This window comes from Lactuca virosa, chromosome 7 (assembly GCF_052849685.1).
Source record: "Lactuca virosa cultivar CGN04683 chromosome 7, Lactuca_virosa_CGN04683_v6, whole genome shotgun sequence".
In the NCBI taxonomy this organism is placed as follows: domain Eukaryota; kingdom Viridiplantae; phylum Streptophyta; class Magnoliopsida; order Asterales; family Asteraceae; genus Lactuca; species Lactuca virosa.
This window is the reverse complement of record NC_136432.1, coordinates 251,586,865-251,658,953: the sequence shown is the minus strand read 5'-3', so window position 1 is coordinate 251,658,953 and position 72,089 is coordinate 251,586,865. Positions and strand designations below refer to the sequence as shown.

General features: G+C 36.4%; 4 protein-coding genes and 1 non-coding gene across 11 annotated transcripts in view; 4 read left to right on the top strand and 1 right to left on the bottom strand.

Moving 5' to 3' along the window:
* Positions 1-12,220: 12,220 nt before the first annotated feature.
* On the bottom strand, positions 12,221-12,706 carry LOC145127720 (uncharacterized). Its single transcript, XM_079062864.1, has one exon. The coding sequence runs from the start codon at positions 12,704-12,706 to the stop codon at positions 12,221-12,223; it is 486 nt and encodes a 161-aa protein (XP_078918990.1).
* A 1,095-nt stretch (positions 12,707-13,801) lies between these two features.
* On the top strand, positions 13,802-13,904 carry LOC145128093 (small nucleolar RNA R71). The gene has a single exon (XR_013716694.1). It is a non-coding gene; the product is annotated as a small nucleolar RNA R71 (small nucleolar RNA).
* A 32,878-nt stretch (positions 13,905-46,782) lies between these two features.
* On the top strand, positions 46,783-54,568 carry LOC145127849 (topless-related protein 3-like). 2 transcript variants are annotated; one of them, XM_079062978.1, is made up of 25 exons: positions 46,783-47,079; positions 47,491-47,670; positions 47,766-47,879; positions 47,959-48,117; positions 48,192-48,366; positions 48,461-48,590; positions 48,800-48,915; positions 49,007-49,142; positions 49,241-49,350; positions 49,430-49,499; positions 49,569-49,642; positions 49,740-49,835; positions 49,943-50,035; positions 50,109-50,236; positions 50,315-50,552; positions 50,627-50,797; positions 50,876-50,962; positions 51,897-52,046; positions 52,131-52,241; positions 52,912-53,091; positions 53,195-53,323; positions 53,412-53,507; positions 53,623-53,805; positions 53,899-54,086; positions 54,271-54,568. In XM_079062978.1, exons 1-25 carry the CDS (start codon positions 47,000-47,002, stop codon positions 54,413-54,415), a joined length of 3,339 nt encoding a protein of 1,112 aa, XP_078919104.1. In that variant the 5' UTR covers positions 46,783-46,999; the 3' UTR covers positions 54,416-54,568. The 2 variants fall into 2 exon arrangements, with proteins under 2 accessions (XP_078919104.1, XP_078919103.1); XM_079062977.1 differs by having other exon boundaries at positions 50,867-50,962.
* Positions 54,569-60,409: 5,841 nt separating this feature from the next.
* LOC145125381 (uncharacterized) lies at positions 60,410-63,579 on the top strand. 6 transcript variants are annotated; one of them, XM_079060842.1, is made up of 6 exons: positions 60,410-60,666; positions 61,004-61,243; positions 62,113-62,171; positions 62,515-62,745; positions 62,809-63,153; positions 63,426-63,579. In XM_079060842.1, exons 1-2 carry the CDS (start codon positions 60,481-60,483, stop codon positions 61,199-61,201), a joined length of 384 nt encoding a protein of 127 aa, XP_078916968.1. In that variant the 5' UTR covers positions 60,410-60,480; the 3' UTR covers positions 61,202-61,243; positions 62,113-62,171; positions 62,515-62,745; positions 62,809-63,153; positions 63,426-63,579. The 6 variants fall into 6 exon arrangements, with proteins under 6 accessions (XP_078916968.1, XP_078916969.1, XP_078916971.1 ...); XM_079060843.1 differs by having other exon boundaries at positions 62,515-62,749; XM_079060845.1 differs by lacking the exon at positions 62,515-62,745.
* Positions 63,580-71,589: 8,010 nt separating this feature from the next.
* The window catches only part of LOC145123470 (PRP38 family protein), a 2,257-nt gene continuing 1,757 nt past the window's right edge, over positions 71,590-72,089 (top strand). Inside the window, exons 1-2 of the mRNA XM_079058682.1 lie at positions 71,590-71,965; positions 72,086-72,089. The exon at positions 72,086-72,089 is cut by the window's right edge and continues 118 nt beyond it. Coding sequence (XP_078914808.1) covers positions 71,676-71,965; positions 72,086-72,089 — 294 coding nt within the window. The 5' untranslated portion in view covers positions 71,590-71,675. The remainder of the gene's footprint in view (positions 71,966-72,085) is intronic.

Here is a 72,089-nt window from a genome sequence, read left to right as displayed (position 1 = left end):
TTTTGTTAGCTAGAGGGGTTCTTATATACTGTGGCTAGATTAGGGTTACACCATGCAAACCCTAATGTGCATGACTTTCCACATTCCTCATGCTCCATGAGTTTAAACCTCCATGGAGTATCCATGGGTCACCCCATGGGTTTAGCCCAACATAAGGAATCATGGATCATTAGCCCACTTCATAACAATGAATGATTTACACAATCAATCTCCATATATTTAATTAGTCTCCTTTTGATCACAAAATTATTTCCAAATTAATTCTTGATCCACACTAATTAAATAATATGATTTCATATTAATATATTAGAACTTATAATATATTAATAAATCATAATTATCCTCCTCTCAAAAGTCTATCCTTCAAATTGTCCCGGTGAAGTGCAACCCAAATGGACCATGCTACTCTCAGGTCAAGTACATACCAAATATAGTTATGGACTTAGACACCTTATCCAACAGTGATGTCTTGGATAAGACAAAGACCAACTAAGACCAATTGTGTGAAGTGTTTTGTCTTGATAAGAAACCGCACTAACTCTTGAATATTTATTTGTCGAGGAATAAACCTATTATTAATCACTAGCACATGACTTGAGGTTTTCAACATATCGTGTCGACATATTCTTGTTTCTGTTCCCATTACAGTTAAAGTTGACTATGCATGTGAGTTCTATGAGTTCTAAATTTTTTGCATAAGGCAAAACACCTTTATCAGTGAAAGTGCATTGACAAGTATAGGTGAACTGCTCAACAACCTGGAAGCAATGGTAGGCCCTTGTGCTGCCAGATGGCAAGAAATTAAGAGTTAACAAGTTCAGTCCATATGAGTTTGGATTTGTCACTAACCTTCTCTTGTGATTATGGTTATGACAAATTCACATGGATAGGAACACATACACCATTAATCTAAGTGACAAAGGTTTCTCTCCAATTCATGAAAATGATTGTTAGGAAACACTTTCACTAAGTAGATTTTAAGGAGATAGCAGTTGTGATATTTGCATTCTCAAATTCGATTATGATTACGGCATCCCTCTTCATAGTTCGAATTATGAGAAATGGAAAAAGGTCTAAACATTTGAGACTTATTGTTGTAAGTTCTAAAATTGTTTATACACACATGTGAGCTATCTAAGGAAATGTGTATGAGTTTGAGAAGCCTAGATAAAGTCTTATCGAAGCATCTTGTATCAGAAATTTGAACTTTGGTAAGAAAGTCAACAAGTATTGATTTCTAGAAGTCCAACTTATTCCTGGGTACATGTCAAAGCTAGAGGGAGCATAAGTGTTATGCTAATAAGAATGTAATTATTATGCTAGTGGGAGCACAATTATTACGTTAAGTGTTGTGAGTTAGCAATGTTAATTATAGAAAACACAAGTTTCAATTCGCAAAGTTGCATAGTTTGAAAAGTTGTTTTGCTATAATTAAGGGAGAGTAACTCATACTTCATTTCAACATAAGGAAATTCTATATATGGAAATATTATATCAAAAGACTCACGTCTTTATGTAAGACATTATGAATCGTATCCCATATGCTTCGGGTATAGGATCGATTGCATATGTTGTAATATTCGCCTGTTCTGATTTTCCAAATGTATAGGGCATTAAAAGGGAAAAGAACCAGAACCAGATATGACTAAAGTAGTTAAACAACTGTTAAGGACAATCTAAGGTTCGTTAAGGACTGGTCGCTTGTGGGCAGTTGGAAGTATAGTAATAACTGGACCATGTTGACATGATTCTGAATAGATAGGATTCTGTTAAGAATAAATTTTCATATGGAAAATATGGAAATGTTTCCATGTTGGGAGTTGGATATTGAGAATCTAAGTGTAGGTTAGAAACTTTCATGCAAGAAGGATGTTCAAAGGAATGTACTTTGAATGTGAGACTTCGTATCTGTGGAATTGTCTTGTAACAATCTCCAGTGGAATACTTTGTAATATCATTGTCCAAGTCTCTGTGACTTTGGTGCATTGACATTACAAAAGGATCATTGCATAAAGGTTAGAACCTAACACATTCTAATAATGGCAAGAATTTGGTATTCTTACACTTGCGACAAGGATTTGGAATTATGAAATAAGCATCATTGGAAATATTTTCAATTGATATATTTCACAAAGAAAGGACCATAGGTAAACATAATGTGCATGCTTGGAGCATGGGATAACTATTGTTTTAATTCAAGTATTAAGTTGATTAGTCGAAACATTATACAATGAATAATGTGTAATCAATATGGTGATTAAATAATAAGTGTTTTATTTATATTCAAAAGTTTTGAGACCATATTGGATTCAATTATTCTTGTGTTTCACTTCGCATGTTTTACTTCCCGAATAACTAGGTTATTCAAAATATCCACAGTCAATCATACTTTGGAAGTAAGTAATGAGGTAAGACTGTCATGAATCCGACTGTAGATTGTCTAAAGCGTTTAGACATAGTGCAAGTTTGCTGCAGTGTTCATGAGTACTCCTGTAATAAGATTTGAGTATTGGATCAAACCCACGCTCATCTGAATCACTTCATGGATTTTATCACGAGTGATTGTGAGACGATAATATCTTATATTCTTGAAACGGACACATATAGTTGTAGCTTACAAGTCGGTTACACATTGATGATATGTAAACGCACCAGTAACTTGGTGTTATAAAACATATTGTTGTGTGTGATTTGATGAGTAAATAGAGCAAGCATATAAGTCGAAGTTTATCCGTTCCTTTTACCCAATGTGGGATAAAAGCGATATATGTGGGGCCCTCGATGATTTAGTGATGACACCCTAAGCGCTTGGCCAAGCCTGGACTGATTTGATTTGTTCAATTAGTCTTTCATCATAAATCGGAAATCGGGAAACAACACATGAACAGAGAGAATGATTATAATCCATGTCTCGGTTCATATGATATCTTGTAGAATAGAGGAATATATGATCCCTTATCTAATGGGCACATCAGAGTTCAACAACAGCTTTTTGAGAGCTACAATTGCTGGTCGATTTTCAAGTCGTACTTGTAGTTATAGTTATTAGACTTATCCAAGTGGGAGACTGTTGGATTAAGTGTCTAAGCCCATAACTATAATTGGTATGTACTTGAACCGAGAGTAGCATGGTCCATTTCGGGTTTCCTTCACCAGAACAATTTGATACGATGGATATTTGAGAAAGAGGTTATTTATGATTTATTAATATATTATAAGAATAATATATTAATTGAGGAATCATATTATTTAATTAGTATTGATCAAGAATTAATTTAGAATTAATTTAGTGATCAAAAGAGACTGATTAAATTAACGGGGATTGATTAAGTCAATCAATAATACTTATAGTTTGGGCCAATGATCCATGTTGATTATGGATGGACTAAATCTATGTGAGAGTCCATGGAGAGTTATTCCAAAAGGCCCATCATATGGATTATTGGATTGCTTAAAGGCTTAAGTAAATGGACTAGGGTTTACAAGTTAAACCTTAGGAATTCCACACTATAAAAGTAACCCCTAAACCCTAAAATCGACACACTTGTATTATAAGAAGAGCATGGACGACTTTGGTGCCTCCTAAATTCTCTATCATTATTCTTCATTTGTTCGTGGTGTTTGTGCCTTGTTTGAGGCATCACACTTGAGGTGCTAAGCTCTTGAAAGGCCAAGAACTACAAGCTACATTAAGAGGTATTCTTCTAACTATTTTATATTGTATATTTCTCATTGTATGTGATGTGTGTGAAACAAACTAGTTTTAATCCTAAAAAACTCAAATAAAAACAAACACACGCAGGCAGTGTACCTATCGATAGCAGTTTAGTTCAAGCAAGTAGGGTATCGAACACAGGGAACGGTAACAGCTAAAATTAATACTAATATTATCTAAATAAAACAATTAATAAAATAGGGGGGTTCTCTAGTTTTGCAAGACTAGAAACTTAAACAATCAATTTAACACTCAAACAAAGACAATTAACGACTAAGAAGAACAAGAAAGGACAACTAGCTTCAATGATAAAAGATACTTCTGTTAAGATTCGATTCACTTATTCCTATGGTTGATTTCGTGGCAAGTGCAATGGATCAATATGTTAATGGTTACCGATTCCTAATGTGATTGGGTTCATGTTCACTATTACCAATCATTTAGTATACATATTAATTCAAACAGTGATCAAGTGATTAAACTAACAAGTTTCCTAGTGTTCAGTTGGTATCAAGTAAGACTTGTAATAATAGCTAATCAAATTTGTTCAATTCAATCAACTCATATGTGGTTGTTCATCACACATGCTCACACATTGATTTACATATTTTCTAGTTAACCCTAGTTTCATATTCACTATTCCTAGGCATACAATCTTGTATTCACAAAACTATATAAATCAAATAATCAAGAAGATGTTCATGCAACTCAATAACTTACTTATTAACAGAAAATATTTATCATCAATACATAAGGATCTTTAACAAGCTTAACAAGATGAATAACCAAATCAATATTAATCCAACCACTCAATCAAACCATGTTCATAAGATTATCTCATCCAAACAGAAGTATAAAGCTTTTAGTTCATATCTACAGCAAGTAATAACCTAAACTCAAAATCTAATGATTCAAACATGGTTCAAAAAAAAGATTAAGAAAAGAAGAATAATTAATTGCCTTTGATCTCTTCTAAATTGCCTCTTAGGTTGAAATCTCGAAAACTGAAGCTTCAAGAACCCTTTTGATCTTCACTAATCGCAGCTAGCCTCCAGAAAAAGTTAGGGTTTCGGGCATAGATGTTATCTATTTATAGTTTCCAAAAATCAACCCAACTCGTCGAGTTTTTAAGAACAACTCGACGAGTTTTTGCTATAATCCGCGTATGCAACGTGTACGGCAAGGCATCCTTGAATCGAGAATATTCTGACCAACTCGTCGAGTTGAGGGTAAACTCGTCGAGTTTCTTCATATTTCAGCCTTCTTTCAATCTCCAAGCTTCCAATTACTTAGTCCTCTTTCTTTTTCACCCGAGCATGTCTTTTATTGCTGAAATTGAAATATTAAGCTAATTAAGTACCTTTTGTCCATAAAATGATATAAAAACAACATAAAGTATTAAGATAATGCATGAATTTTATAACTAAATATGCCCATATCAAAATACCCCACACTTGACTTTTGCTTGCCCCCAAGCAAAACTGAATTTTATCACACCAATATCATATAAGACAATCCCAATTGAACCCAGCCATTATGCCAAGACCGCAACGCATGCATTTGTGTCTAAAATTTTCCTAAGGACCCCCCTCAATTCTAAATACTTACAATCCTCATAAACACTCGCCCACTTCTTTTGAACATTGCTCATTTTATGCATCCCTCCGAATCCATCCCGAGAAAACTTTCTTAACCTCAAGTCATCTTTGGTTAAATCCCCAAGCATACATATGATAAAATAACCTAGAAAATAAAATTACAATAAAAATAAATAACTTTATAACTTTTTGCCTTGAATCTTCAAGAATTAGTAGCTTTTCTTCTGTGTATTTCTTCTTTGTCTTCATAGCTTTGTCAATTCTTTCAAACATTTCATCACTTTTTTTTTCAACTCACTTTTCCACTCAAAACTAAAAACCTAGAAAAACATATGCTTAAGCAAGGGAATTTAACTTCATCCTTTATTGGTTAAAGGCATTAGTCTTATGTGCAATGACTACTTGAGCTTTCCTGGATACATTTCTGGTACACGATGCTAAACATGTTGCAATCCTCAAACTAAGCGAGGTTGTGTTTTTGTCCCATGATTTCACTAGAATAAAGGGGGCCACAAATGCACTATAACGTATATTGGCTCAACTAAACATTTGGGTCTTCATAGAATCATCAAACACAATAATAGCATGGAACCCTAATTGCTTAACCAAAATTGTATGAATTAACCTTAGCAATTTTTTTATGCAAATTTTTTTTTCAAACCAAGAATTCAAAGGATTCTAATTTTTTTTTCACTAAATGTAATCAACCCCCTACCCCACACTTAAATTATTCAATGTCCTCATTGCATGTTATGCATGATCGAGAATATAAAGTAAAGAGAGAATTAGAACAAACTCCCCTGGGATAGTAGTTGCGAGGTTGAAATTCTTCTTTTGAGCTCCTACTTCAGCTGACTTTGGACATGGGAACAGCTCATCCACGCCTTGGGTGTCAAATCTCGTGTGGTTATGCTCCAAAATATAGAGGAAAAGATCTTGGGAATTCTCGGAAATTGATCTTTAATAGTATAGCCAATTGCCTTTGCCAAATGCAGTCAAATCACAAACTTGAAGGTAGGAGAAAGAGTAACTCGTCGAGTTTATAGATAACTCACCGAGTTGAGTTGTTAAAGCTGGCATAGTCGGGTTTTTCGCAGGAACTCGTCGAGTTTATACAAGGAACTCGACGAGTTTTCTTCACTGAGTGAACACAAATAACTCCAACTTCAGGTTCGTTTCTGGATTTTTAGGGAATGATTGTAGCAATATTCCCCCTCATTTTTCTATAGTAAAAGCACATCCTTTCAGCTATTTATTCACCAAACTTGTAAATAGACTCAATTCTCTCATTCTTCTCGTTTTAGACTCGATTTCACATTATACCGCTCACGCTTTATTCTTTCATTCTATCCCTCACCCTATATTCTGAAAAGAACAAAAAAAACAAACACCAAGTAATAAAAGGAAAACATACCAATAAAAATCCTAAATTACTTAAAGTTTAAACATCAACCACACAAATAAAAAGATAAACACACCAAACAAATAAAAAGAGTTTAAAACAAGCCAAAAAAAATAAAAGATAAAGGAAAGGATAGTTAGTCTTCATCTTCACTCTCTTCTCCTCCTAGCCCACTTCCTCCGGCTCCACCTTGTCGCGCATTCCATCTCTCGTTCCAACTTCTCACATATGGATAGTCGGGCTCATCATCCATCCTTGGAATGTTCAAATGATTCATCATATGGGCAAAAATTTCTATGACCATAATTCATGCTTCGCGCCAATTCATCTTGGAATTCCCTTAGTTCAACATTATAAGGGTCCATGGGAAGTTCATCATGTATCGGGATGACGGGAGGATCTTCTTGCATGGGTTCTTGTCTTGGACAAACTCGTCTTCCCGGTTGTTCGGGTGTTACTACTTCGTCAACCCCGGGAATTCCAAAATTGCCCCCGCCATAATCTTCAACAATTCTAGCCCTCTTATAAAGAAGAAGACTAAAAGCGGGTTGTGGCACCATTGTTAATTGATTCCCAACTCTCTCACCAAGGACTCCATATGACCTTGCTAATGTAGTCACGAACATTCCACCACATATTCTTGAAGTTGTTCTATCCTTTACCCCACTTTCTGCCAAGTACTTCGCTAAGCAATATGGAATGTTGCAAAACATGTTGGGTGTAAGAATGCACCATAGGAAAAAGACATCTCGGCTTGGTACTTTATCGGCATCCTTTCGCATGTTTATGGAACTCGAAATAAAGCGGTGAATAAGGCGATGGATAGGCGACCGGATACTTGCCTCTTGAGCCGCGGATGGAATATAAACCCCATTGGCAATCGTGTTCCACCATCTCGCTGCATCTTCACCATTTGGAAAATCCTTGTGACAATTTTCCAAAAATATCCCAAAAGCTTCTGTCATAGCCACATTTTGCTCATATAAGCCCATTCGTCATGCTAATTCTGCCATACTGCACTCTCTAAACTTGCCCCCAAGCATAAAAGTGAGCACATTAGTGTCAAAGTAGTTATCGCCTCACGGAATGTAACAGTAGAATAAAACTCCCAGCACAATTCTTGATACACAGGCTCTTGGAGTTGGAAAATTCACCTCCAAGCATCACATGTAACCCTCACTTCATCTTGAATGAAAACCTTAGTAAGATAAGGATTCATCTCTCCCACTAATCCCCATTGTTCCAAACTTAGCCAATCCAACTCATTTGGCAAATAGAAGTCTTTCTTTTTCAGCTTCTCCAACTTTTTCCTCCATGCCACCAATGTTGCCTTTGAGCCAATTTGAGGGAAATCAAGCCAAGGAAAGCCCATTTGGCCTCTTTGAGAACCTTGGTTCTTGCTTCTTGACATGATTCTGCAAAACCCAAGTCATAGCAAACCAAACAAACACAGAAAATGTTAAAAAAAAAAAAAATTGTCACACAGCGACATAAACTCGTCGAGTTCATGCACAACTCAGCGAGTTCCGTAACAGGTGCGAAAAATTATTCTCGGTTTCAATATATCGACCCATTTAACACAAAATTTCACTCAGGGGTTTGTCTAGGAGAGCAAAATAGGCAAGAATCCATAGATAAAACTAGCAAAAACATCCTAATTAAGTCAAAATCTAAACCCTAATGCTCATATGAAAACTCAAAATCGGGTTATTTAAATGAATTGGGGCCATGCAACTACTCAAAATCGAAACTTTAACAAGAATGGTCATAAAAAAATCTTACATTTTGAAGAGATTTGAAGGAGAAATCACCAAATTGGAAGAACTTGCTTGGGAGGATTTTTTTTCTTGGCCGGTTGAAGTGGGGGTGACGGCTGTGAGTGGGTTTACCTTTTTAGGGTAAAAACCCTAATTTACAGCAATTAAAAAAATTCGGTAATAAAACACAACTCGTCGAGTATTAACCTGGAACTCGACGAGTTTTTGCCTCTGTTTGAAAAAAAAAATTGTTTTCCTTGTGAAAATTAAGCACCACCCCACACTTAACTTTGACAGGCCTCTCAGCAATATTTTAAGTGAATTTGGAAGATAAAGACTTAAAATCCTAATAGAACACACAAAAATAAAATGAAATACTAAAAAGAAACAGAAAAAGAAAGCAAACTCAAATGTCGGGTTGCCTCCCGCAAGCGCTTCTTTTTTAGGAGTCTTTAGCTGGACTCCTTCCCGCCCTACGTTGTTGCGGTCTTCTCCAAGTCTAATCCTTCTTCAATTTCTGCTTCCTTGCGCAAGCCTTCTTCATATTTCTTAACCCTATGACCATTGACCTTGAAACTTATCTCATCTTTATTCCACAATTCAATTACCCCATATGGAAAAACATGCTTAATTGTGAAAGGTCCGGTCCAACGAGTGCGTAGTTTGCCCGGAAAAAGTTTAAGTCTTGAATTATATAAAAGAACTTTTTGCCCTTCTTCAAACTCCTTATTACCCTTCAATCTTGCATCATGCCATTTTTTGGTCTTGTCCTTATAAATCAACGAGTTAGTGTAAGACTCGTTTCTTAATTCCTCCAAGGCATTCATTTGCAAGAGTCGATTGGCACGCAACTCATCTGGATCAAAATTACATGTTTTCAAAGCCCAATAGGCCTTGTGCTCAAGTTCTACTGGCAAATGACAATTTTTCCATAAACTAATCTATAAGGTGTGGTTCCAATGGGTGCCTTGAATGCAGTCCTGAATGCCCAAAGTGCATCATCTAACTTATCTGCCCAATCTTTCCGATGACTGCCCACCGACCTTTCTAGAATTCTCTTGAGTGCTCTATTCGTGATCTCAGTTTGCCCATTCGTTTGTGGATGATAATGTGTTGAAAATCTATGGCGTACACCATATCTTTGCAATACCTTTGCTAGTTGTTCATTAGCAAAGTGGGTTCCCCTATCACTTATCAAAGCTTTTGGTACTCCAAACCTAGAAAATAATTTCTTCAAAAACTTTACCACAACCCTTGCATCATTTGTTGGTAATGCCTGTGCTTCTGTCCACTTTGATACATAGTCCACCGCCACAAGTATGTATTTGTGCCCCTTAGATGATGGAAATGGCCCCATGAAATCTATACCCCACACATCAAAGACTTCACACACTTGGATGTTTCTTTGAGGCATTTCATTCCTTGCAGAAATATTTCCTGATCTTTGGCAAGCATCACACTCTCTCACATAGGTGGCAGCATCCTTGAAAATTGTTGGCCAATAGAATCCTGCATCAAGCACCTTTTTAGCAGTGTATTGAACCCCATGATGTCCTCCTGCAGGTCCATTGTGGCAATGCTCTAGAATGTCGCGGATTTCTTTGCCAAACACACACCTTCTAATGATCCCATCTGCACAACTCCTAAAAAGGTAGGGCTCATCCCAAAAATAATATTTCATCTCTGAAAAGAGTTTCTTTTTCTGCTGATGAGTGAGCCCTTTTGGAAGAAAGTCTCCAACCAAAAAGTTGGCAATGTCTGCATACCATGGTTCTTCTCCCATGATCACCATTAAGTACTCTTCTGGAAAACTATCCCCAATACCCTTGTTGTCAGATTCATCCCTTTTTAGATTCTCTAATCTTGAAAGATGGTCGGACGCTACATTCTCCATTCCTTTCTTGTCCTTGATCTCGATGTGAAATTCTTGAAGTAACAACACCCACCGGATCAACCTAGGTTTCGCATCCTGCTTAGCAAACAAATATTTAATTGTAGAATGGTCAGTAAAAACAGTGGTCTTAGATAATATAAGATAAGGACGAAATTTATCAAAAGCATAGACCACGGCCAATAATTCTTTTTCAGTTGTGGTATAATTTTCTTGGGCCGGATTTAAGGTCTTGCTTGCATAATAGATTGGTTAAAAATGTTTGTCAACCCTTTGACCAAGCACAGCACCTAAGGCAAAATCACTTGCATCACACATTATTTCAAATGGTAAATTCCAATTCGGGGCGATAATTATCGGGGCGTTAGTTAATTTTTCTTTCAATATTTCAAAAGCATTTAGGCATTCTTTCGAAAAATTAAAAGGAGCATCTTTCAAAAGTAGTTGAGTTAAAGGTCGAGTTATTTTAGAAAAGTCTTTTATAAAACGACGGTAAAAACTCGCATGACCTAAAAAACTCCTAACGCCATTCACATTGGTTGGTGGAGGTAATTTAGCAATGGTATCAATTTTTTCCCGATCCACCTCAATCCCCGCTTTGGACACTTTATGGCCTAACACAATGCCTTCTTTTACCATGAAGTGACACTTTTCCCAATTCAAAACTAAATTGGTCTTTTCACACCTAGCAAGCATCAAATCAAGGTTAGCAAGACAATCATTAAAGGAAGAACCAAAAACAGAAAAATCATCCATGAATACTTCCATAAACCTCTCCACCATATCGTGGAATATCGCCGTCATGCATCATTGAAAGGTGGCAGGCGCATTGCATAACCCAAAAGACATTCGTCGATATGCAAATGTTCCACTTGGACAAGTGAAAGTGGTATTCTCTTGATCATTTGGGTCAATTGGGATTTGGAAGTAACCTGAAAATCCATCTAGAAAACAATAATAGCAATGGCCAGATAATCTATCAAGCATTTGATCAATAAAAGGGACAGGGAAGTGGTCTTTGCAAGTGGCATCGTTTAGCTTTCGATACTCGATGCACACTCGCCAACCAGTTACCGTTCGTGTAGGTATGAGCTCGTTCTTCTCGTTCGTCACGACTGTCATCCCTCCTTTCTTTGGTACTACTTGAACAGGACTAACCCATGGACTATCAGAAATTGAATAAATGATCCCAGCATCCAAGAGCTTGACTACCTCCTTTTTGACCACTTCTTGCATGTTTGGGTTCAATCGTCTTTAATGTTGCACTACCGGCTTTGCTCCTTCTTCAAGATTGATTTTGTGAGAACAATAAAAAGTACTTATTCCTTTTATATCGGTGATTTTCCATGCGATGGCAATCTTCCTTTTCTTCAAAACTTTAACTAATTCTTCTTTTTCGGTTTGGGTAAGATCGGACGCAATAATAACAGGCTTTTGTTCGCCTTCTTCGAGAAATGTGTATTCTAAGTGTTCCGGCAATGTTTTCAGCTCTAATTTTGTTCTTTGTACACTAAACACGTCGAGTTCAGGTAGGGAAATCGGCGAGTTTAGGCCAAAAGTAGCGTCTGATCGCGATTTTTCGTCACAACTCGTCGAGTTATAGCTAGAAACTCGTCGAGTTTTCTGTTTAGCGCTTCTAATTAGTTCTTCGTATTCGGATTCTTCAAGTAGTCTTTCTAGCTCCTTTAAGTCTCTCTCAGCATCAAAGTCATCTTCTGAAACGAAGATTTGTTCACTTGATTTGTCTTCTTGCCACTCTTCCAATAACTCTTCCAAGATATCCACCAAAAAAGCCGTATCATCACTAAACTTTGAATGTTTCATGGCTTGATCCATTCCAAAGGTAACCGAGTCTTCTCACACCCGAAGGGTAAGCTTGGATTCTCGTATGTCAACTATGGCACTAGCGGTGTTCAAGAATGGTCTTCCAAGAATTATTGGTACTTGGTGATCCTCCTCCATATCTAGTACAATGAAATCCGCCGGGAAGACAAACTTATCGACTTTTACCAATAAATCTTCACATATGCCTCTTGGGAATGTTAGCGTCTTGTTTGCTAAGTGGATCACCATTCGGATTGGTCTTGGCTCTAGAAGGTTTCGTTTCTTAAAGAAAGAATACGGCATGAGGTTCACACTTGCCCTTGAATCGGCTAATGCATAGCTAGTGGCTAAGTTTCCGAATTGGTAAGGTATTTTCAAGCTACCCGGGTCACCCATTTTCTTTGGCAATTTGTTCAACATTGCGGCTGAATAATTATCATTTAGGAACACTTTGGATGCCTCCTCCATCTTCTTTCTATTTGTGAGAAGGTCCTTTAGGAACTTGGCATATTTGGGCATTTGTGCGACCGCCTCGATGAAAGGAATATTGATTTGCAAGGCCTTTATATGCTCCAGGAACTTTTTGTAGTCTTCATTCGGCTTTTCTTGTCGAGCTCGGCCCGGAAATGGTAATGGTGACTTATATGGCTTGACTGGCGTCTTATTTTTCTCATCAGGTAAGGAACTCGTCGAGTTTTTGTCAGGAACTCGACGAGTTTTTCCACTGTATGTGATTCCGGGTTTTCTTGGTCTTCTTCTTGTATTTCCTTAGGATCTTCACTTGGGATTGGTATCAGGGGCGTGACTATCTTCTTACTCCTTGTTGTCACAATGTTAATGTGTGCGCCGTTCGGATTTTTCTCGGTATCGCTTGGAAGTCCGCCCGGTGCTCTTTCGTTGAATTGCTTGGCAAGTTGCCCAAGTTGTTTTTCAATATTTAGTATTAAAGCTTGTTGATTCCGGAGTAGAGATTGTTGATCCATCATCATTGCTTGGTGCTCCTTCATCATCTTTTGTTGATCTCTAATGGCCGCATCGGCATCATCATGCCTTTTTTCGGAAGCACTAGCAAATCGGGCTAACATAGCTTCAAGATCCGTCTTCTTCTCTTGTACTGGTTCCTCTTTTTGATACAGTCTGCGCGCCTTTTGCCTATATCTTTCCTCCTTTGCTTTCTTGTACTCATCGTAGGGAAGCCACTCCTTCTTGGGTTTTCGCCAATCATCATCAAATTTATCGCCACTTGAATAACAAACTTGCACCTTTCGGTTACCGTTCTCATCAAGGTCACAATCCTTAGTAAGATGGGGTCCGTTACAATTGTCACAACCCACCCGAATGGCATGGATGGATTGATCCATCTTTGTCATCCTACGATCCATACTTTCTAGCTTGGCCATCATTGCAGCCATATCAATGGAAACTGAGTTGACCGGGCCTCTAGTCGTGTCGTTCCTTGGGTTATGATATTCTCTTGAATGTTTGGAGAACTCTTCCACTAATGTTTTAATAACGGCTGGTGGTTTCTTCGTGAGAGGTCCTTGGGAATCGAGTAATTGCCTAGTTGTGACGTTCACACCATCATAAAAGATGGAAACCTCTTGTTGCACGTTCAGGTCTGAGGGCAATTTCTTATCAAACCCTTGTATCTCTCCCACGCCTCATAGAGTGATTCTCCTGGCATCTGCTCAAAGTTGGCAATAGCTTTCTTCAATTTTGCTATCTTGGAAGGTGGACAAAACTGATCAATGAACTCTTCGCATATCTTTTGCCATGTTGTAATGGATCCTGGGGGTAGGGATTTCAACCATTCCTTCGCGGCTCCTTTGAATGTAACTGGTAGCATCCGAAGTAAAACGGTATCTCGAGGCACGTTTGGCATGTGGAAATAGTCAGCAATGTCCAGGACTTCTTCAATATGCTTATAGGCATCTTCGTGATCCTTCCCATAGAATGGAATGTCTTTTAGTTGGGCGAGTATGTGACCCTTCAGCTCAAAGTTGGCATTAGCTGGGATTGCGGGTTGCACGAGTCCCGGCCCTGTACCATATCTTATACGCTTCTTATAGTCCCCCATTGGTATATTGGCGATGTCGGCCATGTCGTCTTCTTGGTCGGAATTGCGTTCTTTACCAAACGTGGGTATGTCGGATTTGTAACCTTCTACCTTCTCGTCGTGGATTTTGTTGAGATTATTAGGCTCTTCGATTGCTTTGCCCCTCTTTTGGCGAATAATCGATTCTGGATCTTCCACGGGTGGCACTAGTGTGGAACTAGAGCCACGAGTCATAAAAACCTGAAACAAAACAGAAAAACACGCGTAAAACGAACAAAAACGAAGAAGTAACGAAACTGAAAATGCAATGAACTCATCGAGTTCAGTAATAAACTCGACGAGTTTAACGAAAAAAAGCTGAAAACTAATGACGAAAATAAAAACTGAAAACAGGTAACTTTATGCAAGAAAAATCTCACACAAAGGATCGATAACACTAGCAAATAAAATAACTATTAGAACCGTTCCCCGGCAACGGCGCCAAAAACTTGATGTGTGTGAAACAAACTAGTTTTAATCCTAACAAACTCAAATAAAAACAAACACACGCAGGCAGTGTACCTATCGATAGCAGTTTAGTTCAAGCAAGTAGGGTATCGAACACAGGGAACGGTAACAGCTAAAATTAATACTAATATTATCTAAATAAAACAATTAATAAAAGAGGGGGGTTCTCTAGTTTTGCAAGACTAGAAACTTAAACAATCAATTTAACACTCAAACAAAGACAATTAACGACTAAGAAGAACAAGAAAGGACAACTAGATTCAATGATAAAAGATACTTCTGTTAAGATTCGATTCACTTATTCCTATGGTTGATTTCGTGGCAAGTGCAATGGATCAATATGTTAATGGTTACCGATTCCTAATATGATTGGGTTCATGTTCACTATTACCAATCATTTAGTATACATATTAATTCAAACAGTGATCAAGTGATTAAACTAACAAGTTTCCTAGTGTTCAGTTGGTATCAAGACTTGTAATAATAGCTAATCAAATTTGTTCAATTCAATCAACTCATATGTGGTTGTTCATCACACATTGATTTACATATTTTCTAGTTAACCCTAGTTTCATATTCACTATTCCTAGGCATACAATCTTGTATTCACAAAACTATATAAATCAAATAATCAAGAAGATGTTCATGCAACTCAATAACTTACTTATTAACAGAAAATATTTATCATCAATACATAAGGATCTTTAACAAGCTTAACAAGATGAATAACCAAATCAATATTAATCCAACCACTCAATCAAACCATGTTCATAAGATTATCTCATCTAAACAGAAGTATAAAGCTTTTAGTTCATATCTACAGCAAGTAATAACCTAAACTCAAAATCTAATGATTCAAACATGGTTCAAAAAAAAGATTAAGAAAAGAAGAATAATTAATTGCCTTTGATCTCTTCTAAATTGCCTCTTAGGCTGAAATCTCGAAAACTGAAGCTTCAAGAACCCTTCTGATCTTCACTAATCGCAGCTAGCCTCCAGAAAAAGTTAGGGTTTCGGGCATAGATGTTATCTATTTATAGTTTCCAAAAATCAACCCAACTCGTCGAGTTTTTAAGAACAACTCGACGAGTTTTTTCTATAATCCGCGTATGCAACGTGTACGACAAGGCATCCTTGAATCGAGAATATTATGACCAACTCGTCGAGTTGAGGGTCAACTCGTCGAGTTTCTTCATATTTCAACCTTCTTTCAATCTCCAAGGTTCCAAATACTTAGTCCACTTTTTTTTCACCCGAGCATGTCTTTTATTGCTGAAATTGAAATATTAAGCTAATTAAGTACCTTTTGTCCATAAAATGATATAAAAACAACATAAAGTATTAAGATAATGCATGAATTTTATAACTAAATATGCCCATATCAGTATGCTAGTTTAGGCTCATGCTTTGGATAATATGAAATTGCATGTATAACTAGAGAAACTTAGATCCAAGACATTAGGGTTTTATGTGCACCATAGGAGTGTTATAGTACCTAAAACCCAACATACGCCTCGCGTACGGTCCGAAGGTGCGATCAAGCATCGGGCTAGTACGCTAAGTGTACCACCCTGTACGCCCCGTGTACTAGCCTTATGGACCATTCTTGCAAACTTTTTTGATTATGGATTAAATGAGAAACTTACAAATTTTCCAAGTGTTACACTAAGAGCCAAAATTTTCCTCTCTCATCGCCTCTCTCTCCTCAAGTCTTCTTGTTACTAGAGTTTGGATACAAATCATTAGAGGCACTAAGCTTTTAGTGTTTGCTTTAACGTTTCAAGAAAGGAATTTTTGGTATGATTAGTTGCTACAATAATCAAGATGTATGTAAACCGTATTCTTTCTTGTAATTTCGAAATACCTAGGGTTTCCTAAGGTTCTTGATGTTTATAGTTTATTGCTATAAATTAGAGAAAACATAGATCCTTTATAGGTTGCATGTGAACTTAAGGGTTAAATTTCGCTTCATATATAATTTTATTGCCTATAAAACATATCAGTTTCTTGGTCATTCTCATATCTCATGGAAACTAAAAAACAGGTGACCATCTCCAGATCTTCTACTGAAGCAGAATATCGCTCCATGGCAGCGCTGACATGCGAGCTTAAATGGTTAGAAGGTCTTATGTATAGTCTTGAAGTGAGACACCCTCGTGCGATGAACTTACATTGTGATAATCAGTTTACTTTCTATCTGGCACAAAACCTCATGTTTCATGAGAGGTCAAAACACATCGAGGTGGATTTCCACTTCTTGAGAGATGTTATACTAGATTGTACAATTAATCCATCTTATGTTCCTACTATGAGTCAATTGGCAGATATCTTTACAAATGCCTTGAGTCAAAAAACAGTTTATTTTTCTTCTACGCAAGTTGTGCCATAGGTCCCAGGATCGGAACCTGGCTTTGATACCACTGTTGGAGTTTGAGCATTCTAATACTCCTAAGGTGTACATGCAACCCTAAATACCTTGAAATCCTTTCTTTGTAAAAGTATGTTTGTTCCAGAAAATCCAATATTTTCCCTTTTTAAAAATGTATTGTGGCCTTAAATGTCAAGGCCCATAATGTACTAGTATTTTCCAAATAAGTTGTAAATTATGCAAGTTTAAATCGACATAAACTCGTTTAATTAAAGGAAAACCCCGTAAATCTTATGTTTCGTTAATACCCCATGTGAATTATTATAACCATGCTATGACTCAATCGGCCTTGTATACGACGTTCTTCAGGTGTCGGAATGTTAATGACATTTGTCACCCCAGACCTGCCGGTCTAGCTGTTGCATGCAGCTAAGGTGTGGGTTTGTCAGACCCAATATAGATCTATATACAACTATCACGCTCTCCCTACAAGAGACTCTGGTTACAATTACAGGACTTTTGATTTCGTTACTTTAGAAGTAACGTGAAGCGATTGTCTCACAAATTTATTCATTAACAGATTTACGTAAGTGAACTGAAAACCCCTTTTTGTTGACATGAACTCTCTCGTGGTGTGATGTAAATGAAACATAAACTATGACTTGTTATAGTTTATCCTAATTGTTTGTAATGTATATGAAACATAAACTACACCTATTATAGTTTATCAAAATGTTTGTAATGTATAGTAACCTTTTCTGTGTAAGTAGGTTTATAGCAAAAACATAACTATGTATATTATGCCTCCTCTTGCAATACTTGTAATAATAAGGATTCTTACAATTTAATGTCTATTTTTCTGTGTGAGCTGCGAATTTGACTTTGTTTGCCTCAGGGCATGCACAAAATTCGAAGACAGATTCGGTCCTCTCGAACCACTGCATCAAATCGATGACTCCCCCGCTTCCATTGAACGAATCGGGTTTGCCATTAGTAAAGTCCTTGAAGGAACACTCTCTCAAACGCCCTTGGCTATCTCCTTGAGTGGAGTTATTAGTACCGCTCCCGGTCCTTCTAGCACTGTCGGTGCTGATTTGGGACATAGCAGCTGCCACCGCAGCTGTGACCGCAGCTTGGAACATTACCGGGTCATACTGGGGAGGCGGCGGTTGTGGATTTGTTTGCGTCCCGCCGGTGCGCCTAGCAGATCTACGAGGCGGCATTTTTCTGTTATAGAATTTCAAAGACGAAATAAGTATAAGTCTTTTAGAAATGGTTATCAGTCGGGAGACGCAAAACTAGGTTATTAGTTTTTAAGTATAGTATTTTCCCAATTTTTTGAATGTTGCAAACAATTCATAGCAGAAGTCTATATAAATAAACTTATGAATTTAGTAGTAATGGCTTCAAATGAAATCTTGTAATCTTTGTTCCATGCTTGATCTACTCATAAGATTACTTGATGTACGCTAGTTGCATGTAATTAAGTTTTGATAAACCGTTGAACCTAATGAGTCTGTCCTAAATCCACAACCAAACAAGGAACAGGTCCTAAGGCGGACTCACCATTTCTAAGTCGATCGCCCCTTAATTACACATAAATTCGAGGTACACCTCAATAATTTTTGAGTTATCATTTGCAAATTGTTTGTATTATCAAGTTATGAGATCCAATGCCAAACATATAACAACATAAAATGCAAGTCAATTTCATGGATGTAAATTTGGTACATAGTACTTAGGAAAATTTGACCTCATAGGAGGTCTACATTACATCAATGTAGAAGAGAAATTTGACAGCATAACGACCCCTCGAATAGTGTAATCACTTAGACGTAGGGTCGAACCTACTTCCAAGAAAGAGTAGCACCAACGCATACTCAAAATCCTAGTTTATAACAAAATGTGAGTAGCGTAAGCACTACTCGCGGCGGGTGGCATCTGGTCCATTGTGGCCTTGAGATGAGGTCGAGGCTCCCTAAAGCTCCGTAATCTGGCGTTCGGTCACGATTACTCTCTCCTCGAGAGTTGTGTGCCTTATATGGTACTCCCTTACCTCCGCCCGAGCGGTGGTAAGGTCCTCGATGAGTTGGTCCATGGGGTAGAAGTCTCTTTCCAAGTCCCTGGTACAAGCATCCGAGGCTTCTACAGCAATGTTGAGATCCCGAACTTGATTTGCCACTTCCCTATTCTGGTCCCCAAGGTTCGTGATTTGCTGGATCACGACTGGGAGGGCTCTATCAGCCGGTCCCCCATGACTGAGGTCGTAGTAACCCCGTTGATCGCCAAATGGTGATCGTTGTCGTTGTTGACGGCTCCATCGCTCGATCACTGTTGCCCAATGGGGCTCGGGCCGGTTGCAGCCAAAACGGTTCGCAGGCACCCTGGCGATGTAAGGAGGGTTGATGACTTCCTCCTCTGGTTCCTCTTCTTCTTCTTCGTCTCCCATTTCTTCTTCCTCCTTGGGCTCTTCTTCTTCCTCAACCTCTTCGGGGTCTTCCTCAGGATCCTCCTCGATCATTTCCTCGGGTTCTGCCTCGAGCCATCCAGCGTTTCCCTCATTAGGGAAGTAAGGGTCTCCAGGTAGATGGAATCCCGCCATGTCGTCTGTACGAGAATAGGGGTGTAAGAGATATGAAATGAATCTAGAATGTCGAGTTACAAAGCTACAAAATACTCCTATAGCATTTTTAAATGTTATGTTTGGTTTTTAGTGCATTCATTATAGGGTGATGTTAGGTGGTTAGATTTGTTGCCCACTACGACTATCCCCTAATATATGCAAGTCACTTCTCGGAAAGATATAGTTGATCAGGCTATATCCATCCCAAACTTGACCACATATCCCAAGGCATACTCGTAACGTGCAACTCCTCCTCTTTTACTTTATGTTCTTCCTAGTTATGACACTATGCGAGCATATATGCATGTACTTATATTTTTAACAAGAAACAGTTTATTTTCTAAAAGTATAGCCATTTGAAAATGTTTAATCAGAGACTTTTAGTCCCAAATGTGTTTATAGTTTGTATATCTTATGTGGTTCGATATACTTAGTTCGCTATAAACATTGCTCTGATACCAATCTGTCACACTCCCAAACCAAGGATGGCGGAAACGTCCGGGGGTGGAGGACTTCATGTATAGTATCATAACAACGAGTATAATAGTGCTCAAAGTACAAACAACCAACATAAATATAATTGAAAAAGTTACACCATAGTATAAGTTTTACGTGTTTCTAAATCAATTACACTATGTTGACAAAAATGAAATGTTTGACGCCTTAGCGTTCCATCCTCAAAAGCCGCTGGTTACCTGTTTTACTGATTCCCTGAGAATACAAGTAGTTTTGAAAAGTGTCAACAATTAAGTTGGTGAGTTCATAAGCTTTTGAATGAAATGTTAAAATCATTTCTTTGTAAAAGTATGTTTGTTCCAGAAAATCCAATATTTTCCCTTTTTAAAAATGTATTGTGGCCTTAAATGTCAAGGCCCATAATATACTAGTATTTTCCAAATAAGTTGTAAATTATGCAAGTTTAAATCGACATAAACTCGTTTATTTAAAGGGAAAACCCCGTAAATCTTATGTTTCGTTAATACCCCATGTGAGTTATTATAACAATGCTATGACTCAGTCGGCCTTGTATACGACGTTCTTCAGGTGTCGGAATGTTAATGACATTTGTCACCCCAGACCTGCCGGTCTAGCTATTGCATGCAGCTAAGGTGTGGGTTTGTCAGACCCAATATTGATAAGACAATGAATCAAGTATTGAATGAATTAGAGAGTAAATTCAAAGTAAAATCAAAAGATTTGAACACCGATGTAAATATGATCTGTTTGGCTCTATTACGCTTTTGCAAATTTTACAGAGTACAATGAATATTCTGTAAAGACTTCGTTACTAAGACACTAGTAACCACTCCTATTTATAGAAGAGAAAAGCGTACAAAAAATATACTAAGGACTAAACATGAAGCTTCAAATATTATGCCCTAGTAAAATACATTACAAAAATGTTCGAAGACCCTAAATACAAACTTCGACTATTACAACATTTCGACCCTTACAATCTCCCCCTTTGTAATCAAAGTCGAAGTCTTCAGTTTGTAAGTAGAGTAATGGAGTACAGCAAAACTCTTCGAACCTCAGTATACCAAGAAATAATTTTCTTCAATTCCTTCTTGTCTCCTTCATTATTCTTTTTGCAGTGGTTCATACGAACAATCAAGTTCGTATATTGAGATGTAGAATATCTCTCCACTTTGCTAGCTTGGAACAAAAACCGCTTCGCTTTTCCAGCTTTATCCTTTCCAGCAAAAACTATTCCAAATGGCTTTAAACATATTTCTCCATCAGCATATTTCTTTAACTCAGACTGAGTCAACGAAGGAGCCATTGGAACTTTTACTTCCATTCCCTTTGCAGTAGCCAACTCCACATCAGTCAGTGCTAGGCACTCATAATAATTTTCAATGAAGATTTTGATGTGAGCAACTCCAAGTTTGAATTCCTCTGGATCTGTGTTTTGCAAAAAAGAAAAGGATTTGTCTTTCAGAAGCAATGCCACTTGTATAAGGTCATACAAGTTCATCAGAGGAAAATCTGCAATAGTGAATTCACATGTTTTTCCATTTGCCCTGACCACAACATATTTAACATTTTGAACAATGTTTTCAAAGACCGCATCCTTTTTCATGCTTATCACCTTCTTGATCTTGATCAGTGACCATACATCCTCAGGAGCTTTGCCAAGAACTGCATGAAAACGAATTTTCATATGAGTCCCTTCATCTTTTTCTTTGAAATTCCCTTCAGCTTTGAACTGAGGCATGATGAACATCATCTCATTTATAGGGAAATCCAACTGGCATGCATCAGTGTTTGTAACCACATAACTCTGTTTTGGCTTCTTATCAAATGAGTACATGTGATTAAAGGCAACCAAGGCTTCGATTGTTTCATAGTTGTAATGTTTTGCTGGATCACCTTTATTCATGCCCTTCGGATCATCAGCCCTCTGAGTCATGATGCTTTGAATAAGCCTCATTTTCTCGAGTTCAGCTTCAGCTTCAGCCTTCTTTTCTTCTTTAGATTTTTCAACCAGAATTGACTTTCCTTTGTCTTTCGAAGCAGATTTTTCAGTTACATCTTTTAGCTTCGAACCACTTCCACCAAATTCCAAAGGTTTACCAATTACAATTCCTTTCAAAATTGTTCTTGTAATTGGTAATGTTGTTACGATTGTTGAGGTCACTGGTTGAGCAGTCACAATTACTGGTTTTGTTGAAGGGATGTTAGATGGAAATACCTTGCCCACCACTTTCGCTTCTTCTTCTGTTGACTTCCTTTCTCCCCCTTGCACCCCTGTGAAAACAGGAGGGGCAGTAGTTGTGGGAAGAAGACTAGATATGCGAAATAGTGGAGCAAGTTGCTTGTTAAGTATGGCTTCGAACTGCATAAACTTATGGGACAAAAATTCTGGAGTAATCAACGGTGACGAAACCGGTTTTGTTGAGATCTCCTTCAACTCCTTTAACAACTTGATCACATCTTCAAAATTTTCACTTTCAGACTTGGAGATTTGAGTTAGTTGAGGACTCAAACCTTCGTATAGCTTGACAAATCGAGTGACAGCATCACAAATGATATCTACCTTCTGATTCAAGGACGCATAATCATGTTGAACAGATAAAATTTCCTTTTTCATGTCTTCACGAAGTTCGTGAATTTGGGAGTTAACATCCTCCCTCACTTTCTTGACTTCCTGAACAAAAAGAACATGTCGTTCTTTTGTTATGCTTCGTAGATCCTTAACTTCTCCCATAAAATCAGATCTGAGAGTTTTAACACGAAGCTCAGAATTTTGATCTGTATAATCAATCTTTTCTAAAATAACAGACTCTGAGGCTTTTATCATTCCAGAAACTTTGTTGATTACTCTTGATTCAAACATCTTGAGCATAGAATCAACCTCCAAACTTGAAATAGATGAACCTCCGCCAAGATCAGCTTGAGATTGAATGATGGAGTTCAACTTTTGATTAAGAATTTTGTATTGCTTCATTGTCATTAACGTATGATCAGGAAATTCTTCATCTTCATCATGAAACTCTAGGTCTTCGAATGTTCCACCAAACCCTTCATTATCAGTTTCAGTGGGTGAAGATGGTTTGGGTGTATCAGTGGATTGAGAGGAAAAAATGGAAGTAATTGGTTGATTGATGATATGTTCAAAGGTTGGTGAAACAGAAACCAATGATTCGAAAGGAGTAAAGATAATTGGACCTTGATCTGCATCTTTCGAACCACCTTCACCCATTTTGACATTTGCATCCGTATCAGATACGTGTGCAGGGATGCCTGAAGTTCGAACCTCCTCAAAAATTGACTTGGCAATCGAAACTTCGGGTGGTATGGTAACAGTCTTCTCAGGAATGGAATTTGTAATGATAGAATTGAACTCTGGAGTTTCTGGTATTCGTTCATCCTCTTCTGTAGACTCAGTAGATAAAACAATCTTTCGAGTCTTCTTCATCTTCTGCTTTTTTCGTTGTGACAAGTGTTTTGCCATATCTTCTGCTGCTCTTTTCTTGGATCCGGGAGAAACAGGAACAGGTACCTCACGAATTAAAACTCCTTGGTGAGTAATTTGAGGCTTGCGAATCAACTTCTGTGATGGTGACTTTCGTTTGTGAGTGGATTTTATCTTGATTCTTCGAAACATCCCTGTTTTCGAAGGAATAATGACGTTCTCTTGAGTCTCTTCCACTATTGGCTCAATCACTTGTGTTGCTTCAACTGTCACTGTAACATTATCTGTCTTCTTCTTTGAAGATTTAGAGGATGTTGAACCCTTCGTTTTCTTTTCAGGTGAAGCAGGATCAGCTTTCTTCGACTTTTTGGTCTTCTTTTCTTCGCGTGGTAACAAAATTCCCGTAGGAATAGAAGAATCAAATGTTTTCAGATATGCAATCAAAACAGGATTCGTAGGATCCACCCTTTTAAGCATTGCGTCTGGAATCCGAGCAACATTTGGAAATTCATCATCATTGTCAACAACTTCCTTCGGAAAGTGATAAGATTGAAAAGTAACCTTCTCTTCTTCATTTGAAACCAGGATGCCTTCCTTGTTGTAAAAATGTTGCAGAATTAAACTCCAGTACCTAGCACACGAAATTCCATGAACAACATTCGTATGTTCTACTCCTTTTTGGAATTCCTTCCATAGCTGTGTAGAGTAGTCTGCTGGAAGATCATAGTATAAACCAGCCACCATGGCATAAACCTCCATCCTTCCTTTATCTAATCCAACTGTTCTTCCAGTTAAACAACGCAAAAATATCCCAAACAAAAAATTCCATAATTTTGGAAGACCAGACTTCTTAAAGTCACTTATCTTTGACAATGGGGGCTGATATCCCATTTCATTAAACATATGAATTATTTGGGAGAATTGAAATTCAACAAAAGGAGGTGTATTTGGAATGTCAAGAATCTGACAAAACAGTTTCTTGGAAAGCCTAACCTTTTTGTCATTGATTAGGTGAAAAGTAATCGAATCAGAGACTTTGTTATATGTGGCAGTAGATCCTGCTTGAGAAAGCCAAGATACCGGAATAGAAAAGGAATTGAACATTGCTTTGGATAAAACAGAGTGTTTTAAAGAAACAATAAGCATCTTGAATTCTTCTGGACATTGAGAAAGTTCACCATCCACATAATAATTGGTAGATTGAATCTTCATAACTGGTGCAGAAGAAGTATCTTCAGTAGAAGGATCGACATGAGCAGTAGTCGCCATTGTTAGGGTTTGAAAAAGATGAGGAACAGAGAATTTGGGAAGTTTTGAGTTTTGATCACATAAACGTATAAAGTACTCTTGAACCCCCTTTTATATGTAACCCTAAATGATTTGAATTTGAAGCGGGATGCATTTAATGAGATCCGACGTGGCACCTTGAAAACCGGACCTGTACAGCGGAAAGGTAGCCATGCGTCAAAAAGTGTCTGTCACATCACCTGGAAAACCGGGCAAAATACCATACGTCACGTATACACAGCCTGCCATTATCCCCTTAATAGAATTGTAACCGTTAGAACCCTTCGAATGGAGGCAAGGCTCTTTCACTTTTGGGATAAAAAGCGAATTCATATGCCAGATGTTCGAAATCATCAGCCTGAGTTGGTATTACTCAGAACCTCAAGGATTTCGTGTGTGTAGTGTGCCAAAGAAAGTTTAGACAAGAAACAAAAAGTTTAGAAAATTTTGTGATGTCAAAAATTTAATTTGACACAAAGGCAGTTAAACCCCGGGCAAAGGTTGTTTCGTTAATCATCAAGAGAGATGATCAACAGCTTGTGTATGTTCCCGTGAATTACAATCGAATACTTGTTGATAAGTATCAAAGGGCTTCTTTTAAGAATGCTTCGTGGGTAGGTTCAAAATTTCGTTACATGTCAACCTAAACATAAGGTGATAAAGTGTAACAGAAATTACTTGTATGACCAGTGTAGTCAGTGACAAGTCGGCTTTGAAAATTTTTAACATGACTAGGACATTCGAATGAAACTCACACGGAAATCATATTCATAAAAAAATTTGTATATTGGATCTTGTTGGGTAACAAACATCGTGGGTTTCGAATGCTTGATCAAGACCACTCATTCGAAATGAATATGATTTGGAGTTTCGAACATTCGTACAGAAACAAAAGTTTCGTATATATCTGGAATAATGTTCCCCGTCAATTCCTTAATTTGTAAGATTTTTGGGTTTCACTTCCATCACGGACTCATGATGTCAGATCATAAACACAGAGTTTTTATATATCTAAGTCTCGATGGGTTTGATCAGAGACCTCTCGGATATACGTCTTTGTGTGTGATCGTGTAAGAATGTTTTGGATGAAAAAGATTGGTGTAAGACACGAAAAGTACCTCTGTTATGTTTTGGACCAAACAGGAAACTCTTAACTCATTGTGAGAATAGTAAGATAGCTCAGAGACTAATGTGAATATAAGCCTGATTGGGAAGAAATTTTCGTACAAAACATTTCATTAAGGCTTTCGTACACACACATTGAGTCATGGAGGCTTTAGACGACATGCAGCAGCATGCTTCTAGGGACAACCTAACTAATTCGAATAATGAAAAACATATTAATTCATACGAAAAATTTTACCTGACCCTAAAACTGCCTGCATGGACCCCTCTGAATCATCATCATAATCTGCAACAAAAGTCTAAAAACAAAAATCTTTTTGAATTTTTTTATTTTTCGAAAATTTAAGGACAAAACAAAAGAAAATCTTTTTGAATTTTTGATTTTTCGAAAATTTAAGGACAAAACAAAAGAAAATCTTTTTGAATTTTTGATTTTTCGAAAATTTAAGGACAAAACAAAAGAAAATCTTTTTGAATTTTTGATTTTTCGAAAATTTAAGGACAAAACAAAAGAAAATCTTTTTGAATTTTTGATTTTTCGAAAACTTAAGGACAAAACAAAAGAAAATCTTTTTGAATTTTTGATTTAAACAGACGAATATTTGGCATTCCTTGAAGAGTGACAAATGTACGAATTCGAAGCGTTCGAAGCGTTGACTATGAACAGTAACCATTAACTCAACGCTGAAAATAAGTGTCAATTATGCGAATTCGAAGCGTTCGAAGGGTTGACCATGAACAGTAACCTCTGAATGCTGAATGACTTTGTTTTATCTTTTATTCAGCGCCACTGATTCATTCTTTTTCGCCTATCATTCTTCTTTTTCGCATGGAACAGAATTGTCATCGATCATTCCAAGACCTTCTATTATTCGCATTAGAGATTTTTCATCCAAAGCTTTCATGAATATATCAGCTAACTGATCAGTTGTTTTCACGAAATGTACTTCAATGTTTCCATCCTCCACGTGATCTTTAATGAAATGATAACGAAGAGCTATGTGTTTTGTCTTTGAATGCTGCACAGGATTATGACAAATTCTTATTGCACTTTGAGAATCACAATATAATGGAATCTTTTTCATATTAATTGCATAATCATGCAATTGACTTTGGATCCATATTATTTGCGAAGTGCAAGCAGCAGCAGCCACATATTCTGCTTCAGCTGTGGAAATTGACACACACGTTTGCTTTTTCGACTGCCAGCTGACTAATTTTCCATCAAGAAATTGACATCCTCCACTTGTGCTTTTGCGATCAAGATTACAACCACCCAAGTCTGCATCTGAGTATGCTTGAACAAAGAATCCAGTTTTCGAAGGATACCACAATCCTAACGAAATTGTGCCTTTAAGGTAACGAAAAATATTCTTTACTGCAGTAAGATGTGGTTCGCGTGGATTAGACTGATACCTAGCACAATTACACACAGAAAACATGATATCAGGTCTACTTGCTGTTAGATAAAGTAATGAACCAATCATGCTCCTATACAACGTTATATCAATAGCAGGTTTGTCCAACGATGGTGTTAGCTTTATGCCTGTTGCCATTGGTACACGAAGCTTTGTGCTATTCGTCAATCCAAACTTTTCTAACAGATTTTTCGTATATTTTTCCTGATTAATGAAAATCCCTTCTCTGTTTTGACGAATATTCAATCCAAGGAAATTATTGATTTTTCCCATCATGCTCATTTCAAATTTGCTTTTCATCAATTCTTCGAATTCTCTAGACAAAGCAGGGTCAGTCGAGCCAAAAATAATATCATCAACATAAATTTGAACAAGCATGAGATGATTCCCCACTTTCTTTCGAAATAATGTGGGATCAACTGATCCTTGTTTAAATTTAGATTGTTTCAAAAATGATGTAAGTGTTGCATACCATGCTCTTGGTGCTTGTTTCAGACCATAAACTGCCTTATCTAAAATATAAACATGATTAGGATATTCTTCGTTAATAAAACCTGGGGGTTGTTCCACATAAACTGTTTCTTCAAGCTCTACATTGAGAAATGAACATTTCACGTCCATTTGATAAACATCAAAATCTTTGTGAGCTGCATAAGCCAAAAATATTCGAACCGCCTCGAGTCTTGCAACAGGTGCAAAAGTTTCTTCATAGTCGATTCCTTCTTGTTGTGAATATCCTTTTACAACAAGTCTGGCTTTATTTCGAATAATGTTTCCATCTTTGTCGGTTTTATTTTTAAAAATCCATTTTAACCCGACAATCGAAACATTTTCAGGTTTAGGAATTAATCTCCAAACCTTGTTTCGTTCAAATTCAGACAACTCCGATTGCATTGCAACAACCCAATCTGAGTGTTCCATTGCATTCTTAATTGTTTTTGGTTCAATTTTAGAGATGAAAACATTAAACATGCAAAATTCTTGATGAGCATTCAATACCTCATTCTTTGCACGAATTTGAGCTCTTGTCAGAACTCCCTCTTGTGGATTCCCAATAACTTGATCCTTCGGATGGTCTCTTGTCCATTTTTCCATGGGTGGATATGCTGGATCAAATTCCAAAGGGGCATCTTTATTTATTTCATTATTGTCTGAGCTTGCATTCGAACAAGCATCATCAACATTATGCTCCCCCTCAACAATATGCTCCCTCTCAATTTCAGCATTCAATTGTTCTTTCTCCCCCTCGAACGAATGCTCTTCATCATCTAAAGTATTCGAATCCAATTGCTCCCCCCTCCAGTGGACTATCACTCATAGTTTCACCTTCTTGAGGAGTCGATGGTGAATCATCAGTAAGTTTTGAAAATTCTGATATGTGATTATCAGGAGCATGAACTTCAGCATCAACTGCATGATCTGAAATTCCAAAAATCAAATCATAATCAATATCATCCATTTGTATAGATTCAGTTTCAACTTGTGTTTCTTGTAAAATTGGATGATTCATAAATCTATGCTCATTAGATTTAACATAATAATCATCGAATGTGAGATTGAACGTTTCTTCCACTTTTCGTGTTCGCTTATTTAACACTCGGTATGCCACTGAATTGTGCGAATATCCAAGAAAAATTCCTTCATCAGCTTTTGCTTGAAACTTCGAAAGATGATCCTTGAGATTCATAATAAAACACCTACATCCGAAAACATGAAAAAACTTCACATTAGGTTTACGATTATTCAGAATTTCGTATGGTGTAATATTAAATCGACGATGAATGAACGATCTGTTTTGAGTAAAACATGCAGTTGAAACAGCTTCAGCCCATAGATATTGAGGTAAATTCGCATATGCCAACATGGTTCTTGCTGCTTCGCATAATGAGCGATTCCTTCGTTCTACAACACCATTTTGTTGTGGTGTATATGGTGATGAAAAATTATGCGAAATTCCTTTGTCCACCAAAAATGAATCAAGAACTTTGTTCTTAAATTCAGTTCCATGATCACTCTTGATTTTTCTAACAGTCTTCTTCAACATAGTTTCTATCTTTTTGATAAAGTCAATCATAATTTGTGCAACTTCATATTTGAGCCTGAGAAAATAAACCCACGTAAATCTGGAAAAATCGTCAACAATAACTAAAATGTACCGTTTATTGTTGATAGTTGAAACAGTCGAAGGACCACACAAATCAATATGTATCAACTCAAGAGGTGCAACAATTTTCGAATCAATTGTGATTGGATGACCTTGTTTATGTTGCTTTCCAACTTCACAAGTTGCACATAAAGAATCATTGTCAAATTTAAGTATAGGTAAACCTCTTACCAGATCTTGTACCACAAGTTTATTTATGTTTCGAAAGTTGAGATGTGAAAGTCTTCGATGCCATAACCAGCTTAAATCAGATGTAGCTTTCGAAAGAAGACATACTGCTGGTTTGCCTACAATTGGATTGATGTCCAAAGTGAACATGTCACCTTTCCTTTTAGATTTCAGTAATATTTCGTTTGTGTTAACATTCGAAATAACACTTCCTTCTTCGTTGAAAAGAACTTGATTGCCAGTGCCCACAACAAGTTGAGAAACACTAATCAAGTTATGTTGAAGACCTTCAACATATGCAACACGATTCACTGTGAATTGTCTATTTGTGATTTTTCCATATCCCATGACTTGACACTTTTGATTGTTCCCAAACTTTACTACTCCAGCATTTTTGAGACTTCGAAAATCTCTTAAATTCTCCTTCTTTCCAGTCATGTGACGAGAGCAACCACTATCAATGTACCATTTGTTATCATATTGCTCGTCACACAATACCTGCAATCAATTAAAAATTTTAGGTACCCAAGGCTTTTTGGGTCCTTGGAAATTAGATTTCAATTTCGAATGAAATGAAGAACTTTTAACCCAATCACAAACTTTGGTTTTGAGACTATTAATTAAGTTCTCTTCATCATCTAAAGGAACTGAAACATAAGTGTTTGATAGTTTCGAATGTTCACTGACTTTTCCCTTCGCATCTTGAGTTTGTGATTGAACAGCCTTCGCTTTTGTGACAGGTCTCCATGTTTTGACTGAGATATTCGAATCCTTAGATGACGAGCTGCCATTCGAAGAAGTATTGACATACTTTTCGTATGCTTCATGAATTTGCTCTTTTGAATATTTATTTGACCGATACATTTTTCCTCTTCCGTCAAGCCAATGATCAATGTTCTTCCTTGAAGTCATTCCTTTTTCCCGTGACATCCTCATAGTTTCTTTCTTTGTGTAATTAGGAAAATTTGGCTTTTGAGGGACAAAATCAACTTTGGATTTGGTAACATAAGAGTAAGCATAGGATGTATCAATTTTTGATTTAAAATGTTGACGTTGAAAAACTTTTTGATTTGAATTGGATCTTTCTGAAAAATCTCTTGTTTTGTTAGTTTCAGAAACTTTCGAAAACTTTGTTTGCTTATGTACTTCAGACCTTGTTTGATTTGATTGAGATGATTGTTGAGTTTTTGAAAAATAATCATTTTTAACTTTGAAAACCTTTTTGATGGATTGTGATTCAGACATCTTTTGAGACTCAATATTTTGCCAAAATATTTTCTTTCGTGCTTGTCTTTTTGAAATGTTGTTTTCCTTCGAAAATTTGTCAATTTGATCTTTAAATTCCTTAGAGTTTAATTTGATAACTTTTTCATTTTCCTTTTCAACACGAATTACTTTCTCTTTTTCAATTTTTGATTTTTCAACCCATTGTTTTTGTGGTTTTTGTCGTTGAAAAATATATGAATTCTTTGTTAAGTTGTTTTCAACTGTGTTTTGATTTGCGAAAAAACCTTCCTCAGTTGTTTTTGAATTATCCTCCTCAACCATCTTCTTGAACTCTGGTTTGATATTCTCAACATTTCCAGTAGTTACGAAAATTTGATTTGGAAAAATGACATCATCTGTGCATTTGAAATTTGGAAAAACCACCGTGTTTGTTTCAAGATAATGTTCACCTTTTTCATTCATCACTTTTTCGAACTTTCGTGTATCACCATACACTTGGTCAACAACTATTCGTGGAATTACTTCTTTCTTTGAAGATTTCTTTTCTTTCGAAACTTTCTCTACATCTTCATCATCACTATCATCAGTTTGGTAATCTTTGAGATCCACGAAGTTCATTTCACTAACTTTCGAAGTTGTGGAAATATCAGTTTCTTTCTCAACTATCAAATCCTTAACTTTTTCTTTCCCTTTAGAATTCGAAGCAACATTAACAATAGACAACTGAGAGCAATCAACATCTTCAAGTTCACTAATTTCACTAATATTGTCAGAATTATCTTCAATATCAGCAAAATTAGATTGAGAATCAGATGATGAATTCTCAGTCTTTTTCAAAATGTGAATTTGTTTAGATTTAGTCAAAATATCATTTACAATGTTAACTAAATCATTCGAATCAAGACATTCATCAACTTTGACAATTCCATATCTATACTTGTCATTCGGAACTTTGTCAAAATCAGCTATTTCTTTTTCACAGTCATACGAAATGTTATCTACCTTAGCTCTTTCATAAGCTAAAAATGGCAGCAATTTTCTATGTTGTTCTTTACTGATTTCGCATGAATGATGAAGTTCAGTTATTTTCCCATATAATCTTTTAGCAGCATTACAGTAAATGTTTCTTTGTGCTAACAACAGTTTATTATCACTAGATAAATTGTCCCTATCAACCATGATATTCGTTATTTGAAGTTCTAGACAATCTATCTTAGTGATTTTCGAATCTAATTTCTTCTGTGTCTCTAGCAATTGCATTGACAGCTTCTTAGCCTCATTGCTAGCAGATACCACAATCGAATCAAAATAAGTAATAGTTTCATCAAAAGATATTAATTCAGAGTTATAAGCATGTACTGGAATATTAAAAGATTCAAGAATGTTTCGTACCTTTGTGGTCATTGGTGATTTGTCAGCAGCTTTTGATACGAAGCATCTTCCATGCACTTCGTATGTTTCCTCCTCTGATTCTTCCTCCATTTTTGCAAACATAGCTCCATGGGTTGGATTTCGCATTTCCTCATCATCTGATCCAGATGACCAGATTTGATAAGTACCATCTTCATCCTCATTCGCACCCTTTGCAACCAGAGACAAATTCTTAGCTTTCGCACGAACCTTCTCCAACTTTTCAGCATAGTACGCCTCATCCTTGACCTTATTCTTTCTCTCATCCTTCTTTCGAAGCATACAGTCATTAGCAAGGTGATTAGCACCATTACAATAATGACAATCAATCCCATCATCTCCCTTCAGTTTCTTCTCAGACTTTCCCTCAACAGGCTTCGAATCTTTCATTTCATCTTTCTTTTTCTCTTCCCCAGCACTTTTACTCAGAAAGTTCCCTTTTGTCTCAGACGACTTTGCCTTCGGATTGAAAGGCTTTTTGAAGAACTTTTTCACACGATTGTTTGAATAAAAGGCAACTGCCTCATCATCTGAGTTCATGATAAAACCTTCATCTTCATCCGAAACATCTTTCTCAGCATCTTTTTCAGAGATCTTCGAAACCAAAGTTAGTGGACCTCCCAACATAGCCTTCGATTCTTCAGCTATTTCGTTCACTTCGCTTTCATGAGTCTTAAGTTGGTTGTACAAGTCATTCAATGTTGACGTATCAAAGCTCTGTTGATTCTTCACCATCATGCTCACACTACGCCATTCCTTTCGAAGTCCCATAACAAATATCAGATTGAATTCCATGGCTGATCTAGTGATACCATATCGATTGCATAGATATATCAATTCATTAAGACGATCGTAATAAACTTCAATTGTTTCACCATCTTTCTGTCTGAAGTCCTTCAGCTCCACTAAACATTGCTTCACAAAATTAACTTTCGTCTTCTCACTTCCCTGAAATTTTTCCTTGAGATTGTTCCAGATTTCCTTTGCAGTTGTACAACTCCTCACATAGTTGTAAACAACTGGAGGTAAAGCTCCTCTTAGCTCTCTTATACACCTTTTCTCCAGCTTTTTCAGACGATCAGATTGATTTTCAACTTCAGAGTTTCCAGAAGAAGAACCAATTGGTTGAACATTCGATGGTGGAATGAGATTGCCAGAAATGCAATTCCACAGTTCTTCATCCAATCCATTGAGATAATCCTGCATACGATCAGCCCACTGATCGTAATACTCAGGAATGAGCATAGGAATTTTGGTGGATGATCCTAGAAGATGAGAAAATGAAGTCATGGAATTCAGATTGAATGACGCCATTGTTGTACGGAATAGATCCTTGAGAATTTTTGAAGAAACTTTGAGAATTTGACAACAAACTGTATGATTCAAATCACAATCACTCTTAGAACACTCGATTCAATGAATTAAGTGCAGAATCGAATCACATACTTAGATCTAAACAATTTTTCACTTTCAAAAAGTGCGGAAACTTTTGAATCAAAAAGTTGACTCAAAAACCTTTTGAACAAAGTGAAAATCAGATCAGAGATATGATTCCTGCTCTGATACCAATTGATAAGACAATGAATCAAGTATTGAATGAATTAGAGAGTAAATTCAAAGTAAAATCAAAAGATTTGAACACCGATGTAAATATGATATGTTTGGCTCTATTACGCTTTTGCAAATTTTACAGAGTACAATGAATATTCTGTAAAGACTTCGTTACTAAGACACTAGCAACCACTCCTATTTATAGAAGAGAAAAGCGTACAAAAAATATACTAAGGACTAAACATGAAGCTTCGAATATTATGCCCTAGTAAAATACATTATAAAAATGTTCGAAGACCCTAAATACAAACTTCGACTATTACAACATTTCGACCCTTACAAATATAGATCTATATACAACTATCACACTCTCCCTACAAGAGACTCTGCTTACAATTACAGGACTTTTGATTTCATTACTTTAGAAGTAACGTGAAGCGATTGTCTCACAAATTTATTCATTAACAGATTTACGTAAGTGAACTGAAAACCCCTTTTTGTTGAGATGTACTCTCTCGTGGTGTGATGTAAATGAAACATAAACTATGATTTGTTATAGTTTATCCTAATTGTTTGTAATGTATATATGAAACATAAACTACACCTATTATAGTTTATCAAAATGTTTGTAATGTATAGTAACCTTTTCTGTGTAAGTAGATTTATAGAAAAAACATAACTATGTATATTATGCCTCCTCTTGCAATACTTGTAATAATAAGGATTCTTACAATTTAATGTCTATTTTTATGTTATATAATTTTATCACAACAGAAAACACATGCAAAATATGAAGTCGTCAAGGTTTAACACTTTGCTCAGCATGTTACAAAGTGTTACGAAAGTTGTAAACTGTAAATTCGTTTTTTTACCATTTTTGCACTGATTTATAAAAATCATAGAAAATTCATACGAAACCGAAAACTAGATCCGTAAACTCTGGGAGTTTAGAAAACGTGTCTAGTTTGTTCATAATTTTTATTATGATTTTTAGAAGTCTCTAACTGGTGTGCAAACGTTCATATTCACATACTGGTCCGAACTCGTAGCTACAGTGATAGGCAGTTTTGTAAAAATCACCATAAATTGTAGAAACATCGTATGGAAACGTGCAAGTAGTCATTTTAAAGGTATAAACCTGAACTATTTGAATCTAATACAGTTTTGAAAAATAAAATGTTTAAGATGTTCAAAACAGTCCGTGAATGGAACGAAACTTTCCTGTTGAAAGCTGATGTTTGAGTATAGTTAAGTTTTTGGTGTTTTAACTTGTATTCTCCCCCTAAAACTTGAAGAAATTGTGAAAATGTGGGGGTATGAACTCACCTTGAGTGTTTTCAGTGGATGGATGATGAAGAAAAGGAGTTTCCAAGTCAAGAACACTTGGGAGATGCTTGAAGATTTGAAGGTTCTATGAACAAATATGATGATATTTGTATGAGGAATCCATGTTTTGTGTGAAAGGATGTAAGATAATCAAGTGTAGGATGGAAATACTTACCCAAAAGTGAGTGAGAAGCTCAATCACAGCCTTGGAGTCTCGAGTTTGAGAGAGAGAGAGAGAGAAAGTGAGAGAAGTGTGTTTGTTCTTCTTGAAAAAGAGTGAATAATGTGGGAGGAGAGATAAGAACTTCCAGCCTTTGATCTGATTATAGGCTGGTGAAAGAGGGTGAAAGGACAACTATTTGACTAGGTATGGAGGAATAGTGACTGAGTATGGCCCTGGAGTGGGTGTAGAGGGTTGCTTGTGTCACACATTAAGGTAAATTCAACACTCCACCTCAAAATCTTACCCACTAGATTTTATTCTTAGGCAATGATTTTTCCTCCAAAAATGATTAAAATATGATTATATAGGGTCTCATATGCCAAAATACGAGTTTGGGTGAAAATCCCACGTTAAAATAATGAAAACGGGCTTAAAACGGAGTCGTGGTCGAAAACCGGGTGAAACGGGCCTTCCTGCGAAGTTGCTCGGATAGGACCGAGGTTCGGTCCCTACTGTCAAGGACCGAAGGCGAGATGATCCGAAATAGCCCGAAGGCGAAATAGGCCGGAAGTGGGTTCGGTCCGAAGTGACTTGACCCGAAGGCGAAATGGAGCGAAAGGGAGGCTTCGTTTTCGGTCCCTGCAGTTTCGGTTCTATAGCTTCGGTTCCTTAAGGGACCTTCGGATTCGGTCCTTGGAGCTTCGGCTCTAAGAGGGTTCGGTTCCAATAGAGAGGCTTCGGTCCTTTAAGGCTGTGTTTCATATAAACTTCCCGTTTTGAGCGGTTTCTCACCAAGTTAAGTGTCGGGATGCCCCAAATGATTATAAAAAGTTAGAAGAGATTTTGAGAGAGATTTGGGAGAGATTAAGATTGATAAAGAGAGATTGAAAGAGACTTTGTTTGTGACCTTTTTGAGTGTTTAGCTTCGCAACTCAAGGTTCGTAAACCCCGTTAAGCCATGTTTAAGGGTCTTACACACCCCCGAAGGGTATGCAATAGTGTTTTATCGTTTTGTTACCTCACTTATCCCGTTTAGGGTTTAAGAATTTCAATCATACGAACTTTCCAAGTGATAACTTCTTATTAAAATAGCGAGTTGTACAGTAGCTAACATATTGTAAAACATAATATACTAGGGTTAGATGAGTTGACCGGTTTGACTTATTGACTATTTTTTACTTTGACTAGCCTGAAAATTGACGGTTGTCACAATTACATACCTCTTTGTTGTAGCTTGTTTCCATGGAGCTTAAGAGCCTAGTGCCTCAAATATGACACCTCAAATGGTTCACACAACATCACCAACATCTTGGAATAACTTGAAAGAAAAGGTTCCTATGCTCAAATCGGCTTGCCCTCATGTGTACACACACTAGTGCCAATTTCTTGAGCCATGGGGTCCTTATATATGGTGGCTATTAGGGTTACACCATGTAACTCATGTCTTTCCATATTCTTCATGGTCCATGGGTTAAAAACTCCATGGAGTATCCATGGGTTACTCCATGGGTTTAGCCCAACATGATGAACTATGGATCATAAGCCCACATATATAAGAATGAATGATTTACACAATCAATCCCCATATATTTAATTAGTCTCCTTTTGATCACAATATTAATTCCAAATTAATTCTTGATCAATACTAATTAAATAATATGATTTCATATTAATATATTAGAACTTATAATATATTAACAAATCATAATTATCCTTTTTCTCACAAAAGTCTATCCAAATTGTTCTGATGCCATGCAACCCAAATGGACCATGTCGGGTCGGGTCAAGTATGTACCAATTATAGTTATGGACTTAGACACTAATCCAATAGTAGGCTTGACAATATGTGATAATGTGGACTCGCCGAGTCCACTGATGGAAAAGCTGAAAAAAAATCAATTTTCTGGCTGTCTGGGCACTGGACTCGCCGAGTCCATGAAGAAATTCATCATACTCGTCGAGTAGGTTCATACACTCGACGAGTAGAAGCCCCTGATAGCATATTTTCGACTTTTAAGGCTGGAATTGGACTAAGAACATTACCCTAAGTTGTTTTTGAACTTATAAACCTGTTTTTGATGTGGTAATGTTCATGCTAATCCAATTTCAAAGATAATTGTCATAATTTCAAGATTTGTATTAATTTTATGTTCATGCTAATTTCTTAAAGATTGATGATTTGAATTATCTTGTTCTTATGAGTTACCTTATATTAATAGAAAAGTTATGAGATAATGTGTTTTCAATCCATATTGATCTAAAAGTTATTCATAAAATGTGTTTTTGTAACTTGTCCTCAAGTTATATGAAAAGTCACATTTATGATTTTTTAAACACTCATAAGATTTCCATAAGTTATGAAAGTCAAGAGTCTCTTCATTAAAGTTTTTAAAACTTTAATTAAACTAATAAGTTATGAAAATCCAAGAGTTTTGAAAAGTTTCAATACTTGCCCTCAAGTTTTGGAATTTGTAAAGTTTTGCTTATGAATGCTTTAATTCCAAATCAAACCCTAGAATTTTAAAAGTTTAAAATTCAACTCTTATACTATTATTCTATTAAAAGTTTAATTATATAGATATGTATAAGAATAAGTCAGTCGTACCGTTAGTAGGCCTCATTCACAAAGTCGGTCTATAAGGGGGGTATAAGGTTACTGCCTATAAAATGACAGTTTAATGGGTGTCCACTCTCACCCTCCGCTTCCTTGACTGGTGGAGGGTCGTTAGCCGAACGGGTAGGATAAGGACTATAATTCTCCCTTCATTAAAAGTATAATGATAAATACTAAGTAACTAAACACTTATAAATTCTCAATCTTAGTTACTTAGGAAAATGTGAAAAGGTGCTAACCTATGAAATTGCACTTTGCACCTTTGTTAAGTCGTTAGTGGAGCATGTGTGGTTAACCGGCACACTAACATGAGACTGACAATGTGTGGCAAAGGGTAACTTAATTTTTATCATAGATTGGTGGAGCACGTGTGGTTAACCCGCACATCAATTAGGTGATAAAGTTAAGGGTACCAAATTAATTTGCATGGTTATTCACACCTTGTTTGTGATCCTCGGCATCCCAGTCACAAACTTGAGAGGGCACAATCGAGATTTAAACATGCCATTGAAAGTTCAATGAATCTCAAAAGATCTAGGAGTTTCAATCCAATTAAAACTTAATAATTTATTTTGTTTTTCATGGTGGAAATTGGTAAATCGTCATTTACCTACCTTCAAATATTTTATAACTTGGATTACAGCATCCCTCTTCCGGTTATAAATAGGTTGTTGGATCCTAGCCTTAATATTTCATATTGGGTGTTATATTAAGGACATTAAATCAACTAAACTTGAATTTATCCCATTATAGATGTCTAGTTAAGACAACTATGGTCTTCCCAAATCCTTAGGAACAAGCTTTCCTATTAAAGATGATATCCCACATGGCAATCAAGGTGAAAGATTAATCCCTTTGTTGTGCATTAATGGGACTGGAAATCATGCTTCGCCTCCTCCACCTCCTCCAATAATTCTCCCTATCCCACAAGTTCAAGACATGAAAGTTCTAAGTCACTCAATCCCTATTGGCAAGCCGAGAGATTCGGGTGTCGAAGTCTCGAGGTAGTTGGCTGTTGACTTGGTTCTTCAGTCACTCCCTGATGACAGATCACGACATGACCCTTAGTGATCTTATCTATTTGCTTGAGGCTGCTAAATCAGCAATGATTTGGAGCATTGGTAAAGCAAATTAGACTGGAAGATCTACTTCCCAAACCTATTTGGACATTGACAATGGTGACATTGGAAGTCCAGAAAAGCTTTCTCTTCCCAATGGAAAGGGATTGGCCATGGTCAAGTCATTTGACTGATGGTAAAGAGAAAGGCTAAGTCTGAGACAATCAAGTGTACCATTTCCAAAGAGTCCATATGTTTCTTTTGCCAAAAGAAGGGGCATTGGTTGCGAAGCTACCGAATTTACCTGAAAGTTCATAAGGATGATAAAAGTCAAAAAGGTTTGACTTTGCTTCAGGTTAAAGTCCATTATCTAACACTATGAAGTCTATTTTGGAGATTCTTAATACATGATGTAATGTAATTACATTTTGATGTTTTGGAAGAATCAAAGGAAGTTTAAAGAAAGAGTGTGCTGATTCTGATCGCGAAGATGGATTTCGATCGCATGGTTCGATGATCAGAATTTTGAGCTGCTGCTTAAGAGTTATTATATGTTGCTTAGGAATAGATAAAAGCATGTTTTTCATATGTATTTGCATTGTAAGGATAAGATTTTTCCGCAAAGTTTAAAAATAAAAGAAAAAATTTGATTTATTTATTTTAAGTATCCTTACAATGGCATTTGTGAAAAAATTGTTGTTTATATGTTTCCATTGATAACCAATATTGGAAAATGGATTTGATTCTTTCATTTGTGGTGGTGTCATAATTCACCAAATAAGGAAAGATTCTCATCACCCAAGTTTCAGTTGGATAGAAACTTGGAATCATGCAAGTTGTATTGTATGATGAATGAGAATTTTCATTTTTGGGAAATTAAGACTAATTCCTTGTTCACATGTATGTGTGAGTCAAGTGAAGGACTGAAGGATTGGGTACACTAGGTTGTGCGCTGGTCAGGTCCACCACAAAGGTCGATAAGATTATTCGTCATGATTTACTAAAGTTTAGTAAATATGGTTATACTTACAAGTTTAAGTGTAATTCTGAAACATTGGAAAAGTTTCAATGTATGGCAGGACAGATAAGAAGAATCAAATTAGGCAGAAAGATAAAAGTTTCTCCAATCTGAAGAGATGGGAGAGTACTTGAGTATCTTGTTTTAGGATTATCTTAGTGATTATAAAACCATATCACAATTGATCCTCTAAAGACACCTTAGTGCATTTGTTTGGCTAGGGAGAGTAATCATGAATTTTTGAAATGGTTAAATCAAAAGATAAATCATACTTCGTTCGAAAAATCAAGTCTTAGAGTCATACTTTAAGATTGTAACTTGAGTGACATAAACTTTAGAAAGTTTATAACACTTGTCAAATGTAGAGTAAGATGTTTCCTATTCTTGTACATTTGAAGTTGGTTAGTTGTGGTGTTTTGGATAAAACAGAGACCAACTAAGACCAATTGTATGAAGTGTTTAACTTGATAAGAACCCGCACTAACTCTTAAATATTTGTTTTGTCAAGGAATGGTTATTGACAAGAGAATATTATATGTCAAGAGGTCAGTGGGAGTCTTAAAAGATCTTGAGAAAGTTTCAAGAACTAATCAAGAGTATTGTTAATCACTAGCCCATGACTTGAGGTTGGTAACCTATCGTGTTGACATATTCTTATTTCTGTGCCTATTCCAGTTAAAGTTGACTATGCTTGTGAGTTCTATGAGTTCTCAATTGTTTGCATAACAATGCGGAAGCAATGGTAGGCCCTTGAGCTGCCAAGTGACAAGAAATTAAGATTGAACAAGTTCAGTCCATATGAGTTTGGGTTTGTCACTAACCATGTCTTGTGATTATGTGTTTAACAAAATCACATGGATAGGAACACATACACCATAAAAATCTAAGTGTCATAAGGTTTCTCTCCGATTCATGAAAATGATGGTGAGGAAATGCTTTCACTAAGTAGATTTTAAGTAGATAGCAATTGTGATATTTGCATTCTCAAAGTCATTAGTGGAGCGCGTGTGGTTAACCGGCACACTAACATGGACTTGTGAGAATGGAAAAAGGTCTAAACATTATGATTACGACATTCCTCTTCATAATTGTTTAGACACACATGTGAGCTATCTAAGGAAAGGTGTATGATTTTGATAAAATCTTATCAAAGCATCTCGTATCAAGAATCTGAACTTTGGTAAAGAAAGTCAATAAAGTATTGATTTCTAGAAGTCCAGTTGATTCCTAAGTACATGTCAAAGCTAGTGGGAGCATAAGTGTTGTGCTAGTAAGATAATAATCATTGTGCTAGTGGGAGCATGATTATTATGGTTAGTGTTGCAAGTTAGCAATGTTAATTATAGAAAACAAAAGGTTCGATTCGCTTTGAAAAGTTGTTTTGCTATAATTAAGGGAGAGGATTTATACTTCATTCCAATTCTAAAAGCTTAGATTGAGATTTTAATCAAATTTAGTCAAGGTTATATATGAATGTTATGTTGGAATGGTTCAACATAAGGAAATTCTATATATGTTGCATTCTCAAAATTCGATTATGATTACGACATCCCTCTTCATAGTTCGAATTTTGAGAACATGGAAAATAAAAATTTTATAGCATGAATCGGGTCTCATATGCTTCGGGTATAGGATCGATTACATGTGTTATAATATTTATCTATTCTAAATTTTCCAAATGCCTAGGGCGTTAAGAGGGAAAAAGGAATAGAACTGGATTTAACTAAAATGATTAAGCAATTGTCGAGGACAATCTGAGGTATGCCAAAGATTGGTTGCTCATGGACAATTTGAAGTATAGAGATAGGACCATATTGACATATTCTGAAAGGAGGCAACTCTTGTTCAGAAGTGATAGTCAAAATGGGAATATGGAATTGTCTCCATAGGTGGAAGTTATTCTTTGAATTTGTGTAAGATTAGAGAACTTAATGCAAGAAGGGTATTCAAAGGAATGTACTTTGAATGTGAGACTTCGTTTCCATGGAATTGATCTCCATTGGAATATTTTGTAATGTGTGTTGCCAAGTCTTTGTGACTTGGGCATAGTCATTACAAGGGGATCATTGCATAAAAGTTTAGAATCTAACAGATTATAGTAAATGGAAAGAATTTGGTATTCTTACATTTACAATAAGGATTGGGATTGTGAAATGAGCATCATTGAAATATTGTCAATTGATCTGTTTCACAAAGTAAGGATCATAAGACAAACATAGTGTGCATACTTGGAGTATGGCATAGCTGTTTTTTAATCAAACATAGTGTGTATGCTTGGAGCATGGCATGACTATTGTTTTTATTCAAGTATTAAATTGATAAATCGAAACATTATACAATGAATAATGATTAATCAATATGGTGCTTAGATAAAAGGTGTTTTTTTATTTACACTCAAAGTGTTGGGGCCATATAGGATTAGTATTATTCTTGTGTTTCACTTTGCATGTTTTGACTTCCAGAATAACTAGGTCATTCTTACCGAATGACTAAGTTATTCAAACCATCCACAATCGATAATACGTTGGAAGTAGGTATTAAGGCAAGACTGTCATGAATTGGGTTTGTAGATGTCTAAAGTGTTTAGACATAGCAAAAGGTTGCTGCAACATTCATGAGTGCTCCTGGAATGAGATTCGAGTATTGGATTAAACCCACGCTCATTTGAATCACTTCATAGATTTTATCACGAGTGAATCATGAGACGATAATATCTTATATTCTTCAAACCTAGAGATATGAGTTGTTGACTATGAGTTGGTTATACATTGATTGTACGAAAACGCATTGGTAACTCGATGTTATAAAACGTGCCTTTGTGTATGATTCAACAAGTAGTAGAACAAGCATATGAGTCGAAGTTTATCCATTCTTTTTACCCTTAAAGGGATAAAAGCGATATATGTGGGCCCCTCGATGATTTAGTGATGACACCCCGAAGTGCTTGGCCAAGCCAGGACTGATTTGATTTGTTCAATTAGTCGGTCGTCATAAATCAGAAATCGGGAAACAACAAATGGACAGAGAGAATGATTATAATCCATGTCTCAGTCCATATGATATCTAGAATGGAGGAATATATGATCCCTTATCTAATGGACGCGTCATTGATTTGTTCAGAGTTCGACAGCGGCTTTTAAGAGCTACGATTGCTAGTCGGGTTATGAAGTCATACTTGCAATAATAGTTATTAGACTTATCCAAGTGGGAGACTGTTGGATTAGTATCTAAGTCCATAACTATAATTGGTACATACTTGACCCGACCCGGCATGGTCCATTTGGGTTGCATGACATCAGAACAATTTGGATAGACTTTTGTGAGAAAAAGGATAATTATGATTTGTTAATATATTATAAGTTCTAATATATTAATATGAAATCATATTATTTAATTAGTATTGATCAATAATTAATTTGGAATTAATATTGTGATCAAAAGGAGACTAATTAAATATATGGGGATTGATTGTGTAAATCATTCATTCTTATATATGTGAGCTTATGATCCATAGTTCTTCATGTTGGGCTAAACCCATGGATACTCCATGGAGGTTTTAACCCATGGAGCATGAAGAATATGGAAAGACATGAGTTACATGGTGTAACCCTAATAGCCACCATATATAAGGACCCCATGGCTCAAGAAATTGGCACTAGTGTGTGTACACATGAGGGTTAGCCGATTTGAGTATAGGAACCTTTTCTCTCAAGTTATTCCAAGATGTTGGTGATGTTGTGTGAACCATTTGAGGTGTCACATTTGAGGCACTAGGCTCTTAAGCTCCATGGAAACAAGCTACAACAAAGAGGTATGTAATTCTACTAGAATTTATATTATATGTACTTCATATTATGCTAGTTAGAACAATACCTTGGAAAATTGATATTTGCATGTATAATAGAGAAAACATAGATCCAATGTATTTAGGGTTGCATGTACACCTTAGGAGTGTTAGAATGCTCAAACTCCAACAAGTTGGGCATCCATGACCCACATGCTCCAACTTAAAGAAGGGGGGGGGGGGGGATTGGGTTTACTATTAATACTTGTATATATTTTATCTTTGGGCTTATCTTTAAGGCTTAGTCTTGCTCTTGTGTAGTGGCCCATTAGGTTATTGTATTTATTGTTTCTTTGTGTTTCAATGTAAAAAAAAGGAAAAAGTGACGTTTCACTCTTAACGAAGCAACAGTGAAGCTCTTCCCTTCAGTTTTTGTTTTTGAGTTTCGGTCAAGAATAGACTTGAGAGAGATGGAAGGGTGGGGTGGAGTAGCAGATGTATAAGATTTATGTATGTTTTAATGGAATATAAATATAAAAATATAATTAAAAATTAAATTTGTAAAATATTATATGAGTAGGTAACAGGTTTGGTCCTTTTATATGTTGTTTTTTCTAGTTTAGTTTAAGTACAAAATGACTGTTTTTATAGAAAAAAAATTGCTGACCAATTAGATTTAACAATAAAAACAAGGGAAAATTACTAATCTAACCATAATTGTTAAAGACTTATCAAGAAATAGCCAAAAAATGAGTCTTAGCCAAAAATAGTCCATCAAATAGTAGTCAACATACAGTTGACTGCGGTCAACGTGCGTTGACTACTCTTTTTCTTGAAATCTACTATTTCATGGTAATGGACTACTGTTTTCACGGCCCGTTTACTTTTTTCGTGGCCCATTAGCCCAAAGTATATAATGGTTAATTGTTCATATTAGGTCATTTTTTACTATTGTTTTTTTGGTTTGCCTACTGTTTTCTCTCAATGGAGCACCCGAAGAACAACCAGGTTTGTCTACTTTTCATCAAAATTTTACCGGGTTCGTGATTAGGAGTAGGTTTTGCATATGAGGTTAAGTTTTTATTTGAAAAAATCGAAAAAAATAAAAATAAAACCGTAGGTTTCATACGAAACCTACGGTGTACAAGTGCCCAATGCACAGTTTGTGCAGAGTCGACTTGTACACCTACGGTTTCGTCGAACCGGAAGTATTTGTTTTTTTTCGTTTTTTTTTTAAATTTGATCCAACATGATCGGAATTTGATATATAGTATAATTTCATGATTTTTTTTTTAAACTCAAAAAAAAAATAGCGAAACCGTATGTTTTTTTTAAACCTACGGTATACAAGCATTTAATGCATAGTTTGTGTAGTAAAAAGTTGTACACCTTAGGTTTCCAAAAAACCTACAGTTTTATTTTTTTCCGTTTTTTTTTAAAAAAAAATTATAACCAATAAATAAACATTTGTATATTTTGATGATGCTGTGATTTTTTTTTTTGAAAAAAAAAACCGTAGGTATGTATATAAAACCAAAAAAGTAGTCAAGTGTACCAAAAAAGTAGTCAAATTTACCAAAAAAATCAGTCAACAAGTTCAAAAAAATAATCTACAATTTAGCAAAAAATTATTGTATTAATTCTTAAAAAACTAGTTTATATTTTACAAAAAAATATTTTTTAACAAAATAATTGTCAAAAAACAACTCTACATTTTATAAACAATATAATTGTTAAAATAATTCTACATCTTATAAGCACTCTTTTTAATACTCTATATCACAAAAAGAATACGATTTTTTTTTTATTTTTTATATTTTTTTAAAGTCTAATGTTTTGAATTCTAAAAAAAATTTAACAAAATAATTGTTAAAATAATTCTACATCTTATAAACACTATTTTTAATACTCTATATCACAAAAAAAAAAAAAAAAAAAAAAAACCGTAGCTTTTTTGACAAAACAGTAGATTAAACCCCAAGACAGTAGACTTTAAAAAAAACCGTATTTTTTTCCCAAAACCGTAAGCTACGGTTTGGGAAACCGTAGCTAAACCGAGAGGAAACCGTAAGTTTTAAAAAACCTACGGTTTTGTATCTTAGAAATGAAAAAAAAAATTTATACAAAACACGAAACAGTAGACGAATTGGTGAAACAGTAGACGAATATAGAAACATACGGTTTCGTGGGCTATATTTGGACATTTACTAATTTTTGGCTAAAAATTGCTAATGCTTCCTTAATTTGGCTAAATTAGTAATTAGCCCTAAAAACAAAATTATCAATTATAATTATCGAATACCCATGTAACGTTTAGCAAATCCATCTATTCAATTTTACGTAGATTTTTTATTTAATTAAAATTAAAATATCAAAAGAAAAAAAATCAGTGAATCCGAACTTAACGGATGACTCGAGCGTGGCCCCACTTATCCATCTCATCTCAACCACACCACCACTTTCTCTTCTCGATTTCTCGTCTATTGTTCAATAACTCTCGATAAATTACAATCCCGTGATAAAATTAAAAACTAGTACACAAAACGAAAGCGACACTTAAAATTAAAAAAATGATAAATAAATATGGCAGGTGCCTCCGTGGCGTAACTGAACTCGAATATTCAACCAAATTTCAATCACTCATTTCAAATCCGCCAAACAGTACACTCACGTCATCTACCACTTCGCAAATGATAAGCAGTATAGCTTATAGGATTCCACTTTAAACGCAATGATAGGCAGATGTACTTATAATTTTGATAAGACCAGTAGAAAATGGTAGACTCTTCTGCCAAAATACTCATCGAAGATCGCGAGACTAAGTCCCCCCCACCCCAACTTTCTCTTTTCCTTTTCTCTCTCTCTCTCTCTCTCTCTCTCTCTCTCTCTCTCTTTCTATCTTCTTCGCTTCCTTGGAAATTTATACATTGGACTTTTGCTGAAAACCCTAGAAATACAGCTGATTTTGTTGGGTTTAGGTGCTTTGATCTCGGTTTTTGGGACTTTGTTGATGATAATTTGTTTCAATGTCGTCACTGAGTAGAGAATTGGTGTTTCTTATACTTCAATTTCTCGAAGAGGAGAAGTTTAAGGAGGCTGTACACAGGTATCTCTCTCTTTCTAATATATATCTCGTCAGGTGATGTGTAAATTTCAAGGAAGAAATTGTTTAAATCGTTTTTGTGTTTTTATTATAGTTTGTTTGTGAGGTTCAATTTGTCTGGATGTACTTGTTTCGCTGTTGCGACCTCTGTTTCCATTTCGAGATATAATGAGTAACAAAAACGTAAATTCTCACCCGAACTTTTTGGATTCTATATTTGACGAATATCGAAGCTTGAACTATGATGCACGGATTAGTAATCGGAGTTTTTGACTGGTTTATTGTGTGCTTTTGTGGGGAAATGTTGGATGGGTTTATCAATTAGATTTTCGTGTTACCTATTTTGCGATGAAGCTAGATTCTAGCGTTAAATCAGTGTGATTAGATGTTTATTACAGTTACGTGTTTGTGTAGGCTTGAACAAGAATCTGGATTTTACTTTAATGTTAAGTATTTTGAGGAGAAAGTCCATGCTGGCGAATGGGATGAAGTTGAGAAATACCTGTCTGGATACACCAAGGTTGATGATAACCGATACTCAATGAAGATTTTCTTTGAAATCAGAAAACAGAAGTATCTTGAAGCTCTTGATAGGTAAGACTTGACTGAATCCTTCATGTTGAATATGGTGATTGATATGTTAATCTAAGTTGAGACTACCTATGGATGATTGTACCTGACTTTACTAGGCAAGACAAGCCAAAGGCAGTTGAGATATTGGTAAATGATCTGAAAGTCTTCTCAACATTCAATGAAGATTTATTTAAGGAAATTACACAGCTCTTGACACTTACAAATTTCAGGTAATGTGCTCCTTTTGCCTAAAGTTTCCAGTTTATTATGATTTATTGTTCATTTACTAATTAAACTTTTCGATTACAGGGAAAATGAGCAGCTATCCAAGTATGGTGATACTAAAACAGCTCGTAGCATCATGTTAGTAGAGCTTAAAAAGCTAATAGAAGCAAATCCCCTTTTCCGAGAAAAGCTTGTTTTTCCTACCTTGAAGTCATCAAGATTGAGGACTCTGATTAACCAAAGGTAAGACTTCAGTTATCTGTTAGTTGTTTAAATTGGAATTATAATAATGATTTTGTGCTCTATGATCTATCCAGTTTAAATTGGCAACACCAGTTGTGTAAGAATCCAAGGCCAAATCCAGATATCAAGACTTTATTCATAGACCACTCATGCACACCTGCAAATGGAAGTATCGTACCTACACCTGTCAATCTTTCACCTGCTGCAGTCACGAAACCCAGTGTTTATACATCGCTTGGAGCACATGGTGTATGATGCCTTTTTTATATTAATGACCTTCTTGCCCCTAGGTTATGTACTCTTCTAAGTTCTAATAGATTGTTTTCATGAAATTACATTTCAGCCCTTTCCCCCTACTGCAGCCAATGCAAATGCTAATGCTTTAGCAGGTTGGATGGCAAATGCTGCTGCTTCTTCTTCTGTCCAGGCAGGTGTTGTTTCTGCATCATCTTTAGCTGCTCCACCAAATCAAGGTTAGGGTTGCACATTGAGTTCTTTGCATACAAGTTGGTTGTGTATTAGTCTTACTCTAACACTATCCGTAACTGGTGGTTATAACGAGTAAGTCTATGCGTGATTTGACTAGTAAACAAAAACTATGTAGTCAAAGTTTATTTGTTCCTCTTTTGCCTTAATGGGAAAAGCAATAGAAACTTAGTATTTTTCATATGTGATCCAACAGTATCCTTTTTGAAACGTGCTGCAACACCCCTTACAACACTTGGTATGGCGGAGTATCAGAGTCCTGATCATGAACAATTAATGAAACGTTTGCGTCCTACACAGCCAGTTGAAGAGGTAACACTAACATTAAAGAACATCTGCATATTCCATGTCTTATTGCATGAATTCCCATGAAGTTTATCATTTATGCCACACATATCTTCAGGTTACATATCAATCTACACGACAACAAGTGTCATGGTCCATGGAGGACTTGCCAAGAACTGTAGCCTTTAGTATGCATCAAGGATCAACTGTAACAACTATGGATTTTCATCCTTCTCATCAAACATTGCTTCTTGGTATGAATATGATGGTTAATTGTATTTGTATCCCCTCTTGAAATGTAGAATGTGTGTGTGTGTGTTTTTTTTCTTACTTTTTAATTTCAATCTTCTAGTTGGATCTGTGAATGGTGACATCACGATTTGGGAAGTTGGTTCGCGTGAGAAACTGACATCAAAATCGTTCAAGATATGGGACATGTCAACTTGCTCTTTGTCCTTTCAGGTTTGACTATATTTTGGAGGCCATTGACCTCTCATGTCTTGTTATTGAATGTAAATACTCACAGTCCGTTGTTTTGTAGGCCTCATTTACCAAAGATGCACCCATGTCTGTGAACCGTGTTAAATGGAGTCCAGATGGAAATATTATTGGTAGGTATGTTTTTATTTTCTTAAAATTGTAGGTCTGAAGTTAATAATGGTGATGCCACATTGTCACAGGTGTGGCTTTCAGTAAACATTTAATCCATTTATATGCTTATGGTGCACCAAACGATTTACGCCAGCAGTTAGAGGTGAGTTAACTTGAGATAATGCTGACATTTTGCCAGCTCAGCAAAGGAAAGTGATCATACTTTTGAAACTGCTATTTTATTTTATTTTTTCATGCAGATTGATGCTCATGTTGGAGGAGTGAATGACTTGGCCTTTGCTCATCCAAACAAACAGCTGTGTGTTGTTACTTGCGGGGATGATAAGTTAATAAAGGTGTAAATGCTAAATAGTTTCTAGAACCTTGTATGATTTAATAAAAAACAAGAAAATATCTGTCTCTCTTTTTATTCTGGAAGGAAACTAACAGGGAAATGGATCAGGTGTGGGATTTAACTGGACGAAAACTATTCAATTTTGAAGGACATGAAGCACCGGTTTACTCTATATGCCCTCATCAGAAAGAAAATATTCATGTATGTCACTATATACATACATACACAGTTTATATCTACAAATGATGATTCAGCTGTAATTTTTATTTTTCAGTTCATATTTTCAACTGCAATTGATGGTAAGATTAAGGCATGGCTGTATGACAACATGGGATCTAGAGTTGACTATTCTGCCCCTGGTCATGGCTGCACCACTATGCTATACAGTGCTGATGGCAGTCGGTAATATAATTTCTTGAATACATTTATTTATTGATCGAAAATGTTAATTGCAAATTGCGATACTATCAACTGTTTCAGGTTGTTTTCTTGTGGAACAAGTAAAGAAGGGGAGTCTTCTCTTGTTGAATGGAATGAAAGTGAAGGAGCACTTAAGAAGACTTATACTGGTTTTAGAAAGAAATCAAGTGGTGGTGTTGCACATTTTGACACAACTCAGAACCACTTTTTGGCTGTTGGAGAAGAAAACCAAATAAAGTTTTGGGACATGGATAGTATCAATATTCTTGCTACCACAGATGCTGATGGTGGACTCCCGGTTAGTAAATTTCTTTTTCTTTTTCCACAATTATTTTATTATATCAATACATATTTAAATGATTATTATTTCAGATTTTTCCACGGTTGAGGTTCAACAAGGAAGGTAATCTTCTTGCTGTTGCTACTGCTGACAATGGGATCAAGATTCTTGCAAATGTTTCTGGCTTGAGGTCTGTAAGAGCAACTGAAGCCCCCCCGCCTTTTGAAGTATCAAAGTCTTCAGTTGAACCAACTGCAATTAAGGTGTGTGTTGTGTTAACTGATTTAACATTTTTGTTAATGTGATATTTATCAAGTAGTTCATGTTCTAAGATGGATCAGATACCTACCTCTTCTGCTATTGCTACTGCTAGTGCTGTTAACTGTAAAGTGGAGAAAACCTCACCTGTCAGACCTTCCAACTTTCTCGTGAGTCAACTATACTTCACTTCATTCTCCTCCCAAAAAAAAAACATAAATACGTATTCAGGGGGTGTTTGGGATTTCTTTTCAAAGCCAAAAGTCTTTTTTATAAAAGTTCTTTTCTTAAAAGTTCTTTTAAGGAGTAAAAGTTAAAAGTTGGTTTTAAAAAGTGTTTGGATGAAATTTCTCGACTTTTGAATGCTTTTTACCTTTTAAATGGCCAAAAGTCACAAAAAGATACAATTTCATGACTTTTGAAAAAGCCCTCTTTTTCTTCTTGACAAAAAGTTATTTTGAAAAGTTCTGTTTTAATTCCCAAACATTTTTTAATCTTTTAACTTTGAAAAAGTTAAAAGTCTAAAAAGTTATTTTAAAAGCAATCCCAAACACCCTCTCAATACGCTTATAGCATACTTTTTTTTTATTACAGCATTGTAATTTGAAAATTCGTCCAAATTATAGCAATTTCTGTTATAGCATTGTAATTTGAAGTACAATGCTATAATTGGATAGAATTCTCATACTACAATGCTTTAATAAGAAAAAATAAAAGGTACAGTGTTGTAATAGAAAGAAATGAAAGTATAATGCTATAATACACAAATAAATTCCCTCGTTTATTATATCATAATCATATTACTTTCATTTGTTCCTATTACAACGTTGTACTTTTAAAATTTACCCAATTATAGCAATGTCATCCAAAATACATAGCAATTTTCAAAACTATATTTTGGTAAAATTTTCAAAGTATAACGTTCTAATAAGAAAAAAATTGGAAGTATAATTGGATATAATTTTCATACTAAAATGCCTTAACAAGAAAAAACTGAAAGTACAATATTGCTGCAGAAAAAATGAAAGTATGTAGCCTTTTTTTGCATTTAGCCCTAGAAATGCTGATTCTTGTGCATCTTGGTTGATCTTATGTTATGTTTAGAATGGTGATTCTGTGGGCCAAAGCTTAGAAAAGGCAAGGAATCTGGATGATGTGACTGATAAGATGAAATCATGGAAGTTGACAGAGATTGTAGATGCCGCCAACTGCCGCCTAGTCACCATGCCAGACAGCTCAGATGCCTCCAATAGGGTAGGTATAATAAGAAAAGAAAATTAAAGTTTTTCATGATAATTTTGTTGCATGCAAGATGACAAGATAACTATGTGCGTGCAGGTTGCTCGACTTCTTTATACAAATTCTGGAGTTGGGGTTGTAGCCCTTGGATCAAATGGCGTTCAAAGGCTGTGGAAGTGGGCTCGCAATGAACAAAATCCAACTGGAAAAGTATTGCCCTTAATTACACTATTCATAATTTTGTTATCTATAGGGTTAAATACAAGAAATAGCAATCTACTTCTTTTCATTGCACTTTGAAAATCTATCCAGTTATACTATAGCAATGTCATTCAGATACAAAACAATTTTCACTGCTATAATTAGGTACAACTTTTCAGAGTATAATGTCCTAATAAGAAAAAAATTGGTAAGTACAATTACAATGCTATCATTTGGTAGATGATTTCTTGAAAAATCTTGCCTTAATAAATAATGAGGGAAAAGTTGAAAGTACAAAGCTATAATAGAAAGAAATGAAAGTAGGATGATGTAATACACAAAAAAAATGGAAATACATTACTATTTCTTGCATATAGTCCATTTTCTTTATTATTTACATGTTTTATATTTGATAATTATTAATTTATGAAGTGGACAAAGAAATGGACTAAATGCAAGAAATAGCACACTTCTTATCATATGAATGTACTTTGAAAAAATTTATCTAATTATAGCTGTGGCATCCAAACACAAAGCAATTTTCACTGCTATGTAGGATGCTATAATACACATACACAAATATACAAAAGTACATTGCTATTTCTTGCATTGAGTGTATTTAATTATTATCATCCTTATTTTATATTTAATGATTATTAATTTGTTGTGATGTTTAAAGGCCACTGCCAATGTTATTCCACAACATTGGCAACCAAACAGTGGTCTTCTTATGACAAATGATGTGACAGGTGTGAACCTTGAAGAAGCAGTTCCATGCATAGCACTCTCAAAGAATGATTCTTATGTGATGTCTGCTTCAGGTGGGAAAATTTCATTGTTCAACATGATGACATTCAAGGTATACATGAACTCTATATGTAAAAACTAAATCTAATATCTTCAAAATTGTTGTACAATGAATTTAATTATGCACATCCTAATTTATTTTTTTATATTTTTAGGTTATGACAACATTTATGCCACCTCCACCTGCTTCAACCTTCCTAGCATTTCATCCTCAAGATAACAATATTATTGCTATTGGTATGGAGGATTCAACAATTCACATATACAATGTTCGGGTGGATGAGGTGATTATTTATTGTAATTATAATTATAATTATTCCCTTTGTTTTTGGGTCATTAAAGTAATGTAGTAATTGGTATGTGGCTTCTTAGGTGAAATCGAAGCTAAGAGGTCATCAAAAGAGGATAACTGGTCTTGCTTTTTCTACCCATTTGAAAATATTGGTTTCATCGGCTGCTGATGCTCATGTGAGTTTCTTCCCTTTAAGTACTTGAGACCGATTGTTGTTTGTATTTGTAAGGCTAAATGCAATTTGTGTGAGTTGGTATATTATGAGATTTTAGTATTATATATACTATGTAGATTTGTTTTTGGAGCATTGATTCATGGGAAAAGAGGAAAATGGTACAAATACAACTACCTCCTGGTAAGTCAGCTACAGGTGACACTCGAGTCCAGTTCCACTCGGATCAGACACAATTGCTGGTATCCCACGAAACACAGTTGGCACTATACAATGCTTACAAGATGGAACACATACGTCAGGTACAAATTTCAAATTAGCTACCTTGAAACCCTATGTTTCTATTCTAAGGTTCATAATATAACTATTATGTCTTGTGAATATATGTGTTGCAGTGGGTCCCTCAAGACAACCTTTCGGCACCTATATCTTATGCTTCATACTCGTGCAACAGTCGCCTAGTCTATGCTTCCTTTTGCAATGGCAATATCGGTGTATTTGATGCCGACAACTTAAAACTAAGATGTCGCATTGCCCCTTCTGTATATATACCAGTACCACTACCACCATCACTATCAAACGGGTAAGAACATACGATCTTAACCACAGTTAGTTAGTTAGTTAGTTCCTGGGTGGTGGTATCTTTGCTTTGCAGAAACCAACCAGGGCTCAAGTCTCCTCATCAGCTGCAGCTGCAGTATGCGAGTTTCAGTTCTAATATGTGGGCCAGCCACTAACCATTTTGTCTGTTTTATGTTTTTTTGCAGAAATCAAGGACCGTACCCGGTTGTGGTGGCAGCGCATCCGCAGGAGCAAAATCAGTTTGCGGTGGGAATGTCAGATGGAGCTGTTAAGGTAATAGAACCTTTGGAATCGGAAGGAAAATGGGGTGTAAGTCAACCTGACGAGTAGAATACTACGGTTATATAGATTTTTATTATTATTATTATTATTTAAGGTAGGGATGTGGCGTGTTTATAATAATCTTCAATCTCCCTAGTGGTTGATTAATTTTATGAATTTATTCATTAATCAAAAGCATAATGCCCCTATTTTACTCGCTAATTCTCTTACAGTATGTGTTTCCACAATGTGTGTGAATTGTGATGCTCGAAACCTTCCCAATCAAGAATGATATATTGGACTCCAGTTGTTTATGAAACGATTGTTGACATTTATTAGTTTTCAAAAACATGTATAAAACAATTTCTAAAATTTTATACAGGATTGAAATCATTTGAATCTAGTAAAAAATAGAGATTATATGCACAATTTATGATGTTTTTACAATTTTTTATAAATTAAAAAATAATGAATGATATGACAAATATTATTGTAAACAAACTTTTTATTAAACAAATTGTTTAATATTTTACTATATCTTACAAACGAAAATTAAATACATAATACCAAAATTAAGTACAAAATCCAAATTATTTCCAACAAAGTCTTCATAATATTACAAATAAGATAGAAGACCATAGAAATATTATGAAGCCACGAAATCCAAAAAAGAAAACTCATCAATAAACCAGTCATCAATAACTGATCAAGAAATATTTAAGACTATGATTTTAGATTTAGATGATAATTCAGAAAAAACTATTGTTAAAGATGAATTTAAAAAAGACAGTCATTTGTCAGTTTATTTGTCATGCCCAAATAATAATGTCTTTAACGAAGAAAGTCGAAGCAATAGTTCAGAAAATCAGTTTGATCCAAATGAAGACAACAATCAATCAAATGATGCATTCTTTTTTGATTTAGTTGCTAGACACGATCTCAACACTTGAAGACTTTTCCACATGTGACAAAAGAATTACTATAGAAGATTCTTCAAAAGATAAGAACGACAACTTTTAGTCATCAATAATAGACAAGACCATCACTACTATTATTATAAGATTCCATTTTAAATTATAGATGACAACTTTTATTATGAGTGTTACAAGCATTAATAGCAAAGACCTCCACTACCACAATTTTCTACCTGTCAAATTTATGAAGCAACTATCCAAAGACATCATAATGCATAAAAACGACACTTGTGTTATGAGTGTTACAAGCATTAATAGCAAAGACCTCCACCACCACTAATTTCTACATACAATTATGGAAATCATTTTGTAACGCCCTGTTTCTAATCGTTTTCCCATTTCGGGGTGGTGATCAAGGATTGGGTATTAGAAGGCTTGGGACCCTTGAAGAATTGAGATTTGGACTCTTATGGGGGTGGATGATGTAAATTGGATGATCCGGGTATTCGGTTGTGCCTTGGAGCCAAAGGGTATTTTGGTAATATGTTAGCTCGGACTTTTATGGAAATTGGATGTTTGTTCAGGATATGGTAAGGTAGGTACGAGTTGATCAGAGCGTAGAGCTTCTCGTTACCTTTTCATGGATATATGGATCGTCGGAATCGGATTTATAACGAAGAAGTTATGGTCTTCGGAATATGTTAGGGTTTGAGGGGAAACCCTAGTACGTCGGGTGTACTTAAGGAGTACGTGGGGCGCACTGATGCGAAGGGAATTACGTTGGGCGTAATGTGGTGTACGCTTAGCGTATTGCGAGGGTCATATCGGGGGTGCGAGACCTCGTACGCGGGGCGTACGAGGGGTAAAGTGAAAAACCCTAATTTTTCGTGATGTACCCTATATAAGCTTTATGTTAGCCTCTTTTGTTCATTTCTAAGCCAACCTCCATATCCTAAAAACCCTAATTCGTCCCTTAGCCCATGTGTGGTGATCTTGAGCTCTTGTGAGGTTTTTGTGGATCTAGAAGAAGAAGAAGAAGAAGAAGAAGCTTGAAGACTTGTTATTTGGAGGAAAGCTTTGAGATCCAGCAGTAGCATCTCCTTTTGGTGGCTTGGGAGGTATAAAGTTCAAACCTTGCCATTTTATTTCATGGATCTACTTCTTAGCTCATTTTTTGGTCATTTTGGTCCTTTTGGTTGGTGATTGGGAGTTATGGTCGTTTTGGGAGTTTGTCTTTGAAGATCTGGATATTCTATGGGTTCCTTGGTCATAAAGGTGCAAACTTTATGGTGGTTTTGGTCCCATGTATGTATTAAGTCAATTATTAAGCTCATTTGAGCTCTAGAGTCCCACACTAGTCATACATGCACATAAAGTTGGCAACTTTATGTGATTAACTACCTTGGGGAAGTCAGATCTGAGTTTGGATCCAAGTCTTAATTGATTAAGTGCTAATTTGGAAAGTTGACCATGGCTGATGAGTACGTTGGGTGCACAAGTATGTACGCTGCGCATACAAGCCTTTCATGCAGTACGCTGAGCGTACAAGCTGAGTACGCCCCCGCGTACTCAGCAAACTTGGGCTTCTTAATTTTAGGCTTCGGTTTTGGGCTTGGTTGTTTTGGGCCATGTCGGGCCATCTGGATTTTATGGTTAGGTTGTTGTGACTTGTTGGACTTCCTTGGGTGAAGGCCCACGAAAGAAATTGGGTCCAATTTGGAAAATTGGGCTATATTTGGGCCTTAGATGCTTATTTTGGATTTTGGGCCTTTGGTCATCTAGTTTGGGCCTTGGCCCAAGCTTGAGGAAGGGTAAAAAGGTCTTTTACCCTAATTTGGACTCATAGTGTGAGTCAGGGGCTAGATGTTAATGGGTTGTCATTTTTGGTATTTGATAGCGTGCGGATTTTAGCGGATCTGCAGTCAGAGATTATTCGTGGGATCAGTTGTTGATGGGGTGTTTTCTTGATATTGACAGTTCGGGGATCTGTTAGCCAGTAGCCATGGATCATCTGTGTGATTCGGTAGTGCGAGGTGAGCTTTCCTCACTGTACTTTTGGGTCGAAGGCACCAAGGCCGACCCTTTGGATTGTTATCCTGGTTTATCGTATGATTGAGTATTGTAGTGATCTGTTAGATCTGTATCATGGTAGATAGGATGATGCTATGCTTAGTGATCTTTCTGTTATCTGTTCTGGCTATATGTTTACCGGTTGCATGTGTTGATGTAGTGTGGTTGGGTTGAGACTGTATTGTTTTGTGCGGCCAGTCAACAAACCCGGTATATTTATATCGGTATGTTATATGTATGCTTATCTGTTATGTATATGTCGACATGGTTTATGTGTGGTTGGGTTGAGGCAGTCCTGCTTTGTGCTGAAGGACAACAAACCCAGGGCGGCCCGGATAGACTGAAGGCCAGTAGGGCGTACCAGTCAGGCCGAAGGCCCGGAGAACGGTCCAGATAGGCTGAAGGCCCGGTGTGGTGTACCAGTCATGCTGAAGGTTCTGTGAGCGGTCCAGATAGACTGTAGGCCGGTGGGACGTTCCAGTCAGACTGAAGGCTCTGCCAGATAGACTGTAGGCCGGTGGGGCATTCCAGTTATGCTGAAGGCCCTGTATGCATGTTGTCTGTTGTATATGTTATTTGTTGTGTGTTGGTATATATGTAACACTGCAGATTCGGGCTATAGTCAATCTAGAGATAATAAACGTTAAAAATGACTTTTTGATAGAAGATTATTTAGGATAAATAATCTTAACCAAAGTTATATTATATGTCACAAGGATTCCGTACATATAAAGAACGTTGAAATCCGACTTATAACGAATAAGTTATGACCCTTTGAAGTTTCACGATTAAACCAACACGAATCTGCGTAACGTAAAAAGTGAATTTTTGATAAATTACTTTTTAGCCTTAGAGATCTAAATGAAAGTCGTAGTAGACGTTAAACCTAGAGCGTGCATATAAAGAATGTCCAAATATGACTTCATAAGAGGAAGTTATGAATTTTTCAAAGTTTCAGCGTAACAGTATACAGCTCGGAAATCGAATTTTAGATCGGTCAATTTTTAGCCAAAATGATCTAAATGAGAATTGAATATCTCATTAATAGGGTTTCAACAATAAAAAGACAGCCGAAAACAGAGTCTGTATGTAAAAATTATGTAATATTCTCATACTGTTAAATTTAAAATCAGCAGAGAATTAGCCAATGGGGTCAAAAGAAAAGTTGTAGATCTTGTCAATACCTACGCGTGGATATAAAGAACGTCAAAAACGGAGCTCGTATGAGAAATTTATGAATTTTTTGAGATTGGTTGTTTTACATGCGTCCTGAGCCACGTGTCAGCACCAGGCGAAGCCTTGGCGCCTACGCAAGCTCACGACGTGAGAGGCATGTCTCACGACGTGAGAAGCCCCTGGACAGCCTATAAATATAGTCGAAAATCACTCCATTCTTCACACCTTTCAACTCCATTCTCTCCCAAACCCCCCAAGGTCCCTATGCCTTTTCTCTAGCACCTCCTAGGTGTTAGTAGCGAAACCCGGAGCGCCGGAAAGCCCTGAGGAGAAGAGCTTTCGGCTCAGAAGTTATGCACACACAGAGCATGGTTCCTCGCTAAACCCCCTTGTAAGTGAGTTATGCTTACCCTACTTTAAGTATAACTTATGTTTAAGTTCATTATCGTTATTATGAACCTATAAACAAGATTTATCAGTGATTCCAAGTCGTTATACTGATTGATCTACTTACGAAGATGATGTCTAGGGTGTGATTTAGTGAGGTGTTTAAAGTGGGATTTCCAAACAGTATACTTCGTATACCAAACAGACCCTACCTCAGATATGATCCTACTTGGTTGTTCCTTACTTGATAGATCATGAAAGTAGACTTTGAGTTAATGATGAATCTAGACTAATAATTAGTCGCAATAAATATTAGACTAAGAATTAATAATAATGATACTAGGTCTCGTCAAAGGAAAATACAATTGTTAGAAGCGAAGCGCTTCCCGAATTTCGAGTCGTCACTTTAACAAGTGAGTGCATAGTTACTTTCATCTTACACATAAATATGAAGTATCTGGATAATTACATGCTTATGTGCTTATTATCTATGTCAAGAATATTATGTGTTAGATAAGATATTATAAGATGATGTTTAATTGATTTAATCATATAAGTATTATATACTTATAAATATGTATTGGGTAGTGACGGGTGATGAGAGATAGGTGATGATAGAAAGGGATAAATAGGTGATGCGAGATGAGAGATGATTAGGAGATGCCATAACCTTGACCTGTGATGTTGCGATGTAGTCATCTACCAGAGTATAGATGACGACCACTGACTAATCTAAACAAGTCATGTGGAAATACTGGCAGGCTCATAACCTGTAGGTGATGAATTACGAGTTCAGGAAATGTAGTAACTACGTATTCATGCAATGATACTCTAATCCTTACTGGACATGTATTGGGGGAGTAATCCTCGAATCAGTACTGTCTATGCGATGCAGGCAATGATCCTTAGGAAAAGTCATTAGGAACAAACATATAAAGAAATGTGATGTAAGGCGATGAGAGGTAAATATGATGTAGGAGATGACCCTTAGGATAAATCTTTAAGGAAGAATAAATAAAAAATGGGGATGAGTAATCGGGTTAATTGTTTGACATGAAATATGTGAAGAAACAAATTTACTATATTATTGTGGGTTGAAAACCCTATGCTGTAACACCCCATTTATTAAATAAACAAATAAATAAATTGATGAGTGTATAGTAGCCCTAAAATCAATAATTATATAGCAAGGCTTTGGTCTCGAGAGTTAATTGTTACAATTTTAGAAGTTGGGGGATTAAAAATGCTGGTTCTAGATTTAATTTAAAAAGGATTTCGTGCGTTTAGTAATTAATGGATTTAAATTGAAAAGATTTGAAGGCTTAGGGGGGCTGATTGGTAATTTAGGGACCTACTATGAAAGGAATTTATGGGATCAGGGTTTAAAGGGTAAGTTTGGACTTGAATTGAAAACAATCTCGTGAGGAGGGGCTGAAGTTGTCGAAAGGATCAAAATTTCAAATGTCACGGGATTAATCTCGTATTTCTTTTTCCCTCTCATTTGGAAGATGGTAACCCTAACCCTACTTCCCTTCACTTCAGTAGCCGCCACCACCAAGAGTTTCCTCAGCCGCCGCCTTCGTCACCATGCCGTCCGCCGCCTGCTGCCTCACCGTTGAAGCGCCGACGAGCACCACCTCTTTGTTGCTGTCGGAGATGCGCTGTACAGCCAAGGAACCGCCAAAGACGTCGAGAATCGCCGGAAGGTCGCTGATGACGGAGGGGGAGCTGCGTCGTCGTCGTGGGAGGGTCGTGAACCGCCGGATCGGCAAAGTAAGTCAACCGCAACCCCCTGTTCATCACCTTCTCGTAGAATCGATGCCGGAATCGCCATTTCCGCCGTCAGTGGCCCTTGGGCCGTCATTTTATTCGTTTCCGGTGACGCCTGCCACCTAGGAGGTGGTTGTTTGGATGTGTGTTTGAATATACATGTTGGTTGATGTGCTCGTGGGGCTGTTTGTACAGTTTTTGGCTTGAAACCCACCGCCACCACCTCAAAGTGGTGGCTGCCACCGTGTTCTGCCATCCATTTCCACCACCTGCCACCGTAAGTGGTGGCTGTGTGTATATATATTTTATGTGTGAAGTTATTTATGCAATCTTTGGGCAGGAACCACCACCACCATTGGAAATGGTGGCTACCGCCTCCTTCAGCTGCCCTCAGCCGCTGCTGTTGCCGCCATCTCGGGACGCTGTCATCACCATGCGCAACCAGGTGGGTGGTTGCGTCATATTCCGGACAAAGAAGTGTTGTGTGTACCGTTTCTTAGCCGGACTTCGCGAGAAGAAGCCATCACCACCACCGTGAGGTGGTGGCTGCCACCATCTACCACCATCGGCCACCACTAGGGTGAGTGTGTGTGTGTGTGTTTAGCTTAGTGTGTGTGTTATTGAGATTGAGCATTGTAATTGTAATTAACAAATGAATAATGAAAAGAAGCACAAAACCACCACCGTAAGGTGGTGGCCGCCGCCGTGAGTCGCCGTTGACCACCACTACCCGAGGTGGTAGTGGGTGGTGCCCCACTAGCAAAACCCTAATGGACCTAGTAAAACCCTAATAGGCTTAAGCATTAATTTTGGGCCTATTGGGCCATGTTTGGGTGAAAACCCTAATTGTGAGCATTTGGGCCTTGGACTTATTGAGACCCACCTTTGGGCCATTGGGATTGGATTGTGTATTTAGCCCAAATTATTCTATATCATTTATCTAGTAGAGTAAAGGAATTAATGGAGTAAGTCCTTAATGGGTTAAGTGAGAAACACTTAACCCTAATCGTCATTTTATGTGAAACCCTAGTTTCACTTGGGCCTTTCTATTGGGTTTTGGTAATTGGGCCAATAATGGGCCATCCAAGAATGATTATATGGACTAGAATATTTAGATGGGCTTTAGAGTAAGGCCCATATGAGGGTTTGGGCCCAATTTAGAAAATTGGGCCATAGTTTGGACCTTGATGATTATATGGTATTGGGCCTTTAGAATGCCAAGAGTTGGACCAAGAATAAATAATTGGGCCTTAAGGCAAGACCATGTAGAGGTTTGGGCCAATTTGGAAAATTGGGCCATAGTTGGGCCTTGGTCTATTATTAGACTTTTGGGCCTTAAGCTTGAGTCAAGCAAAGTTAGGGGGTAAAGTAGTCTTTTACCCCAAGCATGGACTTATGGATATGTGTTAGAACCCAATTATTAATTGGGTGTTATTTTGATGTTGACAGATTCGGGAATCTGTCATCCAGTAGCTAGGGTTTTGACAGCAGGACTTCAGCAGTGTGAGGTGAGTTTCCCTTCAGTAGGAACGGGTCTAAGGCACCAATGCCGGCCCGTTTAGTAGTGTAGGATACCGGGGTTAGCCCGATGCAGATTGTATGTTTCCGGACCTTGGTCCGATGTCGGGCGGGGCCCGATGCAGTGATTTAGCTTACATGTTATATGCTATGTGTTTCGGACTTCAGTCTGATGCCGGGGAAATCCTAAGAAGTAGTTATGTATGCTTGATGTCTTTGTGATTCATGCATGTTTGTGTTATATGTTATATGTTCCGGGCTTCGGTCCGATGTCGGGCAAGCCCGATGCAGTATATATGATTATGTTATATGTTTATGTTTTGTTATGTTCAGTATATTCCGGACTTCGGTCCGATGCAGTGGGCGGGGCCCAAGTTATTCCAGACTTCGGTCCGATGCTGGGAGGGGCCCGATGCAGTGGGCGGGGCCCAAGATATTTCAGACTTCGGTCCGATGCCGGGTGGGGCCCGATGCAGTGGGCGGAGCCCAAGTTAGACCGGACTTCGGTCCGATACCGGGCGGGGCCCAATGCAGTGGGCAAGGCCCAGTATATGTTATTGTATGGTATGTGGTAGTTTGGGAAGACTCACTAAGCTTCGTGCTTACAGTTTTTAGTTTTGGTTTCAGGTACTCAGTTTTCAAAAGAGGAGCTCGGGAAGATTGCAGTGCACACACCATTTGTTCAGTCTGGGATTGATTGAGACTCTGATATTTTCTCATTTGGTTTTGATACAGTATTTGATATGAGATTTTGAGATACATGACACTTGGTTTTCTTTTGATTATGGATGATTATAGTTTTTGATAATGTTTTTCAAACAAAATTTTTGGACTGTATTTTTGGGATGTTTTATATGCACTCACCAGGTTTCCCAACCTGACCCACTCAGTTTATTGTATCACAGATAGCGATATTAAAGATACATTCTGCTAAGGGATTCAAGGAGATATAGATCATTAGTGTAATTTAATGTAAGTCTGTTTATGTTTATGTTTCTGTATTGACGATGACATCCCAATGTTTTAATATAAATAAAATACATTTCTTCGGAAATGTTTGATAATATCATTATCATGTTTTCTGGGAACAAATTCCGCAATATTATTCTTCAAAAAGGATACTCTGATTTTAAAATAAGTATAAATAAATTTTTTTAAAATGACCGTGAATTTGGGGATGTCACATGGTACTTTGGGGGAAGTCACTAAGCTTTGTGCTTACAATTTTTGGTTTTTGGTTTCAGGTGTTTCAGAAATCGTGGCAAGGCAAAGGCGACCGTACACATCCTGATTTTATGTCATTGATCTTGGGAGACACTGATTTTTAAATAATGTTTTGAGAACAATAATGTTGTAAACATTTTTATTAGTAAAATGGTCGTTTTGAAAAGTTTAAAATTGTTAAATTTTTTCGGATGTTACACATTTAATATCTATCTTTATTTAATTAAATAATTATTTAATTTTACTAAATTTCTATTGGTGCATTCTAGCACACAATAAATGTAAGAAACACATGAATCTATATATATATATATATATATATATATATATATATATATATATATATATATATATATATATATATATATATATATATATATATATATATATATATATATATATATATATATATTGTAGCATCCCAAAATTCATGACAAAAAATTTCATTTTTAATATAACTAAAACACATACACATTGGAAAGCATTTTGAATAAAACATTTATCAGAGTTAATTCCCATAAATCACGTATTGTGGAAAACATAGGTGTATGCGTTGCGATCGTCCCGAGCTCCTTTATTTGAAACCTAGAGGTACCTGAAAACCAAAACTGAAAACCGTAAGCACGAAGCTTAGTGAGTTCCCCAAATACCACATCCATACACATCAACATACTGCCTAGCATATCTTGGTGCTGGCCTACCCTTCGGTCTCTATCAACCGAATACTGTCTAGCATATAAGCACATAAATCATATATTGTCATACATAACCATGAGCCATACATATCATTCATATATCATAATCAATAAAGATGCTATGTGTCGAACATAGTCTTGCCATTATGCCACGGGACGCCACGTGGTCTTTCTTGCCAAGCCGGGGGCCACCCCCTGGGTATTACACACAAGTGCCAAGAGCCACCTCCTGGTCTTCCATGCAAGCATCACAAAGACAACTAGCGTACATACTACTCTACTTAGCTAATTAGCATACAGTGTACCAGGAGCCACCTCCTGGTCTTTCATACACAATGCCTAGGGATAACCCTCGGGTCTTCCTACAATACATAAATCAAATGGGCCGGCATTAGTGCCTTCGACCCATACAAACAGTGAGGAGACTCACCTCACACTGCTGAAGTCTGCGGATAAAACTCTAGCTGCTGGCTGACTGATCCCCGAACTGGCAACATTAAAACAACACCCAATTAATAATTAGGTTCCAATGCATAACCATAACTCCATATTTGGGATAAAGAGACCATTTCACCCTAACCTAGCTTGGTCTAAGTCCAAAGCACAAACTCACACTCTGAAGGCCCAAAAGCCAAACAATCAACCAAGGCCCAATATATGGCCCAATTTTCCAAATTAGGCCCAAACCCCTTACATGGGCCTTACCCTAAAGCCCATCCACATATCCTATCCATACACCTGTTCTCAGATGGCCCAACAAGAACCCAAACACCTAAGCCCAAAAGGAAGGCCCGACTCAAAGCCCAAACAAAACTAGGGTTTTCACATAACATGACAATTAGGGTTAAGTAAGAACATTTAACCCATTAAATACTTAATCCATTAAGCCCAAAATCGCCTTAAGTTAAATGTAGGGGCATTATTAATTATTTTTTTTAATTTAATTAACAGCTTAACGTAGGTCCCGACCAACTCCAAAAACTAGGGTTTTCTTGATATTAGGGTTTTCTAAACCCTAATTAGGGTTTCCAACTCCTTAAGTTAGATGATTAGTGAATTAATTAAATATATATTTTAATAAATCGGGCACCACCCACTGCCACCTCGGGCAGTGGTGGTCGGCGGCGGTCCATGGCGGCATGAGGCGACAACCTGATGGGTTTTGAGCACTATAACAATCCTATGGTGCACATACAACCCTAATGCTTTGGATCTAAGTTTTCTCAAGTTACACATGCAATTTCATTTCATCCAAAACATAAACCCTAACTAGCATACAATTGGAGATTTACAACATAAAATCAAGTTTGATGAATACCTCTTAGTTGTAGCTTGTTGTTCTTGGCCTTTCAAGAGCTTAGTACGTCAAATGTGATACCTCTAATAAGTTACAAAAAAAACTATAGGGACTAAATCGATTATACGGGCAATACATAAGGACTTTATTGGAGTTTTCCCAAGATTTTAATTGCAAAGTTCTTCCTATTCACCATTAACATCAAGTGGACCCACTTTGTCAGATAGTTAAACTAGCATGGACTTTTCTTTTATTGAAATTTCCTCGTTAAGTTATTATTTATTACTTGATAACTTCTTATATATTGGTGTAATATATAGTTTATAAGGATATACATATTCTAATTAATTTATATCATATCGCACATATGACATAGGTATTGGTTTATGGTTCATTTATGTTTAAAAATCAATTAAATGGACTAGTTTGTACATATTTGTTTCATCTTGAAAATAAGATAGGTATGATAGAAAAAATAGTACAAAAAAATAAGTTAGATTGTTAAAAACCATATAAATGATAAATATACAGTTTATTTTATAAAAAAAATGAAAGTTAGACAGGTTCACAATTTGTTTTTTCTTTCATTTTCAAAGTGTGTCACGATCACGTTTTTGGGTTTCCGGTCATTTCCGGGTGGGGATGAGCATTAGAACTGCCGGAACCAGAACCGGAACCGGACTAGAACCGAACCGGAACCGGAACCGAAATTGGTAATAAGGTCCGGTTACCGGTTCTCCATTTTTATGAAAACCGGTCCCGGTTCTAAAAACCGGAACCGGTTTGACATTTTTCACGTTTTTTAAAATGTCATAACTTATTCATATGAAGTCGGAATTACTTGATTTGTTTTCCAACATGTTATTTGGAGCTTGTAGTTCTATTTTGACTGTACAAACATATATTTTGATTAGATATTGAATCAGAAACATGCCCCGAAAGAAAGAATATTTATGCTGCGTTTTTATATTTCAGCACTTTTTTTGTTTTTCTAAATTTGTCCCGCTTTTTTAAATGTGCATAACTCATTCATATGACGTCGGAATTACTTCATTTTTTTCCAGCATGTAATTTGGTGTTTGTACTTCAATTTAGACTGTACAAACACATATTTTTGTTAGATATTGAATCAGTTATAAACCTCGGAAGACAGCATATCAATGCTGCGTATTTTCTGTTTCAACATTTTGTTTTTATTTTTTAGAATCTGTCCTGCTTTTAAAATGCGCATAACTCACTCATATGAAGTCAGAATTACTTGATTCTTTTTTCATCATGTAATTTAGTGTTTGTACTTCAATTTAGAATGTAAAAAGTCATCATTTGGTTAAATATTGAATCATTTATAGGTTCCGAAAGATAACATATCATCTATAACATTTTCAACGGTTCTAGTTTGAAAAATAACCAAAAAACCGGGACCGGAACCGGAACCGGTGCTAGAACCGGCGGTCCGATTCCCGGTTCTTATAATATAGGGAAACCGGTTCTGGTTCCGAACCGGTCCGACTCTAAAGCTCATCCCTATTTCCAGGTCTAATACACAATTCTGGTTCCAATTATCAATTTTCGGTTCCAACCGGTTCCATACCCACTTTACCCGGAACCGAATCGGAACCGATTCTCGTATACCGGTCCGGTTCTCGGTTCTTATAATTCATCAAATCCGGTTTCCGGGTCCGGGTCAACCGCTCCGGGTTTGGACCCACTTTCATCCCTAGCAGGCGGTGGTCGGAGGTCGTTATGGCGACAATCAGACGAACGGTTGCATTAGAGAAGAAGCGGAGGAGAAAAGAGGGTTTTACAACAGCAAAACACACACGCTAACGTGAACACCACGCAGCCGCCCACTCACGGTGGTGTACAACTGACAGAAGGATTTAGCGACGGGACAGTCGTCGTAGCAGCGGTGGCGACGACGGAATGAAGAAGCAGAAAAACGAAGGAAGTGGGAGGGGATGGCGCCATTGCCGGAGAGGAAGAGGCCACAGTGGCCACGCTTCGCCGATCTTCGCTATTGCCGGCAACAACAGCAGTGGTGCTCGGCTCTCTTGGTGATTCGTGACGACAATGAGGGTGCGACGGCGGCTGGAAGTGAGGGGGTATAAGGGTGGCGACGATCTTACAGCTAGGGTTAGGGTTTAGGGGAGCCGCATGGAATAAACACGGGAGGGGAAGGAATGGGTATAAGTCCCGTGACCTTTCAAACAACATCACCAATTTAACACTTTAGTCCCCTCCCTCCTAATTTATTTCAGTTTAGGTCTATAGTTACGAAACAACCCCCTACTCTCCAAAAATCTTTACTTTACAAGTCCAAATGTTACAAGGTCATTCCCAATTTCCATAAATTATAGCATTTAACTCCTTGTGGCTAGCACTGATAAATTAGTACGGATTTAGGGCTAAAGTAAATAAAATATAAAATACATCTTGAGGTTTTAAGGCTTATTTATTTATTTACTTACTTATTTTAATTTTAAACGGAATGTTATATATATATATATATATATATATATATATAATTTGAGAACAAGAATTACGAATTATCTTGATATTTAACAACAAACTTCCAAGTATGGATTTGTTTAAATTGTTATTTACATAAACACAAACACACACCAATACCAATACCAACAACACAAACAAATACCCCCCCCCCCCAATTCATAAACACACATACACGCATGCACATACATACATGCACGTGCGCGCGCGCACACACACACACACACACACACACACACACACACACACACACATATATATATATATATATATATATATATATATATATATATATATATATATATATGGGAGCGTTCAATCGATAACATTTCTTATTGCGAGAACATTTGAGAACAAATTTGGACCACACCATTTTTTTAATTAAAATTATAAAATAATATTCATATAAATCAAAACATAGTTACAAACAATTAAAAAACACACTAAGCAACACCACCCACCACCATTACCTACCACTCACCACCACCAAACACCACCACCACCACCCATCGCCCACCACTCATCACCACCACCCACCTAGGATCTAATTTTTATGTTATTACTTCTAGCTTATGAAAAACATAAATTATAAAGAAGAATAGCATACATCTTATGTAGATATTGATCTCCATGCTTGAGATATTGTCCTCCTTGAAGTTGCTTGGATGAGAGGATCCAAACCAGAATCCCTCTAATGGTATCACAACCCTAAAGGAGTTAGAAATCATCCATATAGAGAGAGGAAGTAGGGTGGGAAAATAGTCAAGCCAAAATGCAAGGAAGTATGAGATATGTAAGGTCCTATTTATAACATTGGATTCCTTCGTAGGTTTTGTACTTCATCCCATGTGGGATGGGATGCAAATTTCGAAATTCTCACTTATCCAAGAGAGATTTCGTCCAATCCTATCTCCTATAAGAATTCTGGAACATTCCTGATTAATTAATTATTGATTAATTAATATTCAACCATTTAATTAATTAAATTGTTTAATTACTCCCCAAAATATATTTCCAATTAGTTTCTGATTAATTATTAACCATAATAATTAATAAACCAATTTCTCCTTTATTTATTATACTCAATTTGGGTCTTGAAGGCAATCCAAAAAACTGTTATTATTAGAAATATTTTCAATAGTTAATTGTCTTGAACACTTTTTCCAACATGTTGGGCGGGGCCCATTATTCAGGATAGGGAACGTTATTTAGCATGGGGCCCATCATTCACGGTGGACCCATTATTTTGTGTTGTATATGGTATTTTGAGGGACTTACTATGCTTTATGCTTACAGTTTCAAGTTTAAAATGTTTCAGGTCGTTGTTGTATATGGTATTTTGAGGAACTTACTAAGCTTTATGCTTACAGTTTCAAGTTTAAAATGTTTCAGGTCGTTTTGAGAGAAAAGGGAAGGGTGCGACTTGATTGTATCGCATCCATTGAAGATTTTCTCACTTAATGATTTTTATGTTTAGTACTCTAATATTTGGTTTCAGAATTTCAAACTCGCATTTTGGTTATCTAATTATCTTGGAATGAAATTGGGATAATTTTTATTATTATTAAAAACGAAAATTTTGTTCTAAAATTTGGGACATTACAGATTAATAAATTAATTGGAAATTAATTTAGAATTAGTTAAATAGTTTTTATTTAATTAAATGGGTTAAATATTAGTTAATTCATTAATAATTAACTGGAATATTCAAGAATCCTCCATAATAAGGGTAGTGACGAAAATAGGTTTTTGAATGACTTTAGGATAAAGTTGGAGGTTATAAATAAGATACCAGAGATCAAAACTTGGTCCTCGTTGACCTTCTAATTTTCGTCCAAGCTTCCTTTTCTACCTCCTTTTACGAAAATAAGAACTCTCAAAGGGTTATTGTGAGTTTTGAAAACCTCCTCTATCTTAGGGTTTTCCTTTTTGCTATTTGGTGTCTTGGATGTAAAGCAAAAGAGGGATACCTGGTTTGGGTCCTCATCATCCAAAACAAAGTGGCTATTATTAGATCTCAAGCAAGGAACCAAGAAGATCAAGAACAAGATGTTAGTAATTTTACAACTTTTAAAGTATGTTGCTATAATAGTAAAACCTAGATCCATAGGATGTATGTACACATAGGGTTTTTTTCCCGCTACGCAAACTAGTGTGTATAGAATGCAATAAATTATATTAGTGGTATCAGAGCCAATATGTTTTAGTTATATGCATTGCTATTTAAAAAAAATTGAAACTTCGTAAGACGCGATGCACCCTATTTATGTGGTTTAAAACAGAAACTGCAAACTGCTGGAAAACAACCGCAAAACTGCATCACTTGAAAAGCCGCACATCACAATTTTAAGATTACAAAAAACAACATGCGGCTTACAGTTCAGTTTTGGCCTAAACTTACACCATGCTCACCCTTAAAGCATCTACATGACAAGAGGGCAATTTGAAAAAATAAATAAGTAAACAACGAAGAGATGTTTTCGGCAATAAAACTTGCGAAATTAGATATGTGATTTTTTGAATACTTTTTCGAATTGTTTTGTTTAAATATAGAATTTATAAAGATAAATATAGTTGTAATTGATCTTTTCCGAAAGTCTTTATGATTATAGTATGTAATAATAGTTTTTCTAATAATTTAATGTTATGTGGTATTTAAATCATCTTGACATGATCTAAAATATTTGTATTTAAATGTTTTTTTTATTCAAAATCTATCAAAATCTTTGGATGAGCAAGTGGGATAATTTTTTTTCCATATCAAACTAAATTAGATCTGTATGTTCTGATTTGGGATAAAACCAAATGTTTCCTTAGTAATATGAAATTAGAAGTAACAAAAATTGACACGACACGAAATCCAATACGAAATAAACGGCTTTGGGTAAAATATTTCAACTCATTTAAATAAACGGATTGACACGACACGACACGAAAATTAAATGGGTAAGTTCAAGGTTGAGAATTTCAACTTGAAAATGACTCATTTATTTATATACACGTTTTTTGAATTCTTTAAATAAGCTAGAAATATCAAAAACCAAAACAATAAGTAAAAGAAAATATTTGGATGAAGTTGTTTTGTAATGTTGAAATCATTTAGCATTCTAGATCAATAGTTCAATACTTCATTTTTAGTTTTTCTGTTCTCTCTCAAACCACACAATCCCTTTGACCACTCTTTCATCCTTATGATCTTGTTTTTCGCCTTCCTAGCTCCTACTCTTTCAATTTTCCCATCTGAACTTGCTATGATTTCATCTATTCCGCCTCTAAACTATTAGTTTTCCTTTTCACATACTCAACTCCTACTCTGTCAACATGCTCAATCTTTTACCCCCACATGACACGACATATTTTAAGGTATACACCTAACATGAAACCCAACACGGACTCGACATGAAAATAAATGAATTGACACGGCACAACACGTTAATTAAACAGGTCGGGTTATGGTCAAACACTTTCAACCGGTTTAGTGTTTCGACCCGACACGATTGCCACCTCTATATGAAAATACTTATTCATGTTGGGTGAATTTGAAATACATGGAACGTCAGGGACTGATCTGCAATTACTAAGAACTTGATACATCTTGTTTTTTGGATAGTGTATTTGAAATAGATGAAAGATTAGGGACTGAAATTAAATTGCATAAATATTGTATGCCATTTCAGTTAGGGGGAAAGTTAAAAGGGTTCAAATGCTAGGGTTTTGGAGAATTAAATTGCTCCGCTAAGCTTACCATCAATCGGGAGCTATAATCATCAATGGCGAATCGTACGGATCCATCTGCGAAAAGCATACATGGAACGAACCCCCAAAACCTCGTTGAGAAGATATTGAGATCCAAAATTTACCAAAACACCTATTGGAAGGAACAGTGTTTCGGTTTGACAGCTGAGACGCTTGTGGACAAGGCCATGGAGTTGGATCACCTCGGCGGCACCCACGGCGGAAACCGCAAACCGACGCCGTTCATCTGCCTCGTCATGAAGATGCTCCAGATCCAGCCTGATAAAGAAATCGTCGTCGAATTCATCAAAAACGAAGATTACAAGTCAGTCATGTTCATTCCTCTTTGCTTTTTAATAGATTTTTTTTTAATTATGAAATTGCTCGCATCTCTACACTTCCATTTTGTACTCCGTTTTCCCGAACATTATCGTTTGTTGAGCAGATAT

Bases quoted from the DNA above. Each gene is read 5' to 3' on its own strand.
- LOC145127849 (XM_079062977.1), top strand. From the start codon at position 47,000: ATGTCGTCACTGAGTAGAGAATTGGTGTTTCTTATACTTCAATTTCTC. The intron at 53,324-53,411 runs GTGATTATTTAT...GTGGCTTCTTAG, and splicing joins ACAATGTTCGGGTGGATGAG to GTGAAATCGAAGCTAAGAGG. The intron at 53,508-53,622 runs GTGAGTTTCTTC...TATACTATGTAG, and splicing joins CATCGGCTGCTGATGCTCAT to ATTTGTTTTTGGAGCATTGA.
- LOC145127720 (XM_079062864.1), bottom strand. From the start codon at position 12,706: ATGCCCAAATATGCCAAGTTCCTAAAGGACCTTCTCACAAATAGAAAG.
- LOC145125381 (XM_079060846.1), top strand. From the start codon at position 60,481: ATGCCGTCCGCCGCCTGCTGCCTCACCGTTGAAGCGCCGACGAGCACC. The intron at 60,667-61,003 runs GTAAGTCAACCG...ATCTTTGGGCAG, and splicing joins TGAACCGCCGGATCGGCAAA to GAACCACCACCACCATTGGA.